The sequence below is a fragment of the Bos javanicus genome, chromosome 16 (genome assembly GCF_032452875.1).
Source record: "Bos javanicus breed banteng chromosome 16, ARS-OSU_banteng_1.0, whole genome shotgun sequence".
Taxonomy (NCBI): domain Eukaryota; kingdom Metazoa; phylum Chordata; class Mammalia; order Artiodactyla; family Bovidae; genus Bos; species Bos javanicus.
Window position 1 is genome coordinate 24,004,198 of NC_083883.1, and position 72,089 is coordinate 24,076,286.

General features: G+C 40.6%; 1 long non-coding RNA gene across 1 annotated transcript; it reads right to left on the reverse strand.

The window, feature by feature from the left end:
- Positions 1–9,670: 9,670 nt before the first annotated feature.
- LOC133227590 (uncharacterized) lies at positions 9,671–30,526 on the reverse strand. Its single transcript, XR_009729881.1, has 3 exons — positions 30,464–30,526; positions 29,470–29,509; positions 9,671–9,928 (listed from the first exon to the last, which is right to left on the reverse strand). It is a non-coding gene; the product is annotated as an uncharacterized LOC133227590 (long non-coding RNA).
- Positions 30,527–72,089: the final 41,563 nt, after the last annotated feature.

Below are 72,089 nucleotides of genomic sequence, written 5' to 3' on the forward strand. Positions count from 1 at the left end.
GTGGATTCTTTTACCTCTGAGCCACCAGGGAAATCTCTGCACAAAAACCGATGTAGGGGAGAAGCCACATTCTGACTGAGTCAGAGCAGCCTGAGACACCATTTTCAAGAAGGCGAAGTTGGTCCTGAGCTCCCCAGCAGCACCCTTTTCTGTATCTGTCTTTCTTCTTCCTGTTTACTATCCTCCAAGTAGGCCCTCGTGCAAAATGCTAGATTCTAGGACTCAACTCTGGGCCCCACCCATGACGGCTTCTCTTCTTTTATTTATTTTTTTTGGCCACACCACAGGGCATATGAGATCTTAGTTCCCCCACCAGAGATTGAACCCATGCCCCCTGCAGTGGAAGCTGGAGTCCCAACCCCTGGGCCACCAGGGAAGTCTCCATGATGCCTTTTCTTAATAATCATTCGTTCCCTAACTCATTTCATGTCTGGAAAACCACCTGACAAACTCAGAGAACTGCAAACTTTCTAAGCAGAAGCATTACTTAGAGATAATGTCACCTGACCCCTTCCATCAAGTGCAGGCCACAGAGCTGTGGAGATTCGCCCCCAGTCCCACAGCTAAATAAGCAGAAGCAGAACCAGAACGAGCCCAAGCCTCCTGACCGGCAGTCCTGTGCTCTTCCTGTCACACCATTCAATTATTTATTCAACAGATTTTCATAGAGCACCAACTACACGCCAGATCCTGTGCTAAACTGCCAAACTGGGGTCAGTAAGATACTAGTTACTCCTTGGAAGGAAAGTTATAACCAACCTAGATAGCATATTCAAAAGCAGAGACATTACTTTGCCAACAAAGGTCCATCTAGTCAAGGCTATGGTTTTTCCAGTGGTCATGTATGGATGTGAGAGTTGGACTGTGGAGAAAGCTGAGCACCAAAGAATTGATGCTTTTCAACTGTGGTGTTGGAGAAAACTCTTGAGAGTTCCTTGGACTGCAGGGAGATCCAACCAGTCCATTTTAAAGGAGATCAGTCCTGGGATTTCTTTGGAAGGAATGATGCTAAAGCTGAAACTCCAGTACTTTGGCCACCTCATTCAAAGAGTTGACTCATTGGAAAAGACCCTGATGCTGGGAGGGATTGGGGGCAGGAGGAGAAGGGAACAACAGAGGATGAGATGGCTAGATGGCATCACCGACTTGATGCACATGAGTTTGGGTTAACTCCTGGAGTTGGTGATGGACAGGGAGGCCTGGCGTGCTGTGATTCATGGGGTCGCAAAGAGTTGGACACGACTGAGCAACTGAACTGAACTGAACTGAAGATACTAGAGACTAAAGTTCAATATTTCTCTTTAAATCACTTATTCACTCAGTAATAATTCATTGAGGAAACGCCCTGGAGTAGTTTCTGCTTAAATGCTCATCTCAGGAATATCTGAACAGGAATCATTGTGAGGTCTTTGTATTTCAGCAGCTGAGGTAGGCTGGAAGTGAGTTTCCCAGAATTCCACCCTCTGTATGGTGCAGATTAGGGAACAGCCTTATTCCGTATATCTCATAGTGATTCTCCTTCCCTGATTGAACCCTGATGTAAGAAAGTGTGAAAGTGAAAGTGTTATGCGCTCGGTCGTGTCTGACTCTTTGCAACCCCATGGACTGTAGCCCGCCAAGCTTCTCTGTCCATGGAATTTTTCAGGCAAGAATACTGGAGTGGGTTGCCAATTCCTCCTCCAGAGGATCTTTCCCAACCCAGGGATGGAACCTGGGTCTTCCACGTTGCAGGCAGATTCTTTACCATCTAGGCCACCAGGGAAGCCCTCTGATATAAGAAAAGCTCCCATAAATTTCCTTTAATCCAGGACTTCTGAAGTATCAGTCCTGTTGGAACTCAAAAAATTTTTGCAGCTTCTTAGTGTTGAATAAAATTATTTTAATTGTGACCTAAATAAGTACAAATATTGATCAAATATGTACAAATATTTATATGTAACTATCAAATAAACTTTAAATTTTAATTATCAAGAAAACTCAAAACCAATGACAACCAAGTCAGTTACATGACGATATCATTTGGCTGAAATGGTCATGAATGAACCTTCAGGACAGCTTCCTTCAAGGACCTGAGATGGTAACACCAGGTATATGATGACTCAATACTTCTGGCCCTTTTCTATCCTCAAATAATTACAAAGCCTTCTTTTATACAGATTTCTGGGGTTTTATGTGGTCTTTACTTGATGCAAACATATCATTCAGATAAATTTAAATCTAAAGACCTCCCCAAGTTAACTTTGCCCTTGTTGAGGTCTCCCTCCTTGATCCCTCCCTCTTCCCCTCTTTCTCCCTGGGGACACTAGCCAGGCTTAGCTGAATAAGTGATGCTGGAAGGCTTCTCAGAGGAGTGATATTTGGCACTGAAGAAAGAGTGGCATTGAGCGTGGAGAACCAACTACTGAGAAGAGCTTCAGGGATACCAGGGGCGGTGTTTCCCCAGGATTTTTAGGTCCCACCATAAGTCAGGGTGATGAGCAATACCAGGTTCATTTTCACAGAGAAGAAAACTGAGACATCAAGGGGTTAACCAACTTGCCAAAGGTCACAGGCTGTAAATCTTGAGCCCACAAGTCCTCTGCTTTGCTACATATGGTGAAGCTAGCAAGCTGGTCACTGAATGCATACCGCTTCCCTATTGTTCTTAAAAGTTGCCACATTTTGCAGATCATTTGATGAGTCGACCTTCACATGTGAACAAAGAGTAGTTTGTTTTCTGGGCTGGTCTTCCTTACATTCTTTAGCCTCTCCTGCCCTCCAGTGGTTATACAGGGTTACAGCCATCTGGGCTTTCTTCCTATAGCTAAGGGAACCCTGCTCTAAGCGGGGTGGGTGGATGGGTGAGTGTGTGTGTGTGTCTAAGTGGTGTGTGTGTGTGTGTGTGTGTGTGTCTGTGCCTATGTGTGGGAACCCTGCTCTAAGCGGGGTGTGTGTGTGTGTGTTAGTCACTCAGTCATGTCCAACTCTTTGTTACCCCACGGACAGTAGCCTGCCAGGCTCTGCTGTCCATGGGATTCTCCAGGCAAGATTACCGGAGTGGATTGCCATTCTGTTCTCCAGATCTTTCAGACCCAGGGATTGAACCCTGGTCTCCTGCATTGCAGGCAGATATTTTACCATTTGAGCCACAGGGAAGTCTTGCTCTAAGCATTACCAAGATGTTTTTACATACAAAGAGGTAGTGCCTGCAACTTTAGAAAGTGCAGCTCAAGAGGAACTGAATGTCAGTGTAGATCTTGGAACCTAAGGAAGAGAGTGGTGGGAAAAGGATTGCCCTAGGCAAGACTACTCTAAGTTCTGGACCCCATTGGCTTGTCCACCTTTGCTGAGTAGGAACAATCTCTTCAGTCAGTGATGAAATAGACAACTGCCATCCCCAGAGAGAAGACATCCAGATAAACCCAACAGGCCTGTGAGGACCAGACCTAAGTCTCAGTCTCAAACAAGTATTTGAGAAATGACTGCCAACAGCAGCTAACTACCAGTTTTGCCTTCTATTCTTTAGAATCCTTGCTAACTTCGGATGACTGCAAGTGTGAAACAGACATCGCCCCATCCCCTGGGAGGAGACTGTAACATACAGCTAACAGAGCATTTCACTATCCGAGACATAAGACTTTTTATTGCCAGGAGAAATGGCCAACATGCATTGCTCTTAGTGGAGATGGTAGGAAACTAGATTTAAAGCACACAGTGAAGAATTTAAGTTAGACAAAAGGAAGAAATTTCCGAAGGGAGTGTGAGTGGTAACACTGTATGTTGCAAAAGGAAATTGAACTTAACAATCTTGAGTGCTGGATTTTAGTTTCTGCTTTGTCACAAACTAGCAGTGTGAGCTTGGGAGGCTCCTGTCACCTTTCTTGATCCCCTCTTCTGCAAAGAGAGCATCACACTAAACAATAGCTGTCCATTCACCCCTAAATGCTTTTAAGTCTAAGCTTCTATGATGCTTCCCCTTGGAGGCTGTCAGAGAGAGAGGTAGGGAGGGGTGAGGATGGAGGGAGTGGAATATTTTTAACTGTTTCCATTGGTATGGACACAGATGTACTTGCAATAAGGGGAGTGACAAAAATGACCTTCCAGATGACCTTCTCTTCCATATTCTGGGGAATTTAGGGATGTTTCTCTCGTTGGCCTGTTGAATAGAAGTCTAGCATCTCAAAATTTTGAACCATAATGGTAATCTAACCCTCTACCTTCACTGATGCTTGAATCCTAACACCAGTGCTTCTGCTCTTTCTTAAGAACGTCCAATGCCTTGCAATTGGTTCTTCTCAAGACAATTCAGGAAGTCCCTTGAAAACCTGGGCATTAGATAGATCTACATAATCAGCCAAAAATCTGCTTCATGGTAGCTGATAATCATTGATCCTAGTTTCTTTGTAGTTAGAATGGATCCAATTCCTCTTTCTCTTAATAGTTATCCAAGTATTGAAAGGTATTTATCAGCTTCCTGTGAGTCTTTTCTTTTAGGACCCACAGTTTTCAACTTATCTGTGTGTGTGTGTGAGAGAGAGAGAGAGAGAGACACAGAGAGAGTTACTCAGTTGCTCAGTCATGTCAGATTCTTTGCAACCTTATGGACTATAGTTAGACAGGCTCCTCTGTCCATGGAGTTCTCCAGGCACGAATACTGGAGTAGGTAGCCTTTCCCTTCTCCAGGGGATCTTCCCGACCCAGGGATCAAACCCAGGTCTCCTGCATTGCAGGCAGATTCTTTACCGTCTAAGCCACCAGGAAATCCCCATCGCTGTCTAGCTTGATTTTAACTCCTTTTACCATCATGTGCATTCTCTCCTGTCCAGATCTCTTCCAGGTGTCTGAATAAAATAGTTAGCACAGTGATAAAAAGCATAGGTTCTGAAGCTGTACTCCCTGGGTTCAAAACTTAATTCTTCTAGTTAAAATTTGCAAGACCTTGGACAAGTTACTATTTACATATCTTTACACTTCTAATCACGATGGTGTGATCACTCACCTAGAACCAGACACCCTGGAATGTGAAGTCAAGTGGGCCTTAGAAAGCATCACTGCGAACAAAGCTAGTGGAGGTGATGGAATTCCAGTTGAGCCATTTTAAATCCTGAAAGATGATGCTGTGAAAGTGCTGCACTCAATATGCCAGCAAATTTGGAAAACTCAGCAGTGGCCACAGGACTGAAAAAGGTCAGTTTTCATTCCAATCCCAAAGAAAGGCAATGCCAAAGAATGCTCAAACTACCACACAGTTGCACTCATCTCACACGCTAGTAAAGTCATGCTCAAAATTCAGTGAGCCAGGCTTAAGCAATATGTGAACCATGAACGTCCAGATGTCCAAGCTGGTTTTAGAAAAGACAGAAAGCAGAGATCAAATTGCCAACATCCGCTGGATCATGGAAAAAGCAAGAGAGTTCCAGAAAAACATCTATTTCTGCTTTATTGACTATGTCAAAGCCTTTGACTGTGTGGATCACAATGAATTGTGGAAAATTCTAAAAGAGATGGGAATACCAGACCACCTGACCTGCCTCTTGAGAAACCTGTATGCAGGTCAGGAAGTAACAGTTAGAACTGGACATGGAACAACAGACTGGTTCCAAATAGGAAAAGGAATACGTCAAGGCTGTATATTGTTACCCTGCTTATTTAACTTACATGCAGAGTACAACATGAGAAATGCTGGGCTGGAAGAAGCACAAGTTGGAATCAAGATTGCCGGTAGAAATACCAATAACCTCAGCTATGCAAATGACACCACCCTTATGGCAGAAAGTGAAGAGGAACTAAAGAGCCTCTTGATGAAAGTGAAAGAGGAGAGTGAAAAAGTTGGCTTAAAGCTCAACATTCAGAAAACGAAGATCATGGCATCTGGTCCCATCACTTCATGGGAAATAGATGGGGAAACAGTGGAAACAGTGTCAGACTTTATTTTGGGGGGCTCCAAAATCACTGCAGATGGTGACTGCAGCCATGAAATTAAAAGACACTTACTCCTTGGAAGGAAAGTTATGACCAACCTAGACAGCATATTCAAAAGCAGAGACATTACTTTGCCAACAAAGGTTCGTCTAGTCAAGGCTATGGTTTTTCCAGTGGTCATGTATGGAAGTGAGAGTTGGACTGTGAAGAAAGCTGAGTGCAGAAGAATTGATGCTTTTGAACTGTGGTGTTGGAGAAGACTCTTGAGAATCCCTTGGACTGCAAGGAGATCCAACCAGTCCATCCTAAAGGAGGCCAGTACTGGGTGTTCATTGGAAGGACTGATGATGAGGCTGAAACTCCAATACTTTGGCCACATCATGCGAAGAGTTGACTCATTGGATAAGACCCTGATGCTGGGAGGGATTGGGGGCAGGAGGAGAAGGGGACAACGGAGGATGAGATGGCTAGATGACATCACTGACTGGATGGACATGAGTTTGAGTGAACTCCAGGAGTTGGTGATGGACAGGGAGGCCTGGCGTGCTACGATTCATGGGGTCACAAAGAGTCAGACATGACTGAGCAACTGAACTGAACTGAACTGAACACTTCTAATGGAAAATAATCTTTCTGTTTGGTTTCCAATTAAGAATTTTATTTGATCAGATCCAATCACACAGGTCTTGAGTTTTGTGTTGTTGTTGTTAATTTAACTTTTTTTTAAATTCAAGTATAGTTGATTGACAATGTTGTGCCAATCCCTGTTGTACAGCAAAGTAACACAGCTATACACATACAGACTTTTTTTTTATATATATTCCTTTCCATTTTGGTTAATCACAGGACACTGAATATAGTTTCCTGTGCTATACAATAGGACCTTGTTGTCCATCCATCCTATATATCATAGTTTGCATTTGCTAACCACAGACTCCCAGGCCTTCTCCCCCGACCTGCCTCCCGCTTGGCAACCACAAGTCTGTTCTCTATATCTGTGAGTTTGTTTCTATTTTTTAGATAAATTCATTTGTGTCATATTTTAGATTCCACATATAAGTGATATCACATGGTATTTGTCTTTCTCTTTCTGACTTACTTCACTTGGTATAATAATCTGTTATTGCATCCATGTTGCTGCAAATGGCATTATTTGCAGGGTGTTTGATGACTGAATAATATTCTATTGTATATATGCACCACGTCTTCTTTATCCATCTGTCTGTAGATGGACATTTATGTTGTTTCCATGTTTTGGCTATTGTGAGTAGTGCAGCTATGATCATAGTGGCACATGTATCTTTTTGAATTATAGTTTTGTCTAAATACATCCCTGGAAGTAGGATTGCTGGATCATATGGTAATTCTATTTTAAATTTTTTGAGGAACTTCCACAATATTTTCCATAGTAGCTGCACCAACTTACATTCCCATTGACAGTGTGTGAGGGTTCCCTTTTCTGCATACCCTTTACAGCATTTGTTATTTGTAGACTTTTTAATGATGGCCATTTTGATTGGTATGCAGTGGTATCTCGTTATAGTTTTGATTTGCCTTTCTCTAATAGTGATGTTTTTGCTTTGGCTCCATCCCTTCATTCTTTCTGGAGTTATTTCTCCACTGATCTCCAGTAGCATATTGGGCCCCTACTGACCTGGGTAGTTTCTCTTTCAGTATCCTATCATTTTGCCTTTTCATACTGTCTATGGGGTTCTCAAGGCAAGAATACTGAAGTGGTTTGCCATTCCCTTCTCCAGTGGACAACATTCTGTCAGATCTCTCCACCATGACCCGCCCGTCTTGGGTTGCCCCACAGACACGGCTTAGTTTTATTGAGTTAGACAAGGCTGTGGTCCTAGTGTGATTAGATTGACTAGTTTTCTGTGAATATGGTTTCAGTGTATCTGCCCTCTGATGCCTTCTTGCAACACCTACCATCTTACTTGGGTTTGTCTTACCTTGCGCGTGGGATATCTCTTTATGGCTGCTCCAGCAAAGCACAGCCTCTGCTCCTTACCTTGAACGAGGGGTATCTCCTCACCGCTGCCCTTCCTGACCTTCAACGTGGGATAGTTCCTCTAGGCCCTCCTGTGCCCGCGCAGCCACTGCTCCTTGGACGTGGGGTTGGTCCTCCCTGCCGCCCCTGGCCTTGGGCGTGGGGGCGTGGGGTAGCTCCTCACAGCCGCTGCCCCTGACCTCGTTCGCAGGGTATCTCCTCTCGGCCACTGCCCCTGACCTCAGATGTGGGGTAGCTCCTCCTGGCCGCCACCCCTGACCTCGGATTTGGGTAGCTCTTCTCCGCCGTTCCTGCGCTGTTGCAGCCTGGCACTCTCGGCGGCTGCCCATGACCTCGGACGTGGGGTAACTCCTCTTGGCCGCTGCCCTTCGGGCATGGGGTCCTCCCGGCTTCTGCCCCTGACCTCGGACGTGAGGTAGCTCCTCTTAGGGTGCAAAAATGACACTGTGCAGTTATGTAAGGGAACAACAGACTGGTTCCAAATAGGAAAAGGAGTATGTCAAGGCTGTATATTGTCACCCTGCTTATTTAACTTGTATGCAGAGTACATCATGAGAAATGCTGGACTAGAAGAAACACAAGCTGGAATCAAGATTGCCAGGAGAAATATCAATAACTTCAGATATGCAGATGACACCACCCTTATGGCAGAAAGTGAAGAGGAACTAAAGAGCCTCTTGATGAAAGTGACAGAGGAGAGTGAAAAAGTTGGCTTAAAGCTCAACATTAAGAAAATGAAGATCATGGCATCTGGTCCCATCACTTCATGGGAAATAGATGGGGAAACAGTGGAAACAGTGTCAGACTTTATTTTGGGGGGCTCCAAAATCACTGCAGATAGTGACTGCAGCCATGAAATTAAAAGACGCTTACTCCTTGGAAGGAAAGTTATGACCGACCTAGATAGATAGCATATTCAAAAGCAGAGACATTGCTTTGCCAACAAAGGTCCGTCTAGTCAAGGCTATGGTTTTTCCAGTGGTCATGTATGGATGTGAGAGTTGGACTGTGAAGAAGGCTGAGCGCAGAAAAATTGATGCTTTTGAACTGTGGTGTTGGAGAAGACTCTTGAGAATCCCTTGGACTGCAAGGAAATCCAACCAGTCCATTCTGAAGGAGATCAGCCTTGGGATTTCTTTGGAGGGAATGGTGCTAAAACTGAAACTCCAGTACTTTGGCCACCTCATGCGAAGAGTTGACTCATTGGAAAAGACTCTGATGCTGGGAGGGATTGGGGGCAGGAGGAGAAGGGAACGACAGAAGATGAGATGGCTGGATGGCATCACTGACCTGATGGACGTGAGTCTGAGTGAACTCCAGGAGTTGGTGATGGACAGGGAGGCCTGGAGTGCTGTGATTCATGAGGTGACAAAGAGTCGGACACAACTGAGCGACTGAACTGAACTGAACTGAACTGAATAGTGATGTTGAGTATCTTTTTATATGCCTACTGGCCATCTGTATATTTTCTTTAGAGAAATGTTTGTTAAGATTTTCTGCCCATTTTTTGATTGGTTTGTTTTTTTTTCTTGTTGCTGAGTTGTATGAACTCTTTGTATATTTTGGAATCAGGCCCTTGTCTGTTGCATCATTTGCAAATATTTTCTCCCATTCTATAAGTTGTCTTTTTTAATGGTTAAAGGAAAATAATTTTCAGTACAAAATTCTCTACCCAGCTAAATTCTCAATGAAGTGTCATGATAGGGTTACCAGTTAGCTTTTGCCATAAAAAGATTCATTAATTCATTTAATGAAGCAAAACATTTATTATTTATCATAATTCTCTGGGTCATCAGTGTGGTTTTTCTGCTGACTTGGTGAATCTTTCCAGTCGGGGGTAGATCATCTAGGATGGCCTTGTACACACATGTTGCAGGCTTGGAGGTCTAAAGCAGAAGGAAGAGGGGCCCTCAGTTGAAACAGCTTATCTCTGTTCCACATCACACAGTCTCTCATTTTCCAACAAACTAACCCATCTTCTTCCCATGTTGGTTTTGGGGTTCCAAAAAGCTGCAAGAGAAGACACCACCAATGTACAAGCATTCCCATTTCTGCTCACCTCATGTTTGATACTGTCCCATTGACCAAAGGGCTTCCCAGATGGCTCAGTGGTAAAGAATCCACCTGCCAATGCAGGAGACACAGGAGTCATGGGTTTGATATCTGGGTCAGGAAGACCTGCTGGAGGAAAGAATGGTAACCCACTCTAGTATTCTTGTCTGGGAAATCCCATGGACAGAGGAGGCTGGTGAGCTACTATAGTTTATGGGGTCGCAAAAGGGTTGGACATGACTTAGTAACTGAGCACAATGGTAATAATTCAAGGTGGAGAATTATTGCAGCTGTTTGGTAAACAAATTACCACAGGTAGACTAAAAACATTTTTTATATGCAAGGTCTCCCCAAATCGATCTTTCACACAATATTTTTCAGTTGTTGGAGAAAGTGCTCCACCAAAGTAAAGAACTGAGTTAAGAAAAAAGGAGACCTGGAATCCAGAAAATGGAGGATCTATCACAAAATAAAATTAAAAAACAAAAAAAAACATTCTTAGGAGGTCACATGAGGACAGATCTATGGCAAACACAGAGAACAATCAGTTCAAATTGAAGTAGATCAGGAAAGATTCTAAAAATGACTTTTTAACAAGGTGAATTTGATAGAACACTTTATGTATTTCAACCTACCCAGAGTTTTGACAATTAGGGGGAAATGGTTGGGGTTGACTTTGTGATATGTAAATAGAAAACCAAATGTAATAAGCAAACCAAAAACAAAACAAAACAAAACAATTTTATTAGTTCTAGGAAAAACAAACATTATGCAAGAAAGAAAAAACACTTGTTACTTGTCACCATTATAGGACAAATCAATTCTGTTCTGCATTTATTTTGGAACCAGTATATTGAGGGATTAAAATTTCCAATAAGTGGGGAAAAAACAAAACATTTTTAATCACTGTTTTCACTCACAATCTCTCAGATCTTCCTTCCCTGCTCAATAGTAAATCCTTTAACACTTCGGGCAGGTCCCATAACTTTCTATTTATGTTCAGTTGTTAAAGTTCAGTCCCATCCTGTTAACAAGTCTGGACTCATATCTGATTCAAAACTTTCCCTCCCCTTCACTGCAAGTCAGGCATTTGGCTTGAAGAACTTGGAGCAGGAAGGAAGACATTCTTTCATGGCTGCCCTTCTCCATCTGCAGATTCCAGATGCTTTGGGGACAGAAAAGGCAAGGAAGATTGGGAGGAGGAGTATTGGTGGAAGACAAACTTCTCCTTACTTAACCGGAGTCTGGCCTCTCTCTGCCCAATCTTGACTGGTCAGTAAGGCAAGGCATGTGGGGCAGACACCCAAAGCTGACTCTTTTGTGTGGTTCACGAGTGTGTTGATGGGGATATCAGAGGAGCCTCCTCACCCCATAGTACACTGATGTGGGATATCTATCCTCCCAACTCCATCTATTCTATCCTCTAAGAGGCTGGTCCATCCAACAGCCCCTTGCTTCTGGGGGGCCCTCATCCTGTAGGCAACCCTCTTATGTGAACTATCAGCAAAAGAGCTCAAGGCCACCTTCTGGATGGTATGCTCAATTCACTAGAGACTCACAGCCCCTTCCCAGTTGGTGCTGGTGCAGGTGCAGGTCATAGACTACTGCTGCTCCTTTTCTGCACCCTTGTGTCTCCCTCCAATTCCTGTCCTTGTCTTGGGTGTTCAGGGGCAGATCAGCAAGTCTGATGCCTGGGATATGAGATGCCCATCTCTTTCTGCCTTGTGGCAGACACATCCAGGCTTTACAAATGAGTATCTGAGGGGTCCCTTTATTCGAAGTTAGGGAAGGAAAAGCAATCCCTCTGCTCCCCCTGGGAGAGTGGCAATGCCATCTTACCACAAGCACTGTACTCCCCATGAGGTTAGCAACTCTGAAAATTCAAGATTTCTTATGTAAACTGCCACCGCCCCCTCCCTTACCTTTCATCCTTGGTGTGGCACCAGGATCACGGCTGGAAGTTCTACCGCCTCCTAGGAAGCCCCAGAAGGAACTGTCTGACTCCCCTCTGCCAAAGAAGTAGGGCTCTTTGACCCTTTTACTTTCATATTGGGGTTTTAGTCACAATTCTGGGACAACATGCTATTATATCTGTTCCTATATCTGTCTCTCTGGCTAAACTATGATCTTTTAAAGACAGATGCCTTATCTTATTCCTCAATGTATCACAGCCCTTAGCATAGCACTAGACATATAACAAGACCTCAGTAAATGAAGAGTGAAAGAAGTAGGAATGAAAGAATAATTGATAGATAAATTTCAATAGATAGATAGAACTGCTTTCCAGCTTCCACTGATATTAACAAAGAGTAAACCAGTACTGGTCTTGTGTATTCATCTCAGCCTGAGACTGCAAAAGCATAGCAGTGAGAATTCCATTTTAGAGGCCCCTGAAATTGATGGTTTTAGGCTCTCTTTTCATCCTCTTTCACTCCTTTTATTCCTCATTCTCTCAGGCTTTGCTAACCTCAGAAACAATGATATTAACACCATATTAAAAAGAAGAAAAATAAACATTTTTCATCTAAAGTAACTGGATGAGAAATTTTTAAGAACCCTGGTATTTTTAAGTAGAAAGGCTTTTAAATTTTTCCACGATTCTAGGATGATATAAAATAATTCCTTAAAGCTTCAAAATTTTTCTTTGCAAATGCTTCCTAGGAGTCAGATCAGGAGAGGGAGAAAAACAAAAAGCCTAGCTTCCCCATTGCTAACTTTTAATTTATTTCTTCCCCAAGATCCACCTTCCCAGGAATATAATTCATCAGCATTTCTGAATGTCTGAGCCATGAAAAAGGACCAGAAGTCTAGAATCATGGATTGCCCCGCTAACACTTTCACCAACCTCCTGTGAGACTAAGCAAGTAATTCTGTTTGGTTTCCTCATTGTGAAATGAGGAAGTTGAAGTTCCTGAATGCTGTCCCCCTCTAAAATCCTATAATTTTATGATTTATTCAGTAACTCTAAGAGCCATGAAAACTCTGACAGCAATAAAATTTCTTCTCTACAGAGAAAATAATTTCCAAACCAAATATAGCAGGCAAATAATACCCTCTCCCAAATCCCCACCAAAGATGCCCACACTTCTCCGGATTTTGTGAATATGGTATATTACAAAGAGACTTTGCAGATATAATGGTTATAGACCTCAAGATATAGAGATGGTACTGAATTATCTGTGTGGGCCCAATTTAATTACATGAACCCTTAAAAGCAGAAAAAAATCTTCTGCTGGGATGAGAAATGTGGCACAAAGGGAAGTCAGAGAGATTCAAACAGTGAGAGGAACTCAACTTCTGTTGAGCCATATGGACAGCTTGAGGAGGACTGGAGGCAGCCTCTAGGAGCAAAGTCTGCCTGCCTCCCTCGCTGACAGCCAGCAAGTAAACATACCTCAGTCCTTCAACCCCAAAGAACCAAACTGGTCCAACAGCCTGAATCGGCTTAGAAGAGATCCAATCCCAAAGTCTCCAAAAAAGTAACACAACCCTGCCAACACATTATTCAGCCTGTGATACCCAGAGCCAAAGAACCAACTGAGCCATGATACACTTGGACTTCCAACCCATGAAAACAGTAAGATAAGAAATTTGAATTGTAAATATCTGCATTTATGGCAATTTGCCACAGTAGCAACAGAAACCTTGTATGCCAAGTATACTTATATTTTTTTTACCCTGAATTTTCTCCTTGTTTCTGAAGAAGAAAAGAGAGGAGAAAATGATGCTCCACAGTCAGCTATTGGATAGAAATTCATCAGGCCTCACCTTCACTGCTGCTAGTTAAATGTGCTTTAGTTGTGTACAAACAGCATCCTTTCTGCTTTCCTCTTTTGAGTATTTATTTTCCAAAGTTGTCAATATTAATCATTCTGAAATCAAGCTTTAGGTTAAGAAATTTTAATTAAATTATGCTAAGGAAAAAGGAATGATGTTTTGTTTTCAGTTTTTCCAACTTGTTTGTCTCTGGTCTTCAATGATGTGCCTTAATCAGAAAAAAGAGGAAGAGGGGAAAGTGCTTTATATCATATTGGCAACCTTGGCGCTACTCTCATTAAGAAACTTTAGCATTTTTATTACAACTTCCTCTAGCCAAAGAATTATACCTCAATAAACCTATTACATGACATCATTCCCTTCTAAGTGCAATGTTTATTCCTTATAGAACAATGACTGTATACCAGTCACTGTGCTAAGTATCAAATCTGGTTTTTCTTACTGTGGGTCCTAAATCATTGACGAATTGTAAAATTAACTTAGTGGATCATGACCAGAATTTCTTAAAATATGCAGTAGAATGGAACAGAAAATATCAGTGTATATTACACATAGTAAGGGTGACCATCGCTTCATGAAATTTTTGTTAAAGTTGTATGTTTCTGTGTGTACATTTGGGTACATTATCTAGTGATGCAAAAAAAATGTATTTCCTGCTACAGATTATAGACAAAAAATTGAAAGCATTTTTGATCCATCATCTCATTTAATCCTTGCAGTTACACTAAGACTGAAAAAAGCATGATCCTAAGCAGCATTCTTAGGATCAAATGGCTAATCAATACTAGATTTGGGATTCAAATCTAGATCAGTTGATTCAAGTTCATGCCCAACCATACACTGTCTCTCTTTCACAGGATTAAGAAACAGAACAAGAAGCCATGTTCAAAGCTATGTTCACACCTTTCATTAAGCAGTTTAATACAGAGGAAATAATATATATTTCCTAGATAGACATTTATTTTCCTAACCTCTCACTTGCGTAGATCAGTTCAGCTTCCTACCCTATGTGAACCATTTTACATGAATCATGTTTAGAATGAAGACTGATTTATGATATTTACCAAAATAAGATGTACCAGAATGAAAGTAAAATCAATGAAGTTAGCAATATACATTCAACAGGGCAGTACCTTCCCCATGACTGTGTTTATCACTTGACAAAAAGGTAGTGTCTGTGTCAAAGGTTATTTGGGATTCTCTATCACTCTCAACTAATCCTCCCATTGATTTTCTCAAATTGCACTCCATCCCCACACCCTCCTCTACCCCCAGCCTCAATTCCCTTCTCCAACCCAGCTAGGAAGGCAGCTGGACTGGGGTGGTCCTTCTAGCTGTCAAGTATCCTGCCATGTTCCAGCTGTGTGTTACAGTCTTCATCTAACTCATCCACACTTACAGAAGTGGAAATGGAGATACCACACTCCAAAAACCTTAACAGTGTTTTTCATAAATCATACACATCCTTAGAAATAGCATGGAGTTCTCTGATACTCATCTCTGTGTTCTACACTTCCCTGTTACCCCGGTTTGTTTTTGGCAACCTGATTTCATGAGGGCATCAGGGAGCCCATCAAACACATAAAGCCATCAAGCCACACTTATTAACATTTCTTCCACATAATTTCTATCATTGGCATTAGAAATAGACGTAGGAAAAAAATATTTTAAAGGAATGTGATTTATTTTTCCTGATACTATCTTCTTACCCTCCCTACATTTTTTTGTGGAGAGAACTGGCAAATATATTGAGAAGAAACCTCCAAGAATCACTTGAAATTATCCAGAGTCTCAACAGGTGAATGACAGGGTTTTCCATAGAAGTAAAACCAGTTCTTTTTCCTGCATCATGTGGCAATTTGAACAGCTTGCTGGCTTTCTGTATCGTTTTGCAGACCTGAGCCAAATAGGTAAAAATAATTATAAGTATCTGATTCCTTTCACACTCCAATGCGAGTCCTGCCACTTTGCAAGGATTAAAGAAAAAACTAAACTTTCTGCTGCAACCCTCCAATAACACCCTGTGAAGACCTGCACAGGAATAAAACCAGACTGCTCAAGGTACAGCATTTGGCACTCAAATTCTGTGCATCTTAAAGGGATATTGTATGTTCCTTTAAATTGTGTGTGTGTGTGTTAGTTGCTCAGTTGTGTCCAACTCTTTGCAACCCCATGGACTGTAGCCCGCCAGGCTCCCTTGTCCACAGAATTCTCCAGGCAAGAATACTAGAGTGGGTTGCCATTCTCTTCTCCAGGGGCTGTTCCTAACCCAGGAGTCAAACCCAGGTTTCCTGCATTGCAGGCGGGTGCTTTGCCATCTAAGCTACCAAGGAAGCCCTTCTTTAAATTATGTTACATTAAATAAGCCCCTGATTTCTCTAGTCCTTCCCAAGAAGGGTTGTGAGGGATGAGGGAGCCTCTTTTAAGTAAACTGAGCAAGTCTTTATTTACAACCAGAGACAAACATAGCCCCACTACAGATCCAAAGAGCCCAAGTGACTACTGGAGTACCAGCCTAGATGCCAGAATTCATCATCTACCATCCCCACCCCAGAACCCCAGAACTACAATGAATGAGCTCACCATAAAAACCATCCAAGAAGTATTAAAAATCCTCACATGCTTCTCTACTGAGCGAGGTACATCCAGTCCTTGTGCAGAATGTCCCAACAATGCCAGAGGGAAAGCACAGGACTCTTCCTGGGCTTCAGAGCTTTCTCTCACAATCCCCTGGGAATGTTCTAGAGTTACATTCAAGCAACCAGTTCAGTCATTTTGACTGAGGCAAACTAGATTATTTGGCTACAGATAAATCAACCAGATTTGATGTTCCAAATGATCGGTAAGTTCAACAAGCTCAACACAAGCCCGCTGACAGGAAAGATACCTTCTTGGTTCTTGGTAGAATTCAGATGAATAACAAATATCTCAGATACAGAATAAAAAATAAATTTCTGATACAAAAAATGGAGCATTTCTGGTAGCTAGACAGCCCATAACCACCAACCTCGAGAACAGCACTTTCTTCCAGGGGAAGCAATTATTGCTGCCAGGGGATTCCTTGGACCACGCAGATTAGAGAACTGCCACCCCAAAGTACTGACTGTACTCTGACCTCACCCTTGAGCTGCCTGGACCATTTCATTTTTAAAAACTACCCCAAGATTGTCCTAATTTTTAAAAGTGCTGTTGTAGCCAATGTTGATGCTGTAGAAGAAGCCAACAAATCAGGCCACACAGATTCTGGTCCAGGAATGCAACTAACCAGAAGAGCCTTCTGCTCTAAGCAACATGGGGATACGCTGAGGAGCCTCTGTGGGGCCATTCAACCTCTTTGTAAGAGCATATCTCAAAAACAGAAAAACAAAACACAAATACATCATATAAGGGTTTGTCACACTAAGTCTCCACCTTCCTTTCTCTACCATCCTCATAAGCAATGAAAACAAGAAGCAGAAGTAAAGCTCCAGTCTTACCCATCATCTGACATCTTAACACTCCTTTAATTCTTCCAGAAATAAAGCATGAGTGTTGAATCTGCCAGCAGAGAATTCTACCCTTCTCTGACCTTGGCAACACTGAAAGAGCACTGCTTTCCCACTGATCCGATAGTCCCTATTTGAATAATTACTCGAGATAATCACTACAAATAAACTTTCTCCCTATAATAGTAGCTGTTCCATTTCTGGCTTTAATGTTATTCACCGTCTTCCAAATAAACATCATTTCCCGATGCCTGGAAAGTTCCCATCTTGTTCCAAATTTACATATTACTTTTCCATTATCTCAAGGCAGCAATAATAATAATAATAACAGTTATAACATCTTCTTTCTCCTAGAAGAATCCTGGCCACTTCTTACACTTTTCTGGTTTGGAATTCTCCTATGGGCTTATTTTTTCTTTCTCCTCCTCCTCCTTAGTGGAAAATGTTACTGCTAGCTGCTGGATTTAATTTAATTTAATTTAATTATGGTATTTTCCACACATGCCCACAGGCTCTTGGTAATAGTTGCATTTTTAATAAATCTAATATATAATAATGACTTTGTTTTTAATTTTCCACTGAGAGTTGGATCCTGAGTTGAATGCAGAGCTCCAGACAGGGGTGTCTGGTTCACTCCATGCGATTGGGTTTCAGGGAGCCAAAGGGATCCTAATTGGAAAATGGTTGTGCCTTTAGCCCTCCATCTGCACCTGTGTTTCATGTCTTCAGCAAACATCCCATGGGATATGAAATGACACAGTTGCTCCAGTCAAAGTGACCAAATGGATTATGTGGGTATTCCTCAGGCTGGCCTATGAAAGGAAAATGGAGGTGTGTGCATGGTCCCTGGCCAAGACCATTCTACAAAGAGATTTTGTGGACAGCACTGTTTGATGATGGCCTTTACCTAGTGACTTGCCACCTGTAGTCACAAGTCGCTGGGTCAACTCAGAGGTAAAATTAAAGGCCATCCAACCAAAAGATAAATCGTGTGACCATTGATCTCTCCTTCACAAAGATCACCATATGAGCATTGTCAGTGTTCATTGATTGATTGCCTTATGACTGTCCATGTCCCTTTAATTCAGCTACATGGTAAATTAAGAAAGCTTGGGGGTTTTTTCCCCCTTGTCTTTCTTCCTTATCCCAGGAACTCACTGGAAAGCTCAGCTCCATGGAATGTTCTCATCCATAACTAAGGCTGCATTCGTTGGGTGCTCACCATGCATTAGACACCACTGGAATATACCTGACCTGCTTCATACAGCTTTCTCATGCAATTGTCCCCAGTCTATGGATGAGGACTGGAGAGCTACAGAAGTGAGAGAACTTGCTCAAGTTCACCCTGCTAGTCAATGGCAGAACCATCCAAGGACAGAGTCTAAGCCATTGAGCACTAGGCTGTGCTTATTAAACAAAGCGCTTCCTGCACTCAGTCACTAAGTTGTGCCTGACTCTTTGCAACCTCATGGACTGTAGCCCACCAAGCTCCTCTGTCCATGGGATTCTCTAGGCAAGAATACTGGAGTAGGCTGCTGTGCCCTCCTCCAGAGGATCTTCCCGACCCAGGGATTGAACCCACATTTATGTTTCCCACACTGGAAAGCAGGTTCTTTATCACTAGCACCTCCTGGGAAACTAAAGCTCAGTGCAGCAAAATCAGCAGCAAAGCACTCAGAAAGCAGTCCCTTTTGTTAATAAAGTGGGTGCACCCTCCTAAGGTCAAGTGTAACAGACCTAAGCTCTCCGAGCCTGTCCCTGAGACCCACCCAAGGAAAACTTCACGATGGATTCCAAGCAACTATGAGAAAACCGGGCAAGCAGGACAAGCCAGAGCTCCAATATGGAGCCAGTACAGCCCTGCCCTAGCCTTTCTCACTCAACCATCACGGGGGTGGCTGCTTCAAAAGGATGGCCAAGAGCAAGGGCTCCACCAGGACACCCTGGCCACCTGCCATGGATCCGTGCAGGCCACGCAGGAAGGGCCTGAAGCATAGCTCACCCAAACCTTCAAAGAATATCTCATGATCCCCCTAGAATACAAGAGCATGGGAGGCCTGAGACAGGCAGCCAAGAGGCCCCTGCCCACTCACCTCCAAGGCTGTTGGGAGACAGCACTCCCAGCCTCCCAGGTTCTGATGAGGCCTAAGGCTTTTTGGCCTGCCTCCATCAGAGCGGAAACGCAGAGAATAAATCCTTTAAGGTCCTAGGATGTGACAGGTAAGGGGCGGAGGAGGAGGGGAGGGGAGAGGGGGTGTGCCCAGGAAAATAGTTTTGCCATCTAAAGAAGGAACAAGTTTTCCATGGTTTTTATCATTTTTCCATGGCCTAAGCTAGAGATTTTTCTTGTCTCATACTCACACTTTCTTGCAGCTCACGATTGGCTCTGCGACAACGGGGACTTCCATAACCCATGCTGCTGTGATTCAGCCCCTTTTATTCGAGGCTGTGTTTTTAGGTTGGGGAAATGACCACAGGGAACTTAGCGCCATCAGCTGTTTTCTCCTTTGCTGAATATATGAGTAATAAATGTTCTAAATCTAAAAGCAGCTCATTCTATCTTTACCTAATCAGTCAGGGCCCTGGCCTTACATGGTGTCTTGTGTGTGTTTGACAAACTGTCCCATCAAGGATGTCACCTACTCAGACAACGTAAGGAAAATCAGCCAAAAAGAAGTTTAAATAACATCTCTCATTTACTGCCTGCCCAATATGTATATATAAATACACACATATCACACACACACACACATATAAACAAACATTCTTCTTTTGAAGGCATCCCTGAGAAAAATAGAAAAGTCACTAACCAAGGAGCATTTGCCTCTGTTTGCCTTTTGTTAAGCAAGCTGGTGGTAATTTGGGAAAATAAATGCAAATGCATTCAGTTTAACAAAATTAATATGTATTTTCTATAAACCAACTCAGCAGAATCCTCGGTGGGCACATATTTCAACATCAGAATTTAAAATTAAGTATGAATTCCGTATCTCAGAATCTATATGAATCCAAATGCGGAGACGTGTATGAGGATGGATCCATTCACTCATCAAATCCCAGACGGGCCATAACAATAAAAAAGAATGCAGGGAACTCCCTGTTACCTGGCAGGGCTTGAGAATGGGCTGTTCTGGTTAACAAATACACAGATTGCCAATTTTCAAATAGCTGGGTTCAAAGACGATGTGGAAAAGGATTAACACTAAAAGTACCATAAAGTTCTTTTAAACTTCTTTGGATTATTCAGGAGTCACTCATAAGACAGAGTAAATGAGTAATTATTAAGGGATTTAATTACTGTAGAGGGCTGCTCTGGTGGCTCCGTGGTAAAGACTCCACCTGCCAATGCAGGAGGCTCAGGTTCGATCCCTGGGGGATAAGATCTCCTAGAGGAGGAAATGGCAACTGGCTCCAATATTCTTGCCTGGGAAATCCCATGGACAGAGGAGCCTGGTGGGTGACAGTCTATGGGGTCGCAAAAGAGTCGGACATGACTTAGCAACTAAACAACAACAAAAATTACTGTAGAATACTGAATATATATAATAAGCAGAGGAGACAAACCTCATCCTAAAGTCCCAATCTGTTGAAGAGGCAAGATTTTCATTAATCACATTAGAAAACAAAGGTACCTCAGAGGCTTCAGAATTACCTCTGGGAAAACCAATTCTCACCTATCTGGCAGGGGCAGTTAAAGATTATCCAACGAAAGAACAACAAACAGCCACATTTTCATGTTACAATGTTTTCAAATGTCTTTCCATTTCATTCAGTGGATCAGCCCTTATAAATCCCAGGTACAATTAGCTTCACGGACATCATAGACAAAGGAAAGTTAAGTTACTCCCTTCTGCAAAATGTGAATGTATCTAACATGCCCAATCTCACTGGTCTGCTCACACACACAAAAAAAAGTTACTACAAAGTCATCAACCTTTCCAGTTGGACTCCTCAACTCTGTTTTATTAAGAATGATGTCATCGTGCACTACTTCTTAGTTTACTTTTTAAAAATACATTTCTTTCCCCCTAGAAGCATCTAACCATAAAGACAGTCTACAGACTAGAGTCATTTGAAACTCATCCATCAGGTTTCAAATACACAAGCGAGAAGCCCAGAGGGGTGGAGAGGGGCCTGTTGGCACAGATGATCATAACAATAATTTTCATTTAAAAGCACTTCAGTGTGAAGGCACTCTGGTAAACCCTTAACAAACACCTAATTTAATTCTCACACTAAGCCCAAGGGCTAGATTTTATTATATCCATTTAGTGACTGGGAAGATGGAGCGTAAGCAGTTGAGTAATTGACCCAAGATCAAATGCTTCACCCCAGGTCTAGGTCCCTCACCCTGGTCAAGTCACAGCGACTGGTACCCAGAACCCAATGAGAAAGCTTCAGCATGCAGATGGAGCCCAGGATCAACAGTGAGGAGGTCACCGCCTTTGAGCTCATAACTCTTCCGCGGACCTGAAGTGGGGAGCAACCAGTGTCACAGGACCTGCAAGAGACAGGCTGCTGGCATGGACTAACCTGCTGTTTCTTCTCACTAAACCGCTAACCCTTTAAGAACAGAGAGTCTGTCTGCTTAATCTTCATCCTCCCCGTGCCTAGGATTCTGCCCTGTGCAAAGCAGGCTTTAAATAAACCTCCTTGAGCAGAACTTCATAATTCTGTTCATAGAACGGGTTTGAATGGAAAACAGTTGGCTGTAACCAAAACTCAGCTTCACTCTTTTCCCCATTTGCCTCTTCAAACCCACCTATGACCAAGTTCTTTCTTGGCCTTAGGCAGATCCCAGAACTTTCTCAAGCACTCTTAAACAATGTAAAATGTGATCGACTCTAACAATCACCCAACCCTAGTCCAGACTGACGCTATATCCAAACTCCAAAACAGTCGGGAACTACTCCCCCTCATCCATGCACCCAACCCAGGCCTGTTGCAGAAAGGCGGACCCCTTCCAAGGCCTGAAACTGTGCTCTTGTCTAACACTCAGAAATGGAAAAAAAAAAAAAAGAAAGAAATGAATTGTCTGAGGAGACACATGTGCTGACAAAGCAAGAGATTTTATTGGGAAAGGGCGCCCGGGTGGAGAGCAGGAGGGTAACGGAACCCAGGAGAACTGCTCTGCTGCGTGGCTCGAAGTCTCAGGTTTTATGGTGATGGGATTAGTTTCCAGGTGGTCTTTGGCCAATCATTCTAATTCAGAGTCTTTCCTGGTGGCGCATGCATCGCTCGGCCAAGATGGATGCTAGCGAGAGGGATTCTGGGAAGTGGACGGACACGCGGTGTCTCCTTTAGACCTTTCCCGAACTCCTCCGGTTGGGGGTGGCTTATTAGTTCTGTATTCCTTATCAGGATCTCCTGTAATAAAACAACTCATGCAAATGGTTACTATGGTGCCTGGCCAGGGTGGGTGGTTTCAATCAGTGTGCTTCCCCTAACAGACCCACTGACCGGAGAGGAGAGGATGCTCTTACTCACAAATTCTCCCTCTGCCTCTCAGCTGACCCTGGTGCTTCCCTGTGTGCCCTAGGGCACAGGGTAGCATGTCTCTCCTCTTGATAACTATGAGAAACAAACTATTTTCCAATGACGAGTCTCCTGATCTGTTGGTCTTATTATACCTCACATTTTTTATGAATACACTGTATTTTAAAACAGGAAGGCATCAAGATAACTAGAGGGTTATTATCACACGTAAAGGGCTCAGAAATCATAAGCATACTGGGGCCTTGAAGATATAAGACACTGACTTCCTAGTTACACATGGGACAAGACACACCTAGCAGATACATCATTAAAATGCACCGAATCTCAGGACTTCCCTGGCAGTCCACTGGTTAAGATTCTATGCTTCCAATGCAGGGGATGCAGCTTCAATCCCTGGTTAGGGAACTTAGATCCCACACGCTTTGGGGCACAGCCAAAAGATTTTTTTAAAGAGAGAAAAAAGTACCCAATCTCTAATGTTTTCTTTAGCACCCCAAGCCACTTGAGGACAAAATCTGACTTGACTTAAAAAATCCATCCAAACTTAATAAGCACCTTCCATATTCAAATACTAGAAAAAATATATATAAATAAGATGTGGCTCCTGGCCCTCTAAGAGCTTACAATCTAATTTCATCAAGTGGAGAGTGAGGGGAGTGAAAATAGATACTTTTTTAAAGTGGAGTATCATTGCTTTACAATATAGTGTCAGTTTCTACTGTACAAGGAAGTGAGTCAGCTATATGCACACATACGCCCTTTCCCTCTTGGACCTCCCTTCCACCCCACCCCATCACACCCCTTTAAGTCATCCCTGAGCACCAAACTGAGCTCCCTGTGCCATTCAGCAGGTTCCCACTGGCTATCTATGTTACACGCAATGATGGACATATGTCAACGCTACTCTCCCAGTTCATCCCACTCTCCCCTTCCACCACTGTGTCTGCATGTTCATTCTCTACATTTGTGTCTCTATTCCTGCCCTGGAACTAGGTTCATCTGAACCATTTTTCTAGATTCCACATATACGCTTTAATATACGAGACTTTTCTCTTTCTGACTTACTTCACTCTGCATGATGACTCTTGTTCCAGCCACATCTCTACAAATGACCGCATTTCATTACACTTCTAATATGCCACTGCTGCTGCTACTGCTGCTAGGTCACTTCAGTCGTGTCCAATTCTGTGTGACCCCATAGACGGCAGCCCACCAGGCTGTGCCGTCCCTGGGATTCTCCAGGCAAGAACACTGGAGTGGGTTGCCATTTCCTTCTCCAATGCATGAAAGTGAAAAGTGAAAGTCAAGTCGCTCAGTCGTGTCTGACTCTTGGCGACCCCATGGACTGCAGCCTACCAGGCTCCTCTGTCCATGGGATTTTCCAGGCAAGAGTACTGGAGTGGGGTGCCATTGCCTTCTCCAAATATGCCACAGTGAAGATGATCACTGCAGCACCTCCAAGGTCATTTGAGAGTAAAGAGAATAGGCAAACAGGGTGAAGAAGTCTTCATCAGAAAGAGACAGCTTTGTCTTGAAAGATGAATGGGAATTAACTTGCAACAGGTGAAAAGGAACAGGTGACAGAGGGCTGCTTCAGGCAGGAGACAGGACCTGAATCTATTATCAGGTTCCATGTCCAGAACTACCAGTCATTTGATCTCCTGGAGACTCAAATTCAAGGCAAGGGGCAACCGGTGAAAGAAGCAGTCTGGGTAGGAGCAGAAGTTAAGCCACATTAGACAGCTTCAGTTTATGTCAACTGCAACTCATGGGGAATTAGTGAAAGGCCAGTGAGTGATGCAGGGAGATTAGCATCTCCTCAGGGAGGAGGAGTAGAAATTGAGTAAGGGACTTGAAGAGAGTGCAGGCTGGAACATACGTGTTCAAGCGTAAAGTCCTGTTAAGCCAAGCTTTTCCAAACATATCAAGTCAAATTCCCATTGTTTGTCCCAATTCTTGTAGTTCTGTGAGCGCTGGGGATACAGTGAGGAGCATAGCTGCCTTCCATCTAGCTCTATGAATTCTGGAGTCTGCAAAGCAGATTGAACTGGTCAGGACTAAATTAAGATGATCTTTTAGTCAGTTACCCTAACAATTTTGTATATTGAGATTATTGTGTTGTATGGCAACCTCTTGAAGGCATCGATACATAACCAGGAAGGAGAACTCTTCAATTGAGTTTCAATCCTGGCAAATCCTTCTTTGCTAGTTTTTTCCCTTCACAACTTTGCTTATTAAAGATTAATCTACTATGCAACTTGAAGTTCCTTAAGTTTAACTTGAAAAAAAGAGGAATTAATTTTGAAATTTAAAATTAATAAGAAAACTGTTAACAATCATAAGGTGAACAATATAGAAACCACTGCATTTCAAAAGCATGTTTTTTATGTCTAGCTGTCAAAGACTTCTACGGGAGATGAATCTCATGTTTCACCTCTACAGCCAGAGATTTCAATTAGTGCACAGGAAATTCTACATATAAATGTGCTTTGTACACTTGAAATATTATTCAGATTTTAATATCTATTATTATTAGTATCCTATGATTGACTAACTTCAGTAACCATGTCTATATATTTTGCAAGTAAAAACAGAATATATCTGGTCATTATCTTCCTTACTAGTTTTAATATGGTGGGAAAAAAAATTTAATTACTTGCTAACTGTAGTATCTCCTCCTTTAAAGTATAATAAAGATTTAATCCAGGAAGTTCACCCTGCCCACATTCATTTCATCACCTTTCATGAAAATTGATTCAGGGAATAATTTTACTCAGTGGTGGAAATTTTTTAAAATTGTACAGGCTGGAAAATTCAAAACCCATCAGCCAAAAGGCAACTGGTTTACAGTATGCAAATATCTTAGCCGGAATCTCCATGGAAATTATTTCCCCTTCTCCTCTTTGAATTAGCCCTTTGGAGCTTTAAACCTTAAAGTCAAAAGTTCCCTTTTAACAAAGGTCAACCCTGGAAAATCGCTCCCTACCCCACAAAGCAAACTCCCTTTTGGGATTCTCAAGCTGAAGTTGATTTCCTGAATTTACCAAATGCTTAGTCTCATTACTGTTTTATGTCCTCTAATTGAGGAAATTCTCCCTTTCCAAAGGCGTAACTATTCCCAACAAGATCCCACTGCTTCTCCATGACAAGCATGCCAGGAAAATCACTGCTATACATTTAAGTGCTTTCTGATTTCTGCCAGCAGCAGGGAGGAACTTCACCAACATCATCCCCTCCCTTCATCAAGATTTCTTTATTTCCAAATGCAACCCAGGCACTAGCAGAGAACAACCTGCTGATTCCCTTGAAGCAAGAGGATTGTAGGCCAAAATTTTTAACTGCTGCTATTTATTCCTTCTTCCATGTATTATAAGACATATCCATATTTATCCCTATGTCCTCACTCACACAAATTAAAAAAAAAAAATTGACTTGGAGTCAAGGGTTGGGAGTGTGGGGAGTAAGACATTGTCAAAGAACACCAAATAACCAAAGCAGTGTATCTAAAGAGAATGGAACACTTCTGATTTAGGGTCAAAAGTAGGACAACTATTATTGTCCTATTAGATCTGTGTAGAAACACCATGCTCAGAAAATGAAAGAAAAGCTCAGAGAATTAGAGACCTACCCAAGGCTATGTAACTAGACAAAACCAAGTTATGGGTCTGGAGTCTCACATGTGGGGACTGCCCGGCTCTACACCCCACGTTCTCCCCAGGGTGTCTGCCGTACTAAAGGAAGTGAACTTTTGTCCTGCTGAGATCTATTGGAACGGTGGTGGCATTACACGATACGTTAATAATGAGTGCTATCAGATTATATAAACCCAGGTTTTTAAAAAACCATCTCAGCCATTACATCTTATGATCCTATGTACTTTATTACTTCCTAAATAATGCCGTCCTAAACTGGAATGTCAACCTTTCATAGCACAATTTCACTATTTAAATAATTTTACTAACATCCCATTTTCAAATGACAAAGTCCAAATTCCTTGATGGTTAACAAAGCACTTCATTTGTTTTGGTTTTTGTTTTTGCCCACATCACATGTCATGTGGGACCTTAGTCCCCCAGCCAGGAATTGAAGCAAGGCCCTCTGCACCGAAAGTGCCAAATCTTAACCACTGAACCGCCCGGTTCCTCCAATTTACTAAGCTGGAGAAGACTGTAGTTAGCCAAGAGATGAGGTCAAAGCAATGAAAGCTACCTTCTGTCTACTGTTGGTATATTTGAAATTTTACCATAATAAGAAGTATTTTTTAATTACATTGTAAGAGTGCAGTATTTCCCAAATTTCAGATTCCATGTACCACCTTCATAATTTGGACCATTTCTGAGTAATATTACTATATAATATCATGTATAATATTTTTCTTTTTATTAACTTTAAACTGATCAACTGTTTTACCAAGACCTGTATTAATACTAGTATGCATGAAATCACAATTTTAATGTGTTTGCACCATCATTTTGTAACATATATTAAAATCAGCATATTACTAATATTACTATCAAAATATTTCTACACATGCCATCCACAGCAATCCTTGGTAACAACAAAGGTATACAGATCCTACTTTGGGAAACATCAAGGGGAGAAAAAGTATTGAGGTTTGGCCTTATCAAGAACAACAAGTAGTTCAATTACACGGAAACAAAAAGAATATTGAAAAGAAAAATAAATACTGCCTTTGTAAAGCTTGAATGAGGCCAAGCTAAGAAATACTTTTTTGGTTTTTGTTTGCTTATTTTGTTTGGAGTACAATTGCTTTACAATGTTGTTAGTTCTTGCTGTACAATGAATTGAATCGGCTATATGGATACGTATACTCCCTCCCTGTTGGATTTCCCTCCCACCCACCCCCAGACCACACATCCAGGTCACAACAGAGCGCCAAGCTGAGCTCCCTATGCTAATTTATAGTAGGTTCCCACTGTTGTTTGGTTTTCTGCATGCTCAGCCGTGTCTGACTCTTCACGATCCCATGGATTGTAGTCTACCAGGCTTCTCTGTCCATATGATTCTCCAGGAAAGAATACTGGAGTGGGTTTCCATGACCTCCTCCAGGAGATCTTCCTGACCCAGGGATCAAACCCACATCTCTTATGTCTCCTGCATCAGCAGGTGGATTCTCTACCACTAGCGCCACCTGGGAAGTCCCCCATTCACCAGCAATCCATTCAGTTCCACTTTCAAAATAAAGGCAGCCATTTCTCACTATTCCACAACCATGCCTCAGAGACCCTTGTTTGTCTCTTGCTTGGATTATTCAAATAGCTTTCAAATGGCTTCCAACTTCCATCTGATACCCCTATCGTCTCTTCTCTACAAAGCAGCAAGAGGTATCTTTTCTTGAACTAAATTGCTCAGCATGTATTTTATAAAAACATCATGGCCCTACATAACTACGGCAAAGTTATCAAAATCCAGACAATCAAATTGACACAGTACTACTATCCAGTCCTCAGTGTATTCACTTTGCATCAACTGCACCAATAACGTCCTTGAATAGCTATTTGTTTCTTCCCTGTACAGGATCCAGTCTTAAATCACATGTTACATTTAGTGGTCATGCTGCTTTAGTTTCTTTTAAACTGAAACAGTTCCTTAACCTTTTTTATGTTTCAGGAACATGCTATTTATGAAACATAAAAGCCAGTTCATCTGCAGAAGGCTTCTTAATTCGGATTTCTCTGATATTTCTTCAAGATTTGATTGCGTTTTGGTGAGCACTTCCTTATTTCCTGCCACTATAAGATCCTCCAGGCCAATCCTGTATTTTCCCTGCTCTCTGCCTAGAACTAGCCATGTTTCCAAGGAGCCTGATTCCTTTAACTGGAGAATGGTATTTAGAAAACAAGATCTGGGTGCCAGTTGTGCTCATGCTCCTGGAGTGGTTCTGATTCTAAACCAAGTGGCTTCCTCTTAACACATAAAAGAGAATGAGCAATGGTGGGAAGAAACGAGAACTGAGAAATCATCAGGTTTATGTTGTACTTACGCCAGTCATGGATAAAGCAGTGATTTACCTTCTGACTCCTTTTGGAAAACATAATAAATCCTACAGACCAGTTAGCTGGGAGGAAAAGTGAATGTAGATGAACCAGAGGATGCCAGAATTTGAGAGAAATAGAGGGAAGAGCAGAGCGACAGGCAATGAATGACCATTTGCCCTGGTTTGCCAAGGATGGGCTAAAGCATAAGCCTATTGCTCAAGAATAATCATCAGTAGCACCCCTTTCACTCTCAAAAATGTCCCAACCTGGACAAAAAAAGTATCTGTTCACCCTAGAAACAGCCATAAGATTAAGATTTGTGGTAGATGAACCACAATGTGATATTTAGGGGGTTTGCTATGTCAGGCAATATTATCAGTCCTTTGTACCTCTTATAGAAATATCCATGAAGATTCAACCACTTGGCAGTTTTCCTTGGATTTCCAACGTGTCTCTATTAAACTTTCTTTCTGGCTTCTGGCTTACCTTCCTGGACTATGGCCCCCAGTGAGGTCAAGGGCAAGGCATCCATCCAAAAAGGCTAGTTTTTCCTAGTCAATTAACCCCAGCAATTTTGCAACATTTATAATCTCCCAGCTCCCTCCCCCAAGGCCCCTTTGGTCCCCTAATAGCAGATACTAGAAATAAGAGGAAAACTTTTTACCTTCTAACAGTTTATTCTCGCTTTCCCAATCCTGTCTCAGCCCACTTTATGCCTTAAATCTTCACCTTATAGCCATACCTTTCTCTAGTGTGTCCTTGTCATCTTCCAAGGTCCCATCCTGAAGGCAGAGTAGAATGGGATGTAAACCTATCAATAACTCAGCATCTATGATTCAGATTCTGATATTTGGAATTGATATTTATACAGAAAAAAAATTTTTCCTCTAATATAAAAAATGAATTTTTAAAATTACAATTACACTATGTAATTTGAAAACTCCAATTGATCACCCAACAATTTAAAATTCCAATATCTCCTGTCAATAGTAGAATACAGGAAAAATACATATAGAGCTTAATTTGGCATCTAGAATGAACACATACTTTTAAATAGGTTTTACAAAGCACAGGTTCCAGGAATTGTGGTCCTAGAAAATTTAATCAACTGCAGAAGAATCGTTATAGTTTGTGCAAGTTTGATAATTAAATGGCTTGAAATAGTTGGACTAGAAGGGTCTCCTGGTTTCTTTCAAACTGAGTTGCTCCATCAAGGGTTACCTAAGTGCAAGCAAACCCAGGTGACATTTTTATATTTCCAGAAAACTCTCGAGCCAAGATTCAGCCCATGGAGAATGATCAAATCTTCATTAAAATTCCCCAGAGTAGGAATGGAGACCAGGAAATAAGACTTTCTCGCCTCACCGATGTGTTTAGCACCAGAGCTCAAACTGTGAGAGCTGCTCAAGAAGCACGTCTCAGTTTTGGCTGAGGGTTCTTATAAAACCCAGGGCTCCCGCAGCTGCCGCCCGGCTTCCTGCAGTGAGGAGAGGGGTCGTCCCCAGGTCAGCAGGTAGGTGTGACACAGCCTTGATGGAGAGGCTCTCTGGCATTCTGAGCGGCCGAGAATGTGGGTCAGAGCGCATCCGGGGAATATCTGCCTACTCGGCCTGAGGCTGGGAGTGTTCCCTCACCCCTCTACCCCCTTATCCACACCCCCACCCCGCTTCTCTCCTCCCGCTCAGGGTCTGGCCCTACCCTGGAGGGATCTTGCTAATGGTCTGTATCAGACTCACCTCAGAAGAGTCTTCACGCTGCACACACCTGCTTCCACAATTCAGAGCAGAAATTCCAACAAGAGTTTCACCCACTAATTTTCCCCGATGCTGTCACTGTTGGGGTTTGAGCGAAGTAGGGAGGTGGTTGTGACGTGAACGCCAGATTGTAAATCAGGAGACTGCTCTTGTTGGCATGCTGCTCTTCACTTGCAGACATCAAAAGTGGACAGACATTGCTGAGCCACCCTGGGATTCAGTTTTCTCATCAATAAGGGAGAGTTTGGAGAAGTATAGTGGAATGGAAAGGTCGTGGGACTAGGGGTCATAAGTTCTAATTTTAAAACCTCAAGCATGTAATTTAACCTCTCTGCGCTTCAATTTTGTTTCCTTTAAAAGGACAGGAATACCTGTACTACAGGGCTGTTTTGAGGGTCAAAAAAGAGAAAGTGAATGTTCTTTAAAAACTGGTTTTTTTATGGTTCTTTTTGTTGCTGTGGATCATTTTTTAAAGTGTTTATTGAGTTTGTTACAGTATTGTTTCTGCTTTATGGTTTGTTTTGGTTTGACTTTTTGGCCCAGAGGCATGGGGGAACTTAGCTCCCTCACCAGGGATTGAACCTGACCCCCTGCGTTAGCAGGTGACATCTTAACCACCAGACTGCCACGGAAGTCACTAGAAACTTGTTAAATGACACAGATATCCATCTTTATTCCAGTTGTCTCTGCTCTACCATTATCTTCTAAGTATTTTTGTTTCCTAAAATCACGATTTCAAAAACTTTCAAAATGAAACAACAGCTACTATTCATGATACTTCCATGACTCTTCCATAGATTTTCCCCTATTCTTCCTTGAAATGGGATCTCCGAATAAATGAACCAAAAGCCAGCCCACAGTGATCTCTGCCGTGATGAAAAAGAGCCCTGCTTGGGGCACATTGAAACCATGTAAGTCCCAAACTGTCCACCAGGGGGCAGGGTGTTTAAAAGGGATTTTTCTCATGTTACACCTTAAGAAGTGCTTCCCAGGTGATGGGTTCGATCCTTGGGTCCTGAAGATTCCATGGAGGAAGGCACTGGCAACCCACCCCAGTATTCTTGCCTAGAGAGTCGCATGGACAGAAGAGCATGGCAGGCTATAGTCCATGGGGTAGAAAAGAACTGGACGGGACTGAAGCGAGTTAGCATGCACACACTCCTTAAGAAAGGAAGAGTGTCCATAGAAAATACTTAATGCACTCAGAGAGTATTAGAAATAGAATTTGGATGTTGGTATATTCTGAATGTGTTGCCCTTAAAAGCACTGAAACATGGCAGTGTTTTTCATACTTGTAGAACTCAAGGTCCGAAGTTGTGTTCCTGCTTTTAAACTTTAGGAGGTAACAGATAACATTCTTCAGTGTGGTGATAGGTTTACAGGTGTGGGATTTGTCAAAACATATCAATCAAAGGGGCTTCTCTCATGGCGCAGTTGGTAAAGAATCCACCTGCAATGCAGGAGACCCTGGTTCAATTCCTGGGTCAGTAAAATCTGCTTGGAGAGGCGATAGGCTACCCACTCCAGTATTCTTGGGCTTCCCTTGTGGCTCAGCTGGTAAAGAAGCCACCTGCAATGTGGGAGAAACCTGGGTTTGATCCCTGGGTTGGGAAGATCCCCTGGAGAAAGGAAAGGCTACCCACTCCAGTATTCTAACCTGGAGAATCCCATGGACTGCATAGTCCATGGGGTCACAAAGAGTCAGACATGACTGAGTGACTTTCATTTCACTTCATGAATCAAAGAGTGTGCTTTAAACAGGTGCCATTTATTTTATGCCAGTTAAATCCCTTTAAAGGTGTTTTTGAAAGAGAATGTATGGTATTCAGTGTAGCCAAGAAATCTTAAAGGATTTGTTCCAGCTATTAACAGAAGCTATGGGAATGGAAGATTTTGGTACATCATGAGAGAAGCACAAGAGAAAGGAGGTTTGCTTTTTTACTTTCATATACTTCTGTATTGGTTGATTCTTTTAGCATGATCATATATTTCCAGTTTCAAATTTTAATACATTTAATTTCAAACTTTAACAATTAAAATTGACTTTTAAGAAGTTGCATGCTTATTTTAATATATTTACCTTCCAGTTGTATAGATTGCTGCTGCTGCTGCTGCTGCTGCTAAGTCGCTTCAATCATGGCCGACTCTGTGCGACCCCATAGACGGCAGCCCACCAGGCTCCTCCGTCCCTGGGATTCTCCAGGCAAGAACACTGGAGTGGGTTGCCATTTCCTTCTCCAGTGCATGAAAGTGAAAAGTCAAAATGAAGTCGCTCAGTCAACGTCCGACTCTTAGCGACCCCATGGACTGCAGCCTACCAGGCTCCTTTGTCCATGGGATTTTCCAGGCAAGAGTACTGGAGTGGATCGCCATTGCCTTCTCCGATAGATTTCTGAGAGGGAATGAAATATTGAGAGAGATGCTTTGCTAAACCGGAGGAAGGGTAAAGGAAAAAACCTGTATCACAATGGAGGACACAGGGTTAGACCGGGGAGGGGTGGCAAGACCCCAGATGGAGGCTTTGAATATCCAGGAATAGCCTACAGAACTGCTCCAAAGCAGCTTCAGGACTCGAATCAAGAGCCTCGCTTCTTCATAGATTCTACCACCAATCATTGATTTGATTCGCAGGTGGGCCTGGGGTGGGAATCAGAACCAGAATTATACCTCTCCACGTGATTATGAGGAACCACTGGGCTTAGGAATCACTGTTTTTAGGAGTCTAGAATGTTGATGCTCAGTTCTATTTAGAATAAAGACTGTCCAGTAGATGGCGCTGCTGTCACTGAAACGGAACTAAAACAAAAAATGTCCGCATCTTTCCAACAAAATGAAAATTTGGAGACAATGGTTGAAGCCCTGCTGTGGAGAGCATTGACTGGCAATCAGAGAAGTTTGAGTTTGTGTAAGTTCATCAACTATGGCAACTGAATAATTGTGGATGAAGGTTTGTGAAATTATACAGGAGGCAGTGATCAAGACCATCCCCAAGAAAAAGAAATGCGAAAAAGGCAAAATGGTTGTCTAAGGAAGCCTTACAAATAGCTGAGAAAAGAAGAGAAGTGAAAAGCAAAGGAGAAAAGGAAAGATATAAGCATCTGAATGCAGAGTTCCAAAGAATAGCAAGGAGAGATAAGAACGCCTTCCTCAGTGATCAATGCAAAGAAATAGAGGAAAACAATAGAATGAGAAAGACTAGAGGTCTCCTCAAGAAAATTAGAGATACCAAGGGAATATTTCATGCACAATAAAGGGCACAATAAAGGACAGAAATGGAATGGACCTAACAGAAGCAAAAGGTATTAAGAAGAGGTGGCAAGAATACACAGAAGAAGTGTACAAAAAAGATCTTCATGACCCAGATAATCACGATGATGTGATCACTCACCTAGAGTCGGACATCCTGGAATGTGAAGTCGAGTGGGCCTTAGGAAGCATCACTACGAACAAAGATAGTGGAGGTGATGGAATTCCAGTTGAGCTATTACAAATCCTAAAAGATGTTGTTAAAGTGTTGCACTCAATATGCTAGCAAATTTGGAAAACTCAGCAGTGGCCACGGGACTGGAAAAGGTCAGTTTTCATTCCAATCCCAAAGAAAGGCAATGCCAAAGAATGCTCAAACTACCGCACAATTGCACTCATCTCATGCTAGCAAAGTAATGCTTAAAACTCTCCAAGCCAGGCTTCAACAGTACGTGAACCATGAACTTCCAGATGTTCAAGCTAGTTTTAGAAAAGGCAGAGGAACCAGAGATCAAATTGCCAACATCCACTGGATCATGGAAAAAGCAAGAGAGTTCCAGAAAAACATCTAATTCTGCTTTATTAACTATGCCAAAGCCTTTGACTGTGGAAAATTCTTGAAGAGGTTGGAATACCAGACCACCTGACTTGCCTCCTGAGAAATCTGTATGCAGGTCAAGAAGCAACAGTTAGAACTGGACATGGAACAACAGACTGGTTCCAAATAGGAAAAGGACTATGTCAAGGCTGTATGTTGTCACCCTGCTTATTTAACTTCTATGCAGAGTACATCATAAGAAACCCTAGGCTGGATGAAGCACAAGCTGGAATCAAGATTGCTGGGAGAAATATCAATAACCTTAGATAGGCAGATGATACCACCCTTATGGCAGAAAACCATAGAAGAAGAAGCCATAGAAGAAGAAGCAATAGAAGAAGAACTAAAGAGCCTCTTTATCAAAGTGAAATAGGAGAGTGAAAAAGTTGGCTTAAAACAACATTCAGAAAACTAAGATCATGGCATCTGGTCCCATCACTTCAGGTAAATAGATGGGGAAACAATGGAAACAGTGTGAGACTTGAATTGATGCTTTTGAACTATGATGTTGGAGAAGACTCTTGGCAGTCTCTTGGACAGCAGTCCTGAACATTCATTGGAAGGACTGATGCTGAAGCTGAAACTCTAATCCTTTGGCCACCTGATGCAAAAAAAAACTGACTCATTTGAAAAGACCCTGATGCTGGGAAAGATTGAAGGCAGGAGGAGAAGGGGACGACAGAGGGTGAGATGGTTGGATGTCATCACCGACTCGATGGACATGAGTTTGAGCAAGTTCTGGGAATTGGTGATGGACAGGGGAAGCCTGGCGTGCTGCTGTCCATGGGGTCACAAAGAGTAAGACACAACTGAGCTACTGAACTGAACTGACTGATTGGGGGTTGTTGACAGTGAATGATTGTATGGGTATGGGAGGGCAGTGCTGTACTAGGCTTAGTCGCTCAGCCATGTCCCACTCTTTGCGACCCCATGGACTGTAGCCCACCAGGCTCCCCTGTCCATGGGGATTCTCCAGGCCAGGATACTGAAGTGGATTGCCATGTCCTCCTCCAGGGGATCTTCCCAACCCAGGGATCGAACCCAGGTTGCTGCATTGGAGGTAGATTCTTTACCATCTGAGCCACCAGGGAAGCTTCATAGGAGGGGAAGGATGTACGGAAATTCTGTACTTTCTGCTCAGTTTTTTTGTGAATTTACAATTGCTCTAAAAAATAAAGGTTATTAATTTTTTTAAAAAAAGAAGTTTGACTTTATCATATATTCAATGTGAGCTCAATCCATGCTGAAAGCAAGAGAAAGAAATGAGGAAAGGCATTTACTGGAAAAGTTAATTTGATAGAAAGCCAAAGGATGAGTTACAGAGGACAGTGAGTTGTTCAAGATGGAAAAAACAGAAGGACCTTGAGGTCCAAGAGTTTACAGACAAGGGATTATTGATAGTAATAGTTACTGATAATAATAATCAGTAGTTGTTTAAGAATAGATAATATAATAAATAATAGTATTTGTAATGATATATAATATTGTTAATAGTAGATAATCATTAATATATTAATGAATAAAGTTATTAATATCATATATGTGTGTGTGCTCAGTCGCTCAGTTGTGTTTGACTTTGCAACCCCATGGACTGTAGCCCACTAGGCTATTCTGTCCATGGGATAGAGGCAAGAATATTGTAGTGGGTAGCCATTTCCTTCTCAAGGGGATCGTCCTGACCCTGGGACCATGTCTCCTGTTTGGCAGGTGGATTCTTTACCATTGAGCCATCTGGGAAGCCTCTAATATATAATACCATATCATTTATTTATTATTATAGAACACTCATTCTGTGCCACAGAGAAGGCAATGGCACCCCACTCCAGTACTCTTGCCTGGAAAATCCCATGGACGGAGGAGCCTGGTGGGCTGTAGTACATGGGTTCGCTAAGAGTCGGACATGACTAAGCGACTTCACTTTCACTTTTCACTTCCATGTATTGGAGAAGGAAATGGCAACCCACTCCAGTGTTCTTGCCTGGAGAATCCCAGGGATGGGGGAGCCTGGTGGGCTGCCATCTATGGGGTCACACACAGTCGGCCACGACTGAAGTGACTTGGCAGCAGCATTCTGTGTCAGGTGCTCTTCTAAGCACTTTGCATAATGTTAACTATTTAGTCCTCACAACAAAGCTACATAGCAGGCATTATTATGAACCCAGTTTCACAGAGAAGTAAACTGAGATTGAGTAACTTGCCCAGAAGCACCCAACTGGTGTAAGTGGTGGAGCTGGTGCTGGTGGAGTTGATGATGATGAAATAGTCAAATGTGAGTGGTCTGGCTCCAGTGTGCTCTGATCACCTATACTAAATGGTTTTATGTTTCCCAACATCAGTGGTAGGTAATAATCACAATACCATGGCACAAAGAGGGCCATCATGAGAGATGATTTGGAGATGAGGATAAGATCATGAGCCCAGTCTCACCCACACTGAATTCAAGGTGAGGACAGGGCTTGTGGCCTTGGCTATCTGGTCTACCCTCACTCAACACAGGATCCCTTTATGAATTTCTGGATGGTTAGAATAAAGTCTAAAATGGCAAGTAGGGTCCCCTTCTCTAAAGATCCTATCTCTTCCTCATAAGAAAGTTCTTCCCTAATTATCAGAACAAAAGTCGAGTTACATTTCCTCGTGGCTTCCTCCATATATGAGAACAAAGTGTTCCTCCATCTCTGCTCTTCCACCTGCTCTATTTTAACATGGTCACATCCTGACATGTCCCAGAAACAAGGATAACCTGGAGGTCGATGGGGAAAAGGTTCTGCAGACAGTGTTTTTTCTTTATGTAAAAATACATTTGTCAGCTTTCATCTGCATTTTCACTTGCATTTCATTGCAAAGTATTCAAGTCACTTTCTCCTGAAAGAGCAAATCTCCAGTGGACCGTAAATTGGTAAAGTATCCAGGTAGAATGAACTGCAGGAACCTGACAGTAAGAAGGAGAGGACCCACTCTGGAATTGAACTGGTCACTGACCTACCCGAATAGCAAGATATAAACTGGAGGCTTAAGGATCTCTATCCCAAGTCCCAAGAGCTGTTCTTTCAGCTCCATCAAACTAGTACAAACTCATGAAAATCTCCTAACCAAAGATCCTAGAGATACTGGACTTCCCAATATATTTAACTTGAGATTTTTCTGTTAGAAAGTTTTATATATATATATATATATATATTCAAATCCTTGCTGATTATAAAAATTGGGGCACGATACTTAAATGTCTTCGCCTCAGTTTCCTTGTCTAGGAAGAAGTATTGCTCCCCGCCTTGTAGGAGAGTTGACATAAATCAATGAAGTAATGCTTGCAAAGCAGTGAAAACCATGCCTGACACATACTAGATACTCAGGAAATTGTAGCTGTTACATTTATATAGCATGTTATCTCATTTGAGTCGCCTAGCAACCATGAGATAAGATGGGTGCACAGTATTATTTTCATTTACAAGTGAATTTCACAAAGGTTATAACACTTTCTGAGTCATCCAGCTAATAAGTCTGTGAAAGAATTGGAAAAAACCATTTGACATATAGTAGATGGTCACTCAAAATTTGTTGTTCCTGTCATTGTGACTTGACAACGTTGGGTTTTAACCACAGATTTTCTTTGTTTGGCTGCTCTGAGTCTTCATTGCTGCATGTAGACTTTCTCCAGTTGCTTCAAGCTGAGGCTGCCCTCTAGTTGCCGTGTGCACTTTTTTTTTTTAATTAAAATGTAGTTGCTGTACAATATTATTTACGTTACAAGTGTACAGTATTGTGACTCACAATTTTTAAAGCTAATGCTCCTTTTATAGTTATTGTAAAATATTGCCTATATTCCCCCTATTGGCAAGAGAGCCTTGTAGCTTATTTTATACATAAGAGTTTGTAGCTCTTAATCCCTTTCCCCTGTATTGACCCTCCAACCTTCCCTCTGCCCACTGGTAATCACTAGTTTGTTCTCTGTATCAACCACAGATTTTCTGACTCCAGTCCCGAGTTGTTTCTCGTTCTTTCCTTGCTTTGTTTTCTTCCTGCTCTCAAGTGTCTATGGTGAATAGCAATAGAGTTTAAAACCGGAGCCCTAGTCATATCCTATATGTGACATCATTATTTATAAAGCATTTCAAACACCCAGGTTATCCAAGTCTTAATAAAGCAAAGTAATTTAATGCCTCAAATTAAAACCAAGGCTTAAAAATTCAGATAGCACAAAATTCATACTCAGGCCTTTGATCAGCTTCAGCTTTTAATTTTTATTTGGAGGCAATGCATTTTTTTTTCTCTATACTTTGAGAAGCAGACCAAAAATGTTCATGCTAATAAGTAATGCATGGTTATTTTTTATGACACTTCTTTAGAATGTTTATGGAATTGGAAGAAATAATATTGAGGGGTGAGGAGAGTATGGGGGAAAAAAACCATGGGAAGAAAGCTAAGTACATGTACGCTGAGTTTGAGACAAAATCACACTTTTCAGTAATTCTGAGAAGACACACCAATCACTGCATTACATTCCAGTCCCCTGAGATTCTAAGTATTTAAAAGTTAGGTAGTTTGGGTTCCTGTGAAAATCAAAGGGGACCATATATTTATAGGTGTTTTGATTTTTTTATTTCAAATCATTAGAAATAAAAATGTTGCTCAAATAATAATTATGATAAACATAGAAATCTTTGGTAGACTTCTTAAAAATAAATGTAATGCTAAAATATTAAAAATATCACTATATTAGGTTTTCCATTTTACAAGGATAAAAAACTATGATTTACTAGGTACTCAGGGAATATAATTTGACTCCGTTTTCTGAGATCCTTTGTAAAGATATTTAATATATATTTTAAATCTATGCAGAATTTAGTCCTTTAAACAAAATGTAAGTTGAATTTGGGATAAATCTTAAGCATTGTATATGTTTTCTGGTGTTGGCAATTTTTATATATAGAAAACCTACACTTTCTATTTTCTGTCCATCTCTAAATGCTAGATATGAGTTTTAATCTGTACACAGTAGTCCAAAATGCAGGACAGGTGGGAACTCTTTCTGTAAGTAACAGAGACACCCTAAGATAGATGGAATGTGAAGATGGACAGTGTGGAAGAGTCAGAGAAACCATCTTCTTTCCAGGACGGTGATGAAGGTGGAGGAAATCGAAGTATTAGGTTGGACAAAAAGGTTGTCAGATTTTTCCATAACATTTTACAGAAAGCCCCGAACAAACTTTTTGGTGAATGCAATGCATAACTCAGCATTCAGGGCCTCTGTAATATGATCAAATCTAAGCTCTCTGCCATTTTGATGTAATTTTCCCCCATAAATCAATAATGTGATGCTCAACACTCATGTAAGTATCTCTAAAAAGTAAAATATAAACCCATTTCTTTGAACTTATCTACAAAAGAGAAACAGACTCCCAGATAGACAGAACAGACTTGTGGCTGCCAAAGAGGAAGGGTGGACTGAGAGTCTGAGATTAGCAGCAAACTATTTTATATAGAATAGATAAACAAAAAAGCCCTACTGTATAGCACGGAACACTATATTCAGTAGCCTGTGATAACCAATAATGGAAACAATACGAAAGTATGTGTATTATAACTGAATCACTTTGTTGTACAGCAGAAATGAACACAACATTGTAAATCAACTATACTTAGATAAAATAAATGTACAAAATTAAAAATGTGTTTAAACATTTCTTTCTCTTTTGTCAGAAAAAGAGGACGGTATTTCTTTGTTCATTTGTTTGGAATTTTCACAATTCAACCAAGAAATGAACATAGACGTGCCACTAGAATTAAAGCTACTTAAGCAACCCAAATATTTATCCTAATAGTCAGCAAAAGTAAATCTTCTTCCCGTTGTTTCTAGGCACCTTCGGAAGCCACCCTCCCTGAGTCCAGGAGGCCTTCTGGCTCCATCCTTTCTGCTTTTCTTACATCCTACATCCATGCATTCCTTTCTGCTGGCCCATCCAGGCCACAGGGAGGCTTCCAGGCCATCATGCACTCCCCTCCGCTGACCTGGGCCTCGGGGGGATGAGCCACAGAAGTGAGTGGTCTCAAGAACAAAGACTGGGTGTGCAGACTACATTCCTCCAACCACCAACAAATCTGAGAGGAAGTGTGGCCAGTAAAATGACCCTATTCAAATAGACTCAGCTGTCAACACAGGGTTATTTTTTTTTAGGACACTGTTTTCTTTATAGATGGCCCTTTCAAGATATTTGAAAGTCATCACACAAAGGGAAGGCACTGGAACTGTGATGTCCCATTTATCTGGCCCTCTGTCTGAGTATCCCAGGCTTACTCCTCCTACCCTGGAGAATTTGCTTTTACGGAACACCTTGAGCTAAGTGAACTGACAGCCAGACTCTATCTCCTGGGTAATTCCAATTCAGCAGCTTTTTATGGGGCTGTTATCACATTGGAATCTCCCACTTAAAGTCACCAAGTCTGTCTGTTATTACCTCTAGTATTTGCTTTGGCAAACCTTGAATGTAAGGTTCATTTGGTTACATATAATCAAAACATAAGTTATGTATTTATTTAATCAGGCAAAGCTGAATTCACTCTTCCCAGTTAGAGATCATAACTACTGTCATATTCAAGGAGGCTGGACCTCAGGCTGGGATGTCTTTGTAATGCCCACACACCCCAACACCACTTCCAGGACATGGCCCAGGGTCTTTACATGGCGGGCACTCAGACAGTATGCCATGAGAGACTGAATAAATGAGTCTCTATTTCTAATTAAAAGAAATGATTAATTTTAAGTTTCCCTGTATTTGTTTAATAAATAGATAAAACTCCAGAGTAAATCTTGTCCTGTGGTGGACTCAAGCATATTATGTGCAACGCTGCCCTGCTGCTGCTAAGTCGCTTCAGTAGTGGCTGACTCTGTGCGACCCCATGGACGGCAGCCCACCAGGCTCCCCTGTCCCTGGGATTCTCCAGGCAAGAACATTAGAGTGGGTTGCCATTTCCTTCTCCAATGCAGGAAAATGAAAATTGAAAGTGAAGTCCCTCAGTCATGTCCGACTCTTAGCGACCCCATAGACTGCAGCCCACCAGGCTCCTCCGTCCATGGGATTTGCCAGGCAAGAGTACTGGAGTGGGGTGCCATTGCCTTCTCCAAGGAGTTCTTAAAATCTATATCCGTGGTTGTAGACGAGAATGTGAGGTTGAGCCTGTGGCCAAGGGTGAATAATGTCTCTTTCTCCTACTACACAGTGACTCTAGGAGCCTGGTTGGTTGGTTAAGAATCTAAAGAAAGATATGAAAAAACTAGAAATCTCATATTGATGTCAAAAGTTGAATATTCCTTTCCTCTATTCAGAAAGAAAGTTCTGGCCAGTCAGAGAAGTCAAGAATTCTGGACAGCAAAGGAGAAAAGTGCATAAACGTATTCCAAGATATAAATCTGTATGCATGCTACGTTGCTTCAGTCATGTCCGACTTTTTGCAACCCTATGGATTGTAGACCCCCAGGCTCCTCTGTCCATGGAATTCTCCAGGTAAGAATACTGGAGTGGGTTGCCGTGCCCTTCTCAATTCACATATTCTCATTTTGTGTACAGACACAGTGTTGGAGGGTGGACGATGTACAGAGATGAATTAGCGATGTTTCTTGGTAAGATTCTGGTCACCAAGTACAATGTGTGTTTGGGATGGGGTGGGACACAGGGTTTCCACCACCAGCGAACATTCAACACTAGCTCTGTGTGTTACAGTGTAACTCAAATCTGACGCTATGAACCCACAGATCGCATCAGGTCCCACACGTTAAGGACTCAGTCCAAGACTTCTCCCCCCACACCTCAGACTCCAGTCACGTGTCCAGGCTGTTGCCTGAGATAGACTGGAGGCTCCAATTACTCCCTCCTTGGGTTGAACTAACTTGCTAGAGTGACTCACAGAACTCAGAGAAACATTTTACCGGTGAGATTACCATTTATTGTCAAAGGATATAACTCAGGAACAGCCAGGAGGAAGGGCAAGTTATGAAGAAAGAGCACAGAGCTTCCATACTCTCTTGAAGTATGCCTCTCCTTAAGTGGCATATGTTCCATATGTTCCATATCTCCATATGTGCACCATCCCATAAGCTCTCCAAAACTAGTCCTTTGGCATTTTTTGAGTATTCTTGCCTGGAGAATTCCATGGACTGTAGAGCTTGGCGGGCTGCTGTCCACGGGGTTGCAAAGACTCAGACACGACAGAGCAACTAAGCACATACATGTTACAGAGGCATGATTGAATAAATCATTGCCCATTGGTGATTGAACTCAATCTCCAGCCCCTCAGCCCTCCCCTCATGTCAGGGAAGTAGGATTGCAAGTTCCAATCATCACTTTGCTTGTTCCCTTGGCAACCAGCCTCCATCCTTAAGTGATGTCCAAAGACCATCTCATTAACATAACAAGAACGCCTTTCATCTCTTAAGAAATGTCAAGGGTTTCAGGAGCTCTGTGCCACAGATGGGGACAAAGACCAAGTATCTATTTCTTATAATAAATCACAATATGGGACACTTACCCTCAAAAATCTTCCAGTACAATAAAAGAGATGAAAGATGCATAGCATACTACAAGGTAAACGACAGTGAATGATGACAGAATAGAATGAAAAGTCATGAATTATGACATCAGACTCGATGGGTTTCAAATTCCTACATGGTTTGAGTCAGTTAATATATCTCCCTGAATCTGTCTCATCATTAATAACATAGAGACATGATAACCATCTCCTAAAATGATTTTGAATATTCACTTAGCAACCATCGCAGTGTCCAGCACAGAGCGGTCAGTCTACAAATGGCAGGTGTTCCATTTTTGCTCCGATGGTGAGAACATGAGGAGGAGAAAGAGGAGAAAGATGGTGACGAGGGTAAGGAGGTAATGGATGGTGTTACAGAGAAGGACAGATGAGGTGGTCTCAGAGAACGATTACTAGCAAAGAAATTAGAGAAGTCTAAATACAAGACAGGCATTCATGATGAATCCTGGCTGCCGCCACTACCAAAACCACAACGCCCTCACTCTATTGGCTAAATTGGCCTCTCCCATCATAAGCATCAGACCCTGGCAGAGTCTCCATCGCACCAGCCTCGGCAGAAGCCTCTTCATCCCTGGGAAAGCCCACCAAGCCTACAGAAGCCTGGGTACCTCCTAGCACTTCTGGACTTAAATCAAGTGTCACAGCACAGGACTTGGGATACAGTTTTCCCAGGAGGGTCCAGAAGGGGCCTGATAACACAACATAGGGAAAAAGGGGGCCAGATTATACAGCACAGAATGAATGCACCATGAGCGGACTCGGACCAGTGGGAGAGGAGTCAGGGGAAAAACAGTAAATAAATTGCTCTTCCTTTCGTCTTCTGGTGGGGTTTTCTGAAGCATCCAGGTCCTGTCATAAAGAGTTGAATCTATTTCCACATGTCTTAAATCTCAGCTGGTCCTATGACTTTATTCACTCAACAGCACACAATAGAAGTGATTTGTGCTGTTTTCAAGGCTGTCTCTCAAAAAGCCTTATGTACTTCTGTTCTTCCTCTTGCCCCTCTGCCTCACCATGGAAACAAGACCAGGCTGGCCTCCTGGAGAACAAGTGGAGCACCGCCAAGTCAAGTAGTTGTCCCAGCTGAAGCCCCAGATGCATGAGAGAGTCCATCCAAAACCAGCAAAGTCACCGGGCTGACTGAGAGCTGACCTTAGATGCAGGAGCCCTGCTGAGCCCAGCTCTGAGCAACAAAAGCAGCAGATCCACAGAGCTGGAAGCAGAAAGAAATATTCGCTGGTGTGTATCATTGGGGTTTACGATTCTTCATGCAGCACTGCTGTGACAATAGATAACCGATTCACAAATTGGTACCAGAAGTTCACTGCTGCCATCACAAAAACCTAAAATATGTAACACTGATGTAACAGTGACTTTGGAGACTGGAGAGTGGGAAGAAACTAGAAAAATCATAGAGTACATTGCTATAACAGGCGGAGAATGGAAACCCATGTTGGGTAGTCATGAAGCAATTAATAAAACCATCATTCATGGCAATATGGAAATCTGGAAAAAAATCTTTGGACTTGAGCAAAATGATTACCACGGCAAAATGCTCAAAGGTTCGGCTGACTGTCTCTCAGTGCATATGATAACATACTGCAAGAAAGAGATGAGCTAAAGAAAAACTGACGTAATTGCAGGCATAAATTAAAGGGAATATGGGACTTTCCTGGTGGCACAATAGATAGGAATCTGCCCGCCAAGCAGAGAACATGGGTCCAATTCCTGGTCCGTGAAGATCCCACATGCCACGGAGAAACTAAGCTCCTGTGCTCTGACTACTGAGCCTGTGCTCTGGAGTCTGCGTGTGAGTCACAGCTACCGGGCCTCCAAGCTGCGGCTACTGAAGCCCACATGCCCTAGGGTCTGCGCTCTGCAACAAGAGAAGTCACTGCAATGAGAAGCCCACTCGCCCCAGTGAAGAATAGCCCACACTCGCCACATTAAATGACTCAAGTCTATCTCACAGTTGGTCCAGTGGGACTATGGACTTTACACTGGTTCCCCCACCTATATAGTAAGGGCTGTTGTGGTCACAAGAACAAAGGGGAAGCCTCTGAAACTGAAAGATCAATAGCAATATTGAATTCAATGTTCCTTGAGGCATCAGAGTTTATCACCACCATCAAAAACTCTAAAGGAGGGCTTCCCTGGTGGTCTAGTGGTTAAGAATCCTCCTGCCAATGCCGGGGACATGGGTTCAAGCTCTGATCCAGGAAGATCCCACGTGCTGTGGGGCGAGTAAGCCTGTGTGCCACAACTGTGGAGCCCATGTGCCTGGAGCCTGTGTTCCACAGCAAGAGAAGCCACCACAGTAAGAAGCCAGCATGCCACCACGAAGTGTAGCCCCGGCTCTCCACAAGCAGAGGAAGCCCACACACAGCAACGAAGACCCAGGGCAGCCAAAAATCAATCAATCAAAAACAAAAAGTCAAATATGTCTTTAAAAAAACCTGAAGGATGCAAGAGCGTTAAGCCTCATCCTATCACCTGCCCGACCTCTGATCTCTAAAAATGAGATGAGTAGTGGTGGTTAATGGTGGACTACCACACACTCAGGGCTTCCCAGGTGGCACAGTGGTAAAGAATTCGCCTGCCAATGCAGGAGACCCAGGAGATGCGTGTTCAATCCCTGGGTAGGGAAGATCCCTTGGAGTAGTAAACGGCAACATTTAACGGCTCCAGTAAACAGCTCCAATATTCTTGCCAGGAAAATTCCATAGTCAGGAGACCCTGGTGGGCTACAGTCCACAGGGATGCAGAGGGTCAGACATGACTGAGCACACACACCACCATCCTTACTTTATGAGACTTCCTTTGTGATTCAGATGGTGAAGAATCTATCTGCAATGCAGGCGACATGGGTTCGATCCCTGGGTTAGGAAGATCCCCTGGAGAAGGAAATGGCTACGCACTCCAGTATTCTTGCCTGTAGAATTCCATGGATAGTGGAGTCTAGCGGGCTACAATCCATGGGGTCACAAAGAGTCAAACATGACTGAGCGATTAACATTTTCAGTTTCATAGTTGATTTAGACGGAGAAGGCAATGGCACCCCACTCCAGTACACTTGCCTGGAAAATCCCATGGATGGAGGAGCCTGGTAGGCTGCAGTCCATGGGGTCGCTAAGAGTCGGGCACGACTGAGCAACTTCACTTTCACTTTTCACTTTCATGCATTGGAGAAGGAGATGGCAACCCACTCCAGTGTTCTTGCCTGGAGAATCCCAGGGACGGGGGAGCCTGGTGGGCTGCCGTCTACAGGATTGCACAGAGTCAGACACGACTGAAGTGACTTAGCAGTTGATTTAGAATGTTGTATTAGTTTCAGGTGTACAACAAAGTAGTTGGTCACACATATACATGTATTCATTCTTTTTCAGATACTTTTCCCATTTAGGTTATAATAGAATATTGAGTAGAGTTCCCTGTGCTCTATAGTAGGTCCTTGTTGATTATCTATTGAAATCTCTGGTTATAGAAAAATAAGACGATAAATGGGGGCTTTTGTGAAAATACTTTGGTGACCTTTTAGACACATGTAAGAGATTCCAAAGTTCATGAAGATTCTTTATTACGCATGTTAACCCAAGGAGCTTTGACTTTGCTTTTCTTAGATAGGAGTATTGCCTAATAGAGAGGTTTAATTGACACAATTTAATAATACACTAATCATGCAAGTTATCCTTATTTATGACATTGGTTGTATGAGAGCTAATATTCTTTAAACCAAATTATTTTTAGTTGTGAAATACTAACTTAAAACTCTTGTTAAATAAAGAACAAAGATTTTTTAGCTGAACTCATATTCAATTACAGTATAAATTGTTCAAGTTTAGAAAGTCAGAATTAATGAAATCCATATTCAACCATATGTATCAGAGGAAAATCTTTTAAAATATAGAAACAAAAGCTTCCCATGAAAAGAATATCCAAAAAAGCATCAATTGTAGTCTAGTATCTAGAATATCATAATTTTCTTATAAAGATGACAGCAAGTTATTTCCTAATATATTGGGGTTTTTCCTCTGACTTCTGTGGAAACAGCAAATAAGGAACATGCAAGACTGCCATCACTATTATTAATCAAACCACATGTCAAATATGACACTGGTCTATTATTTATAGCCAAATTTCTTCCACAATGAGTTATAGACAGTTCTTTAAGGATCTGTTAAACCTTGATCCTCGAGATTTTTTTTTTTTAATTGAACAATAGTTGATTTTCAATATTGTGTTAGTCAGGTATATAGCAAAGTGATTCGGTTGTACATATATTTTTTCCCAGTCCTTTCCCATTATAGGTTATTACAAGATATTGCATATAGTTCCCTGAACTATACAGTAAGTACTTGTTGTGCATCTATTTTATATAGAATGGTATGTATCTGTCAGGGTTTCCCAGGTGGTGCTAGTGGTAAAGAACCCGCCTACCAATGCAGGAGACATAAGAGATGTCAGTTCTATCTCTGGGTCAGGAAGATCCCCTGGAGGAGCATGTGGGAACCCACTCTAGTATTCTTGCCTGGGAGATCCCATGGACAGAGAAGCCTGATGGGTTACAGTCCATGGGGTCACAAAGAGTTGGACAGGACTGAAGCGACTGAATACGAACACAGTTCAATTAAGTTCAGTTGCTCAGTTGGGTCGAACTCTTTTCAACTCCAGGGACTGCAGCACGCCAGGCTTCCCTGTCCATCACCAACTCCCAGAACTTGCTCAAATTCATGTCCATCAAGTGATTGATGCCATCCAACCATCTCATCCTCTGTCGTCCCCTTCTTCTCCTGCCTTCAATCTTTCCCAGCATCAGGGTCTTTTCAAATGAGTCAGTTCTTTGCATCAGGTGGCCAAAGGATTGGAGTTTCAGCTTCAGCATCAGTCTTTCCAATGAATATTCAAGGCTGATTTCCTTTAGGACTGACTGGTTTGATTTCCTTGCAGTTCAAGGGACTCTCAAGAGTCTTCTCCAACGCCGCAGTTCAAAAGCATCTATTCTTCAGCGCTCAGCTTTCTTTATGGTCTAATTCTCACATCCATACATGACTACTGGAAAACACATAGCTTTGACTAGATGGACCTTTGTCAGCAAAGTAGTGTCTCTGCTTTTTAATATGCTGTCTAGATTGGTCATAGCTTTTCTTCCAAGGAGCAACACCTCTTAATTTCATGGCTGCAGTCAGCACCTGCAGTGATTTTGGAGCCCAAGAAAATAAAATCTCTCACTGTTTCCATTGTTTCCCCATCTATTTGCCATGAAGTGATGGGACTGGATGCCATGATCTTAGTTTTTTGAATGCTGCATGCACACATATATCTATCAATCACATATTCCTATTTTATCCCTCCCATCCCCAGGGATTTTAACTCCTGATAAACACAGTGAAGATGCCCCAGTCATACTAAAATGAAATAAAAATTCTAAATTAGGTGGAGACCCATTTTCATGAGTTACAAAGACCTAAGTGAACTTAATCTCTTTGTCTTTGTCAAGCTCATCCTCTCTCTAGCCCTATCTTCTTGCCCAGCTACAGTTAAAAAGCTTCCTCGGTTTCTTATTTGGTTAAAAGTGGGAAATTTTGATCTATAGAAGAAAAACAAAAGCTACCAAAACACATTACAGGTTCAAGTCCAAAAAGCATCAATATGAATCTAGGGGGCTGCAGAACATAGAATCATTCTTCTCTGTCCTAAACCTCAAAAGGCTCACAGTATCACATTTCAGAATGCCCAGATGCTGACCTCTGATGACTGAAATCTGGTCACATTCCAGGCATGGCAGTGCTTGGCACCAACTGGAAGCCCTTGTTTCTCCCTCTAGGAAGTTAATATTAAACACTATACGCTTAGGAGATGCCTTCTCTAATCTAGTTCATCTATTTCATCCTACCAGAAAAAGGCAACAGTTTGAGATGTGAAGAATAATGACTACTGAACACAGCCACACAAAGTGAAAGATCATCCGTGCCCTTAGATAACTTCGCAATACGGCAGGTTCTTTACTTTTTTATTAGTGTTGAGCAAATGTTATATAACTTTATTATTTTATGGTCCTTTGAACCCCAAGACCTCCTCCTCCCTTGTTACATGAACCCATTAAACCCTTCCAACGTCACTGGGTTGGTGGCAAGTTTTCTTTCAGTTTTTTTACACTGTGTGCTTCTGATAGATGTGGTGAAACTGCTTATTCACCAGTGGTCACTGAGTTCACTGGGAAGGTGAACTGCGTGGCAACTTAGAAGTGTAATATCTAGCGTCCTAGAATGGCAGGCACCAAAAAAAAAAAAAAATTACTCCCTATTGACTGGGGCAGGACTAGGGCAAGGCAGAGAGTTACTCATCTGGTGTTGGTGGGTGGGAGGTTGAAGGGAGGAGTGTGCAGAACTTAAAAGGGAGTCAAAAAACTTAGAAATGAAGAAAAATAGTATTTTGACACACTCTTTTTAAAACAATTTGTTTTTTTTTGCTGTGGTGGATTGGGAGTTTGAGATTAGTAGATGCAAACTTTTATATGAAAGTGAAAGTTGCTTAGTCGTGTTCAACTCTTTGTGACCCCATGGACTATACAGTCCATGGAATTCTTCAGGCCAGAATACTGGAATGGGTAGCCTTTCCCTTCTCCAGTGCATCTTCCCAACCCAGGGATCAAACTCAGGTCTCCTGCATTGCAGGCAGATTCTTTACTGGCTGAGCCACAAGGGAAGCCCAGGAACACTGGAGTAGGTCACCTATCTCCAGCAGATCTTCCCAACCCAGGAATCGAACTGGGGGAAACTTCTACATACAGAATTGGATAAACAACAAGGTCCTACTGTATAGCATCGGCTTCCCAGGTGGCGCAGTGGTAAAGAATCTGCCTGCCAACGCAGGAGACTCAAGAGACTCGAGGTCAGAAAATCCCCTGTAGTATCAACTGCACTGAAGTAAAACAAATTTTAAAAATAAAAATGAGAAATTAGTGTAGAGAATTCCTGATGAACAACAGTCAAAAATTTAAATACAGAATTGCACCCTGCATTTGCATGATTCAGCTTCACTTACCTCATCCTAATCTTGACTTTTCTTTACTGACTCAATGACCCCAGAAATTCCACACTTCAGGAATCCCTCTTTTTATAGTGTTGTCTGCAATTAAAATGCAAGTGTTCTAGAAGGAGCAGCATATTAAATCTCAGCAAATGTATATCCTGGTGCCTTTCAAAAAAACAGATTGGTGTGTGGGCTGGAAAGAAAATGAGATTATGGGTGCTGGGTCTTCAACAGACAGCAAACAGGACAGCAGCAAGTTAAAGCCCAGTTCCGTTGCTAAAAATCTAAGACCAAAGTCAACAGTTTTGATTTTTCACTTCAAGATTTAGACATCAGTTGAGTTCAGTTCAGTCGCTTAGTCATGTCCAACACTTTGCAACCCCATGGACTGTAGCATGCCATCGCCAGCTCCTGGAACTTGCTCAAACTCATGCCCATCAAGTCAGCAATGCCATCCAACCATCTCATCCTCTGTTGTTCCCTTCTCCTCCTGCCTTCAATCTTTCCCAGCATCAGGGTATTTTCCAATGAGTCAGTTCTTTGCATCAGGTGGTCAAAAGATTGGAGCTTCAGCTTCAGCATCAGTCCATCCAGTGAATACTCAGGACTGATTTCCTTTAGGATGGACTGGTTGGATCCCCTTGCAGTCCAAGGGACTCTCAAGAGTCTTCTCCAAATTTAGATATCATTTACTGTATATTCTTGAGAGTCCCTTGGACTGCAAGGAGATCCAACCAGTCCATTCTAAAGGAGACCAGCCCTGGGGGTTCTTTGGAAGGAATGATGCTAAAGCTGAAACTCCAGTACTTTGGCCACCTCATGCGAAGAGCTGACTCATTGGAAAAGACTTTGATGCTGGGAGGGATTGGGGGCAGGAGGAAAAGGGGACAACAGAGGATGAGATGGCTGGATGGCATCACCGACTCGATGGACATGAGTTTGAGTGAACTCCGGGAGATGGTGTTGGACAGGGAGGCCTGGCGTGCTGCGATTCATAGGGTAGCAAAGAGTCGGACACGACTGAGTGACTGAACTGAACTGAACTGTATATTCTAGATCCTGGACAAAAGGGGGCGCTGCCAAGCCATAGATGAAGACTCAGAGTTAATTTCTGCTTTAAATTTCCAAAACTCACTAGGATCTGCTATAACCCCGAGGAGAAAAAATTTTTCTCAACAGACACATTTGGCATTTATAGATTTTGCAGCTGCTGTGAATTTATCTAACTGCAGAGGATTTCTAAAAAACTCATCTGATTGAAGAGGACATGTAGAAACTTCCTTTGGGCCATAGGGTGAGTAATATGCAAAGCTAGAACAAAAATACTTAATAATAACAATGATAATAAGGCTATCAATTTTCTCCATCTTAGCCATAATTTGCAAATAAGATATTTTTTAAAATTAATTACAGTATTTTATATAAATATGAACACCCTTAAAATTTTAAAGGTTCTTATTTTTAGACAGTCAATATACTTTCTTAAGCAATGGTAAGATCGTGCCTTAGGCTGCCAATGCCAAAAACTGTGCAACAAAAAAGAATTTAACCAAAACATCTTCAGTGGGGTTCCCCCTCTACCTCTAGCTACAGTTTCTCTCTCCTCCAAACAAAAAGTGATCATTTATTTCTTTCTGACTAAGCCCAGGAAAAGAAGTTTGTGTGTTAAAATATCAAATAATCTCTTCATTGCATTTGTAGGTGGGGGTTTCTTCTTTTCAAAGTGTCTAGAGACGAAAGAATTTGGTGTTCATTTCTCAACATTTTCTGCTTTCATTTTTCCTGATCTTACCAAAAAATATACAAATGTACAAAAAATATATAAAATACAGATATTCTAAAACTAAAGATTAATTTTAAGCTTTGTTGAGGGGAAAAGGGCCATTTTCCTGGAAGAGATTAAAATGGTTAAAACCATCGCTGGAAAACTCAAAGGCTATCCCCAAAGTAAGTGAAATGGACAAAATCAGGTCATCCCAATAGGAATGCAGTAGTGGCAGTCAATTAAGACAGAAGGGAAGGTAGCCTGTAACTTATAATCTCAGAAAATTAAACTTCTAGACACAGTGTGATTTTTGCAGGACGTAAGGCTTCATATCAGAAAGTTGCAAACGTGGATACAAATTCAGAGGGAAAAAAGGAAAGAATGATCAGTCACACTAAAAAGGAAATGGAAAGATATTGATACCTTTATTTCATCAGGTATGTTGTAACTGATCATCCCTCTTCTGTGAGAGAAATTAACTTACACATCTATGATTTTTCTTTAGTTGACTTAAGGAGCTAAAGGCAAAATGTGTGCATAATACACACATATATACACACAATTTTCTGATGATGCACCTCGTGTGAAATGCAGAGAATGTTTCAAGTTGATGAAAAGGAAAACAAGGTATTTAACAAAATACGAATAAACTTAATACACTAAGAGTAAACTGTTAAAGTATAGGTGATAAAACCTCCAGAAAAATAATCTCTTAGAAAGCAATTCAGTTGGGGCAGGGGAACACCATTAAATTTAAGAAAAGCTTGGACACTTTTTAATGTTGATTATTAAATTACCTTTTCTGATTCTATTCTAGAAACTTAGTTGGTTTTATATTGCTACATACTAAACTGCCGTCTGTGGGGTCGCACAGAGTCGGACACGACTGAAGCAACTTAGCAGCAGTAGCAGCAAACTTATCCATATCAAAAAATTACTAAACTAATTGCTAATCGGTTATTTATCCAAAGGTATTTTTTTTTCCTTTGTTTTTACACTATGTATTGATAACATCTGGAGAAGGAAATGGCAATCCACTCCAGCACTCTTGCCTGGAAAATCCCATGGACGGAGAAGCCTGATAGGCTACAGTCCCTGGGGTCGCAAAGAGTCAGACACAACTGAGCGACTTCACTTTGATAACATAGGGGGCTTCCCTGGTGGCTCAGACAGTAAAGAATCTGCCTGCAATGTAGGAGACCAGGGTCCATCCCTGGGTTGGGAAGATCCCTTGGAGATTGATAAGCAGAAATGAATTTTGGACAAATTCAAGTTCTATTTAGACTCATAAAACATAGCCTATTTGAGAGTCAACCTCAGATATCCTGATCTTGCTTATATAAATCCCTTGACAAACCTGTAAAATAGGAAGCTTGGCCTCAGCTCACACACAGGACTTAATTCCAGAATGAGTTTTAGAGTTCTGCAGTGCCTATCTGGGCAATTTAATTAAAGAGTAGGCGTTTGCTTTTGTCTTCTAAATCAATCTTTGCCAGAAATTTCTCTCTACATCTTGAGAACTTACAAAGTTCTAGTGCCATAATTTTTAAAAAACTGTGTTTACTAAATGCTGGAGCTTGAAAAATTAACATTTAATATTAAAGAGTCTGCACTGCTTTTCTTTGTGGTTTGAAAAAGATGAACACTTTGTGAGCAGATAAATTAATATACTAACATCAGATTACAAACATGTCTTCATAACTGTAACAAACAAAGCTACAATCATAACAGAAAAATGAGTTTATTTATTTACAAAATTATCAAATAACTTGTCATATAAATGTGAATTGTATTATAACCAATGAGGTAAGCTGATGAGTCGTTCACAGTTCAAAATATTGAATTCACAGTCGTTTACAGTTCAATCATAATTAATTGTAAGGTCATTTTCCGTCAGCTAGCACATTTTCAAAACAAAACCAAATACAGTCTTGTTATTCAATTTAAAAACATTAAATGAGAAAATGCTGAATGTGCTTAAAATTTTTAAATAGCTCCATTAATTTTATAGAGTATATAAATTCAAATTAAATATAAATAATATTTTATGGACAACCTAAACGAATTTTTTTTCCAATCCAGTATATTTCAGGAATAAATAAAACAAATAATTACACTGGAAAGGAAATGGAAAGATATTGATACCTCTATTTCACCAAGTCTATTGCAACTGATCATCCCTGAATGGAGAATTGATTTTGAGAATTAAATATTTCTGACCTTTCAGTTCAGTTCAGTCCAGTCACTCAGTCGTGTCCGACTCTTTGCGACCCCATGAATCACAGCATGCCAGGCCTCCCTGTCTGTCCATCACCATCTCCCGGAGTTCACTCAAACTCACGTCCATCAAGTCAGTGATGCCTTTAGTATCACACTAAACAATTCCAGATAACATCAGATTTCTAATACAAAATACTAGATACTTAAGAAAAAAAGCAAGATATTTAGAAGAAAATAAAGCATTTCAGATTCTTTGTTTCTAACCAATTACATACACACATGGGAAAAACTATTGAACTCATAAATTTCATGTCATCTTCATGCTTGATTGATGTAAAGTTATCATGGTGCAGGATATAAAACTTGATATTAAGAAAATAAATACATGTGTACACGTTATATTATACTGATTCTGTAACATTCTTATTACCAAGTGTGTTATTGACTCTACAAAAGAAAATTAAATCACTGAATAAGTATATTGAAAGTTTAACAATCAACTGAATATTTCACTTTGAAAATATTTCAAATGAAACATTAATGAGTGTCATATTCATAACTACATACCTAAAATTGTTTCCTATAATACTTAACTTCTTGGCTATCTTAGATAAACTACAGGTTTTAAGAAATATAATGAGATTATTGTCAGCAGGAAATTTGGAAATAAAAAGCTCATTTGCTTAATATAACACCCCTACAAGCCGTTAATAGTATCAATGACTTATTTTCCCTTAGCCGCTGAATCAAAATGTTAGATTAACGGTTCACTTGCAAATCAAAAGTAAATATCTAACTGGCATTATGTTTATATCGGTTCTCTTATTTTGTAACCAATAATCATATATGGTGAATTCATTTTCACTAATATAATAAAATGCTTGTTTTATTTATATTTGCTATTTAGGGGCAATTTTTTAATGACATCTGTATCTTTACCCTTTAACTGAGTTAAATTATGTAAAACAAGCAACATTAAATTTGTCCTGGAACTAGTTGATGCTGAATGGAAATTGTCTATATTCTGAAGCATTAGAAGATCTTTGTACCTAGAATGTTAGTTTCTCACTTGAAGCCTTTCTACTTTTTGGAATAAAACTAACAAAATTATTCCCTCCTCATATGAAAATTCCTTTTAGTCACTGCTTTCACTAATCTTTGACAGAATTTTTAAAAATTAATTTTATAAAACACAGCCTAATCAACAATGCAACAAAAAATACATGTCCATGAAATTTACACCGTTTGTATATTTTGGGAGGAGGGAGGGTGTTGGTTTTCTCTGTATCTAACACCAGATTTTTATCTGACTTATTACCTACACCTTTGTGTGTGTATTTGTATAAAACTGCTAAAATGCATAGCTAATAAGTCTCTCAGCATTTAAGTTGTAGGAAGGTGAAAGTATTTTACTGTCATTATCTTCTGAATCCTTTCTACCCCCTGGGAATAAAGATGATGAAGCAGATTTTCAACAAATGACAGTAGTGTTCTAATTTTTTTTCCCAAAGCATAACATGAAAGCTGAGTCTTTGATATTTGAAGATAAGCAGCATTTGATATAATCGCTACAGAATTTTGAGAAGGAGCATCAAGAGTAAGGGCTCTGGAGCCAGACTTCCCAGGTCCAGATCCTGGCTTTGGCACTTACTAACTGGGTAAATTTAGGCAAATTGCTTCATTTTTCTATAGCTCAGTTGTTTTCCTCTGAGGAATGAATGATAACTACCTGTTTCTTGAATCACTGACAGAAAAAAATGAATTTAAACTGTGAACAGCTGAAGACAGGCAGTAACTGACGTTTTAAGTGATAACTGCTTTTCATGAATTTGCAGTTTAATCTCATTACAGTGATAGTTTTACTTTCCCAGTTTTGCAAAGACCGGGTATCAGAGTTCTACCGTTGTTTTCATTTATCTTTAAGACCTTATCACGGCTGAAAATAGCAACTGGAAACATCAACTTTTATTTCAGATCTTTTCTCTTTCTTTGAAACGGATTCATCTATTTAATGTCTTACTGTGAAAAACATTAATAAGTAGTAATTCATTTGTGCTTTTGCTTGTATGTGTCTATTATCTGGATGAGAGGCAAGATGACTATTAATTTGTGATAAAAAGTAAAGATGCTTGATCCTAACATCTCATTAACAAATGTGGTTATTGTTAAGGAATGTAAATTTTTATGTTATCTTATTTCACCTGCTATGAAAAATTTCAGTTTAGGATTAAGTTTTTCCAAGACATGAAATATCTGTCAGTAAATGGTCAAAATGGAAAAGTACATTCCCTTGTCAAATAATATGCCCAGATAATATTTATTTGAAAAGTGTCACATGGGGATGAAAGGTTCATTCATTAATTCATTCAAGAAACGTTTAGTGGTTATCTATTTTGTTGTTGTTTAATCGCTAAGTCACGTCTGACTCTTTTGCAACCCCCTGGACTATAGCCTGCCATGCTCCTCTGTCCATGGGATTTCCCAAGCAAGAATACTGGAGTGTGTTGGCATTTCCTTCCCCAGGGGATCTTCCCCACCCAGGGATCAAACCCGCGCCTCCTGCATTGGCACGCGGATTCTTTACCACTGAGCCACTAAGGAAGCCCAGATATCTATTATTTGCTAGAATAAACTAGAATTCAAAACAGGTCCTATAGGAGTAGTGAAAATTTGTTGTAGTATCTAGGAACAATTTCATGAGCCCAGATCAAACCATTTCTTTCTCACCAAGGAGTCAATATACAAGTCTATGAAAATAACATTCAATTTACCTTCAACCCTTATAAAGTTGTCAGAGGGCAATAAAAACAGCTATGGCTTCCTGCATCAAAAAGTCAGGCTTTACAACCTTGCTGAGTAAGTCAAGAATAGGAATGGATACATAAGGGGTCAATAAACCATCCCTGGTCAACTTCATACAGTCTGCATCATCCAGCTGCTCATGTTGTCTTTTTAAAATTGAAGTTTGGTTGATTTATTAGTTTCAGATTTTTATACATTGCACTGTGCTTAGTTGCTCCTTGTGTCCCACTCTTTCCAACCCCATGGACTGTAGCCCACCAGGCTCCCCTGTAGATGGGGTTATATGCTATTTAAGATTATTACAAAATAATGCTATGTATCCTTGTTGTTTATTTTATACATAGATATACTCTGTATATCTTAATTCCCTATCCCTGACTTGCCCCTCCCTGCCATCCTCTCCCCTCTGATAAGCACTAGTTTGTCCTCTATAGCTGTGAGTCTGTTTCTATACTGTGATTACATTTGCTTGTGTTCTTTTTTAGATTCCACACAATAACATAGAGTGTTTGTCTTTCTCTGACTTACTTCTCTAAGCATAATACCCTCTAGGTCCATTCACATTGTTGCGAATGGCAGAAGTTCATTCTTTTTATGGCTGAGTAATATTCCATATCTATGTATCTATATGATATAGTTGCTCATGTTTTTAGAGTCTTCTGCCATCTCAGTGAAACAGAATATATCATTGCAATCTATGTATCTTTTTTCCTCTAAGTAAATGCACATGGAAAAGGGATGGATGTCTTGCAAATCTGTAACTGTGATGCAAAATTACGCCAAGTTTGAGTCACAGGCCGTTTCCTGAACTAAATAAATCCTGCCTTGGGAAGCAATTGAAAATCAGAATTCTGCTTCTACATTGCTCGGTTACCCAGGCAGCTGGAGCCTTTTCAGCCAAGTCTCTGAAGAGTCCCTCAAAAGCAGTCTTTTTAGCCAGGATGAGAACAGTTCTTCTGAGTCATACTGTTAACTCCTCTGTACAAGCAGAGGTCTGGTTAATGCTTAGGAGACTGAGAAGAGAAACAAAGAACTTCTTTCTTCCAGGAAAAAAAAAGAGATAAAAAAAAAACTGTATCAAACTACTTTATACTTGAGTAATAGGCTCTCGGGACAAAAAATTTTGAGGACTCCCATTGTTGGTTAAAATAATAATTATTACGGTGTTACTTAAATGTAAACATAAAATCAGGTTATATACTTTAGCTTATTTACAGCTTTAAAAAACAAACATACTTAGAATTTTATTTCCCCTAAAGCCCCTACATTTCTGACATTCATTTAATGTAATAAATCATGTTTTGCTAAAAATAAATCCACTGCCCACAACATGAATATAGCTCTAATGTTATGGTGAAGAAATTTTTTAAGATCAGCATCCCCAAATTATTCTGTACTATGTAATGAACCCACTCTCCCATACTCCCTCCAGATAAACTGTCATCAAACCCCAGAGTTCTGCAGTCAGACCACCTAAATTCAAATCCCAGGACTACCACTTCCTGGGTTCTGAATGGGGGACCACTGGCAAGTTACTTAACATCTCTGTACCTCAGTTTCATAGGGCTGTGGTGAGGCTTACTAGAGTTGATAAACCTCGCGTACAATAAGCACTCAATTGATATTAATTATTATATTTCACTAACTCAAGCTCCACACAGTTAGCCCGCGAGGATTCAAAGCTCAGTTCAGCAGGCATACAAGACTGCGGAGAATGGAATTTCTACTTCCTCCGGAAAACAGGAACTGAATTCAAACCAGGCTTTTTGCATAAAGTCAGGGGCCAGGTTTACACTTGCTTACCACTGTACTCGTTTACGACTGCAAACAAGCTGCTCTCTTGGAAGACAAAAAAGACACAGCTACCACTAGGTCCTACTCATTGGCTCCTGGGATGGGGACTGTAATTTCCGCATCTGCGAGCCCCAGAAGTAAAACTGCTTCTCAGTTAAGGTCACCTGCATCATCATTTTCTCTTCTCCACTGATTTATTCCCACCCATGTGTAAGTATTACTTAATGTTATATGCATGTTTTTTCCATATTTATTAAGATGTAATTGACATGTAACATTGGGTAAGTTTAGGGTGTACAAGAAGATTTTATCTTCTTAAATATTGGAGAACGATTACCGCCATAGCATTTGTTAACACCTCCTGCACATCACATAGTTATCATCTCTTTTTTGTAGCGAGAACATTTAAGATCTACTCTTTTAGCAACTTTCAATTATATAATAATTATAATTACCACGTTGTAAAATAGATCACCAGAATTTGTTTATCTTATAACTGAAAGTTTGTACCCTTTGACAAACATCTCCTCATTTCCCCATACCCCTACCCGCTCCCACCTCAGACAGTCACCAATCTGTTTCGTTTCTTTCAGTTTGGTTTTCTTAGAGTCCACATATAAGTGATATCATATAGCATCTGTTTTCCTCCATCTGACTTATTTCACTTGGCACAAGGCCTGCAAAGTCCATCCACGTTGTCACAAATGACAGAACTGCCTTCTTTTTATGGCTGAATAATATTCCATCATATATATGTGTGTGTGCATATTATATCTACCTATATATCTGCACCTTTTCTTTATTTGTTTCTGTATCAGTGGACTCCTAAGTCATTTCCATATCTTGTCTGTTATAAATAATACTGCAATGAACACGGCTGTGCAGAAATCTTGAGATAGTGATTCTGTTTCCTTTTAATATAAACCAAGAAATGGAATTGATGGATCATATGGTAGTTCTATTTTTTATCTTTTGAGGAACCTGTACACTTTTTTCTATAGTCTCTGTGCCAGTTTACATTCCCATCAATAATGTATAAATTTCCCTTCTCTCCACATCATCTCCAACACTCATTATCTCCTGTCATTGACAACCATTCTAACAGACATGAGATGGTATCTCACTGTGGTTTGATTTTCACTCTCCTTATGATAAGTGATGCTGAGCACTTTTTTTCATGTAACTTTTGGCCATTTGTGTATCTTCTCTGGAAAAATGTCTATATAGATCCTCCGTTCATTTTTTTAATTGAATCATTGGGGATTTTTTTTTTGCTATTGAGTTTTATATATTTTGGATATTAACCTCTTATCAGATAAATGATTTGAAAATAATTCCTCTCATTTCATAGGTTGCCATTTCATTTTGCTGATTGTTTGTGCTTTGCTTTTGCTCTTTGTGTTTTGGGTATCATATCCAAAAAAATTATTACCAAAACCAACATCAAGACATTTTTTCTCTGATTTTCTTCTAGGGATTTTCTGTTTTTAATCTTATGATTAAGTCTTTAATCCATTTCAAGTTAATTTTTTTAAGTGGTGTAAGTTAAGGGTCCAATTTCATTTCTCTGCATGTGATTATCCCATTTTTCCAAAACCATTTATTGAAGAGTCTGTCATTTCTCCAATGAATATTCTTGGCTTCCTTGTCAAATATTAGTTAACCATATGTATGAGAGTTTATTTCTGGGATCTTGATTCTGTTCCGTCGGTTTACACATCTATTTTCATTCCAGAACCAAACTATTTTGATTACTGTAGTTTAGTAGAATGCTTTGAAATTTTAGGGTGTGTGTTGCCTCCAGTTTTGTTCTTCTTTCTCAGGATCGCTTTGGTTACTGTGAAGCTTATGTGAAACATCTTATGAATGTAACACTATTTTATGGTGATATCAGCTTAACTTTGATCACTTACAAGAATCTACCCCTTCACTCTCCCCATTTTTAAGTTTTTAATGTCACCATTTATATCTTTTTATATTGTGTATCCATTAACAAATTATTATATCTATAGCTATTCTCAATACTTTTGTCCTTTAATCTTTATACTAGAGTTAAGTAGTTACAATGTATTCATTGGAAGGGCTGATGCTGAAGCTGAAGCGCCAATACTTTGGCCACCTCATGTGAGGAGCCGATTCATTGGTAAAGACTCTGATTCTGGGAAAGATTGCAGGCAAAAGAAGAAGAGGGTGGCAGAGGACAAGATGGTTGGATGGCATCACCAACTCAATGAACATTAATCTGAGCAAACTCTGGGAGATGGTGAAGGGCAGGGAAGCCTGGCGTGCTGCGGTTCGTGGTGTTGCAGAGTCGGACACTACTTAGCAACTGAACAACGAGTAGTTACTGCATCTCACAATATTCTGACCTTTACTAATGTGTAGATATTTTCATGTTACTTTTAATATTATTTCATTTCAGCTTGAAGAGCTTTTCTTCCTGCATTTTTTCATAAGGCAGGCTTAATGATGAAGAATTCTCTCAGCTTTTGCTATTAGGAAAGTCTTTATCTCATCTTCACTTTTGAAGGACATGTTTGCTGGGTAGAGTGTTCTTGGTAGGCATTGTTTTTTCTTCTTTTTGTTTTCCAGTAGTTTGAATTTATCATCCTATTCTTTCCTGACTTGAAAGGTCTCTGTTGAGAAATCCACCGATAACCTTATGGGAAATTCCTTTGTATGAGAAAAAAAATTTTTTTTCTCTTGCTGCTTTTGAAATTCTGTTTTTGATTGGAGAGAGTTTTATAATTATGTGTCTTGGAGAAGCTGATTTTGGATTGAAATTTTGGAGTGACTTCTTAGCTTCATGAATTTGAATGTCCAAACCTCTCCCCAGATTTAGGAATTTCTCAGCCAATTTTTCTCTAAGTAAGTTTTCTACCCCTTTCTCCAACTCTTCTCCTTCTAGGACTCAAATAATGATTTGCCAGAAGTAAATATATACTTACAGGATAGCAATTCAACTTCAAATCCTTTTAATCCGTAAATTGGACTGAGGTGATCTAGCATTGCCCCCTAGATAACTAGAAGAGGCAAAAGGATATCTTCTCTGTAGGAAGATAAGATTAACCTAGCTTCAAATTATTTACACAAATAATTTTGCCATGCAATAGACAGCACATAATCAAAAATAAGCAGACAAACAAGGAGACACTATGATACGAACAAAAACCAGCAGGAAGAATTCAGACAACATAAATAGATCAACAGGGACTCCAATTACTAGGTTTCCAGACACAGACTTTAAAATAAATATGCTAACAACATTCCAAGAAATAAAAGACATTAAAAATTTTAGCAGAAAATAAGAAAAATATGTATGTACATAAATAAATGGATATTCAAGAATTAGAAGGTAAATTAATTGAAGTAGATGGATAAAACAGCTGTTTAAATATATCTTAAAAAAAGATAGAAGCAGTAGACTAGCACGTAAATCAGAATATTCAGAATAGAGCACAGAAAAATAAAAAAATGGAAATTCCACAATAAAACAAGAGGTACATTGGATGCAATGAGAAAGTTCAATATATTAATACTCATAATAGAAAAGGAGAGGAAGAATAGAACAGAAGCAATACTTGACAAGATAATGGCTAGTGGAAAACTACAAATGATATGAACTCTAAGCAGAAACAAAGAAATCCACACTAGGTACATTACAGTAAAGCTTATGTAAACTGACGATAATGAGACTAAGTCAAGAGAAATATTTTAATATAAAAGGGAAAGGAAAAAAAAAAGGTGGGACAACATCTGATATTTCTATAGAAACAACAATAGCCAGAAGACAAAAAATACTATATTTACCTTCCAAAAGAACATGACTGCTGACCAGGAATTCTATACCTGCTATAAACACTCATTATGAGGTTATAGCAATTAAAACAGTGTGGTTCCAATCCAAGGATTGAAAAATGACCAGTATAATAGGACAGGGTCGTGAAACAGACCTACATATGTATGCATACTTGATTCATTGTGAAGGGGACATTGCAGAGCAGTGGGGTATCTTTTCAATAGATGGTACAGAGTCAATTAATTAGGCATATAGAAAAAAATAAAATTTAGCTCAAACCTCACACTTATTATATGGATATATAAATTCCAGGAGAACTGTATATCTAAATGTGATCTGTCAGACAAAGTTTTTTGAAAATACCATAGGAGAGTTTTTGTGCTCTTAAGGTAGAAAAAGCTACTTGAACAGCACACCAAGAACACCAACTCTACAAAAGGGGAATAACTGATCAACTGAATGGCATTAAAATTCAGAACTCCCATTAATCAAAAGACATGAATGATTAAGAGGGTGAAAAGGTAAGCACCAAATGGGAAAAGATACTCCTAGACATACGATTAGGACGACTGCAGCTATTGCTTGTAAAGTGATCACATTTGTTTACCCACTCCTCGTGTCCCTTCAACCTTCACATCTGCTTTCTAGCCACAGAGAAAGAAGGGGGACAAATTTTGTACCGACTACTTCTCCATAGATTCCATTTTCTAAAACTTATCACAAGGCTATGTTGATCTGAAAGGGATACTGGGAATGTATTCTGAGTATATATGTGCCCAGCTAATATTCAGGGTTCTACTAATGAAGAGAAGAAGGAGAATGGATACTTGGCTATGTTTTTTTGTTTTTTTTAATTTTTGGCCGTGCTGGGTTTTTCTTACTGTGTGAAGGCTTTCATGGGCTCTAGGGCATGCGGGCTACAGTAGTTGCCTCTAATGGGTTTAGTTGCCCTGCAGCATGTGAGATTTTTCCTGGACCAGGAATCTAATCCGTATCCCTTGCATTTGCAGGCAGCTTCTTAACCATTGGACTACCAGGGAAGTCCCCTCTGCTATGCTCTTAATTAGAAAGATTCCTTCCAATGAGTTCAACGGTGATAAGATCTGGGTGGTTGACATGAATTTCGACTCTGAAAAGTTTCAGTTCTTTTTCACTTTCCTATTTTTCTCTATATGTTTTTTACCAAATATAAGAGCATTATAAACAATCTTGGGAAAACCTATTTTTCACAAATTATAATTGGATCATTGATGTAGATCATAAGCCAGTTGTTGCAAATGTACTGAGCCTGAAAAATATTGATTTCTACTTTGGGAAATGTTCTTAAAAGAAGAAAATGGATGCTTACTTTATAATCTGCTTCAGCGGTCAGATTAGATTCTTGAATTGGTATGTTTCATCTTTGGGTACTAATCTCAAAAGCATGGAACTTGACCTGCATATTGGATGTCCCAAGAGCCTTCTGGAATTAATACTTTAGTAAAACCAAATTTACAAGAGAGAAAGTTGGGAGTTCCCGGGAACACTGTACAAAGAGAGCTCCAGTGTCTGGATATCAAAGCAAAACCCTTAACCCCAAACATAAAAGTCATAGAAATTTTTCTCAGAAACAAATACAAAACTCCCTTTCATGAGATTATAAAACCAAAGTTCAAGACAAATTTAAATATCTAATAAAATATATTTCAAAAAACACACATCATTTTGCTGACTTTTTCCATGCTAAATATCAACTCACAATAAAAAATGACAAAGAAGGAGAAATTAAGGCAATCTAAATGCTTTGAAAGCAAGTAGAAAATGCATCAATTTTAAGAATGACATTGTTTTGATTTTATATATGTATAATTTGTCAGTATATGTTATGTAAGTCATTCAGGCTGTATATTCATGAGTAGGCTAGGGTGTCTGAATGCCTGGGTTTTTTCCTTGGCTCTCCCACTGAACACTTGCTTGGGGGCAAATTACTTACCTCCCTGGTTTTTACTTTTCTCAACTTAAAGTAGAGGAAAAAGAAATAGGTAACAAGGATATCAAGTTCATGCAATCATTTGGAAAATTCAATGACTCAGTCTTGCAAAATGCTTGAAACAATAATGATACATGTTAGATATTATTGTTGTACTTATTCAAAGACCAATACCCAGGCCATATCTAAGAGCAATTAATCAGAACCTTTAAGAATGAAACCCAGACATAAAATCTCCCCCAAGTGATTCCAGTGTGTAGTCAAGGACAGCGGTGCTATGATCATGAACAGACTGTACTATAATTTAAGGCTTCAGTTAGAAGCTTATGTACTAATATTTTAGCCATCTTATCCCTTATGGCTATAATTCCTAGGGATCTTTATTTTCTTTTTTATTTGTGTGTGGGTGGGGTGATTTTCTGTGGTTTCAGGTTTTTCTGTAGTGCATATATTATCACTTTATGAAAAATGTCATTTTTAAAATACCCTTACATGTGAGAGAAGAGGAGGGTGGGACGAATCAATGAATGATAATGAACAGTATTGTCATATATACACTACCATGTGTAAAATAGCTAGCTAGTGGGGAGCTGCTGTTTAAAATAGGGAACTCAGCTCAGTGCTCTGTGATGACCTAGAAGGTAGGATGGGGGTGTGGGAGGGAGGGAGCTCAATAAGGAGAGGATATATGTACACATGTAGCCGATTCACTTCGTTGTACAGAAGAAACTAATACAACATTGTAAACCAATTATACTCCAATGATAAAATTTTTAAAAATAATAAATATACTTACATACTATATATATATATATATATGTACCAGTACACTTGTAAGTTATGTGCTAGATGCCAATACAACATCCTTGCCCTCAAGAATTGTGCAAAATTGAAATCCAATGCACAAAAAGAAAATTGTAAAATAAAGCCTATATCATTAATGCCAGAAGTGAGATTCAAATAATGCACTACAGGAGTTCAGAGAGAAACAACACTTCAGGGCAGGGGGTCACTATCAGCTTCGTGCAGCTTCTGGGTGAAAGGAAGCCCAGTCATTCCAGTCACAGAGACAAGGTGAGCAGATAAGCGCACAGAGGTAGGAAAGAGAAGTTCGGGATAAAGGAAGCGCAGATAATTCAGTATGACTGACACAGGAGGTGAAAAGAGGGCTGTGATTAAACAAAAGAAATAGGGCTGGAAAAAAAGATGAAAATAGTTCACTTGACCTTTAAATTAGAAGCTAAGACTTTTCCTGTAGGCTGTGGGAACATTTCTTTATTTTTATTTTATATTGTAGTAGAGTTGACTTACAATGTCATGTTAGTTTCAGGTGTACAGCAAAGTGATTAAGTTATACATACACATATATCCATTCTTTTTCAGATTCTTTTTTATGACATGAACACTTTGAGGGATTCTGAGGCTGGAAATGGCACGATCAACTCTGTTCTTTGTAAAGATAATTTTGGAAACTGTACAGGATGAACAAAAAGCAGACATGAACATCTGAGAGACCAGAGATATGACAGACTGTGGAGCACTCTGATGCTATCAGGTGTCACCACCTCTTACTTGTCCCCTTGCCTATCAAGTACCCAACCCTCGGTCTCTCCCCTTCCTTGACATTATTTTATAAAAATTTGACATCTGTTCACCACCTTCTAATCTTGCCATCATCCTAGAGAAGTAAAGCTCTCACTGTTTGCAGATGACATGATACTGTACATAGAAAACCCTAAAATAGTATCAGAAAATTCCTAGAGCTAATCAGTGAACTTAGCAAAGTTGCAGGATACAAAATAAATACACAGAAATCACTACATTTCTATATACTAGCAATGAAAAATCAGAAAGAGAAATTAAGGAATCAATCCCATTCACCACTGCAACAAAAAGAATTAAATTCTAGGAATAAATTTACCTAACCAGTCCATTCTAAAGGAGATCAGTCCTGGGTGTTCATTGGAAGGACTGATGCTGAAGCTTAAACTCCAATACTTTGGCCACCTCATGAGAAAAGTTGACTTACTGGAAAAGACCCTGATGCTGGGAGGGATTGGGGGCAGGAGGAGAAGGGGACGACAAAGGATGAGATGGCTGGATGGCATCACTGACTCGATGGACATGAGTTTGAGTAAACTCCAGGAGTAGGTGAAGGACAGGGAGGCCTGGCGTGCTGCGATTCATGGGGTCACAAAGAATTGGACACGACTGAGTGACTGAACTGAACTGAAGGAGACAGAAGAATAGTACACTGAAAATTATAAGACACTAATGAAAGAAATCAAAGATGACATAAACAGATGGAGAGATATTCCATGTTCCTGGGTAGGAAGAATCAATATTGTTAAAATGACTATACTACCAAATGCAATCTACAGATTCAGCGCAATCCCTATCAAATTACCAATGGCATTTTTCACAGAACTAGAACAAAAATTTTCACAATTCATATGGAAACACAAAAGACTCCAAATAGCCAAAGAAGTCTTGAGAAAGAAGAATGGAGCTGGAGGAATCAACCTACCTGCCTTTAGATTCTACTACAGAGCTACAGTCATCAAGACAGTATGGTACTGGCACAAAAACAGAAATGTAGACCAATGGAACAAGATAGAAAGCCAGAAATAAACCCATGCACCTATGGGTACCTTATTTTTGACAAAGGAGGCAAGACTATATAATGGGGCAAAGACAGCCTCTTCAATAAATGGTGCTGGGGAAACTGGACAACTACATGCAAAAGAATGAAATCAGAACACTTCCTAATGCCATACACAAAGATAAAATCAAAATGGATTAGAGACCTAAATGTAAGACCAGAAACTATAAAATTCTTAGAGGAAAACATAGGCAGAACACTCAATGACATAAATCAAAGCAAGATCCTCTATGACCCACCTCCTAGAATAATGGAAATAAAAACAAAAGTAAGCAAGTGGAACCTGATTAAACTTAAAAGCTTTTGCACAGCAAAGGAAACTATAAGCAAGGTGAAAATACAACCCCCAGAATTGGAGAAAATAATAGCAAAAGAAGCAACTGACAAAGGATTAATTTCCAAAATATACAAGCAGCTCATACAACTCAATACTAGAAAAACAAACAACCTAATCAAAAAGTGGGGAAAAGACCTAAACAGACACTTCTCCAAAGAATACATACAGATGGCTAACGAACACATGAAGAGATGCTCAACATCGCTCATTATTAGAGAAATGCAAATCAAAACTACAATGAGATATCACCTCACACTGGTCAGAATGGCCGTCATCAAAAAGTCTACAAACAATAAATGCTGGAGAGGGGTGTGGAGAAAAGGAAACACTCTTGCATTGTTGGTGGGAATGTAAATGGATACAGCTACTATGGAATATGGTACAGAGACTCCTTAAAAAACTAGGAATAAAACCACCATATGACCCAGAAATCCCACTCCTAGGCATATACCCTGTGGAAACCAAAATTGAAAGAGACACATGTATCCCATTGTTAATTGCAGCACTATTCAGAATAGCTAGAACATGGAAGCAACCTAGATGTCCATTGACAGATGAGTGGATAAAGAAGTTGTGGTACATATACACAATGGAATATTACTCAGTCATAGAAAGGAATGCTTTCTTGAGTCAGTTCTAGCGAGGTGGATGAACCTAGACCCTATTATACAGAGTGAAGTAAGTAAAAAATAGAAAGATATATATTGTATGCTAATGCATATGTATAGAATCTAGAAAAAGGGTACTGAGGAATTTATTTACAGGGCAATAATGGGCCTTCCCTAGTGGCTCAGACGGTAAAGCGTCTGCCTTGCAACACGGGAGACCTGGGTTCCATCCCTGGGTCAGGAAGGTACCCTGGAGTAGGAAATGGCAACCCACTCCAGTACCCTTGTCTGTAAAATCCCATGGATGGAGGAGCCTGGTAGGCTATAGTCCATGGGGTCCTAAAGAGTGGGACATGACTGAGCAACTTCACTCACTTAATGGAGAAACAGACATAGAGAATAGACATGGGGGGAAAAAAAGTTGACACCTGTTCACCACCTTCTAATCTTGCCATCATCCTAGCAAATTCTACTGTGCAGTGGATTACCCAGCCGGATGCCCATGTTTCAATTCATGATTGATTCCAATAACCTTCAGCTGCATTGGATAGCAGCCACTCACTCTTATAATCCACCCTGTTCACCAGGATCCATTCCATCTCTGAAATCTGAAACTTCAATTGCCCACTCTTAGATATTTATCTTTTATTCCCTATCTACACCAATCTTGCTCTTTCAGATAAATTAAGCCTTCCCCTCTGGTCCTCCCTAATTCTTCTCTACTTCAGAGCAGCTGTGCAAATTTCTAGCACTCCTTCAGCCTCACCTCATGGCTACGCCTTCTGGATGGAAGTCCCCCAACTTCTGAATGAAACAGAGACCACTACAGAGGGTATCTCTCAACTTATGTTTCCCCAGCTACTAATTCACCTATCTTTCATCTTCTTCTCTTTCCTACTTCAAGATATTTTTCCTCCTGAAAAAATGGATACTCTTATTCCCATTTTGGCCTCCCTGATAGCTCAGTTGGTAAAGAATCCACCTGCGATACAGGAGACCCTGGTTTGATTCCTGGGCTGGGAAGATCCGCTGGAGAAGGGAAAGGCTACCCACTCCAGTATTCTTGGGCTTCCCTCATGGCTCAGCTAATAAAGAATCTACCTGCAATGCAGGAGACCCTGGTTTGATCCACGGGTTGGGAAGATCCCCTGGAGAAAGGAAAGGCTACTCACTCCAGTATTCTGGCCTGGAGAATTCCAAGGGATGGCAAAGAGTCAGATACGACTGAGCAACTTTCACTTCACTTCACTTCACATTCACATTTTACACTCTAGGAAACCATGCCCAAGGTGACCACAACTAATTTGTTGAGAAGCTGTCATAGGGAGCCAGGTCTCTCTGGTATTAATCATCAGCCAGGGATATGGAAAACAAGGAGGAATGAACTAAAGAGCCCTGCTCTGCAGATTGTGCTAAGTTTCTGGAAACAACATAAATATAGTACCCAAGTCCCCATTACATGAGAGCTTTTATTATTAGAGTGCCTTGATGGGCTGGAGGTTGGTGATGTTACTGACAAAGTTAAGGAGGTCAAGACGAAGAGATGGTTTGGCATGAATGGACAATGAGGTTTGTTTTTAACATGTTGAGTTTAAGAAGCTGATAAGACCTCTATCTGGGAATGTTCAATAGAGCTCCAGTGCTTAGGAAAATAATGAAGTGTGGAGATAAGATTTGGAGCCATTCATGGGGTGGAAACCATGACATAGTCAAGTGAAAACAAGGATGGAAAGAAGATAGAGGGTAGAGAAGCCCTAGAAAAAGAGATGCCAGGAAAACAGATGGAGGACAGGTAATGAGAAAGATTAGGGCAGCATCGTGGAAGCTGAGGAAAGAGTCTAACTCATCAATGACCTGAAGGCACGTCATTGAATTTCTCTGTAACTTTCCCCTCATATACAAAAGGTGAATAATAACTCCTGACACTGTAGTGTAGGTCATGCTTTGCCTTGTTGCATGCATGATGCCATATGTCAATATTTTATACTTCATCCAAGCGTACTTTGCAAACTATAAGGTTCTGTTCAGATTTACTATTATCATCAATCGTAGTCCCACAAAGACAATTTTGTGGGACTACCACTGATGATAATAGTACAATTATTATTGGGACTACCAATAATAACTATAATCCTATAATTATTCAGCCTCTTGCATGTATAATTCAGTTCAGCTTGGTTTCTTGCCTGTATAATTCTCTAAATAGAACTAATTTCATTATACTAATATCTTAAGAAGAAAGAAAAAGCCCTTGCTGATCTATTAAAATCAATTTAGAATACATAATCATTTAACTTGAGCTGTGGTAATGGCCACCTTTGCATTAGCATTGGAGGGTTCACTTGACATATAGTTTAAAAAATAATAATAATAATAAACAACCTTAGAAAATGAAATTACCCATCTTATTGTAGTTTTGTGTCCCAGTTGCCCTGTGTTCATCAACTGGCTGAAGTCACCCCTCTATGAAGTTTTCATCCATTAATATTGCCCAGGCTGTCCCCTCTGCCTCTAGAAAATAACATCTGTACCACTCATTTGACAAGACATCCCCACGCTAGAACATGCAGATGCAGTAGACTCAGATCATTTGCCAAATGGTAAGTCAAAGACGAGATAAAATATTTTCAGCAAGTGAAGGCAGTAAGAAACCAAATCACCATTTGTTCATGGGAGATACAAGGCTAAATTGAAGGGATTTCCCCAGTGTCTTCCAAGGACAAGGTCTCAGAGGTGGAATTCAAGACCTCCATAGAGGATCCCCTGAGCTCTTTCCACTACCCTCTTTGCCTCCTGATTCCGCAGTCAGATACCTGATCAGACAACTTTTAAATTCTATACATGGTGCCATTGGCAGAATGTTGTTGTGTTGTTGTTGAGTTGCTAAGTCATGTCCAACTCTTTGTGACCCCATAGACTGTAGCCCTCCAGTCTCCTCTGTCCATGGGATTTTCCAGGCAAGAATACTGGAGTGGATTGCCATTTCCTTCTCCAGGGAATCTTCCCAACCCAGGGATCAAACCCATGCCCCCTGCAAGTCTCCTCATGGCAGGTAGACTCTTTACCACTGAGCCATCGGGGATTCATTAAACATATTTTTTTTTCTTAAAACAATAGACATTTATTCTTTAATAGTTCTGGAGTCCAGAAGTCTAAAATCAGTATCACTGGGCCAAAAGTGAGGTGTCAGAAGCCAGCCCCTGCTGGAGGCTCCAGGGGAGAATCTGCGCCTTGCCTCTTTCCAGCTTCCGGAGCCGGCCAGCATCCCTTGGCTGCAGGTGCCTCCCTCCAGTCCGTGCCTCTGTAGTCACAGTACCTCCTCCTCTTCTACATGTAAAATCTCTTTCTGCCTGTGCCTCCTTCTTTTAAAAAACCTTTTATTTTGCATTGGGGTATAACTGACTAACAATGTTGTAATAGTTTCGGGTGCACAGCCGAGAGACTCAATCATACATATACATGTACCCATTCTCCCCTAAACCCCACTCCCATCCAGCCTGCCACGTAACATTCAGCAGAGTTCCTTATGCTGTACAGTAGGCCCTTGTTGGTTATCCATTTTAAATTCAGAAGTGTGTACATGTCCATCTCAAACTCCTTAACTTTTCCCTAACTTCTCTCCCTAACTTTCTCCCCATCTTTTCCCCCTTGCAACCCTAAGTTCTTTCTCTAAGTCTATGAGTCTGGGATTCATTAAGTATATGTTTACTGAGAAAACAATTACAAATACTGAATCACTAGGGGGAAAAAACTTAGTTATACTGTAAACTGACCAAATGGAGGAAAGAAGATTGTCTGGTCAAAGATTCCACCAAAGTTACTTTCACCTTTACTCTTTCTTTGGCTTCCTCAAAATTATATTAGTTTGAACTTTGTATCTTATTCAAAGAAGTTTCAAAATATATTGAAGCTGAAGCCCGATTACTAGATTATACAGTTAAATTGAGAGTTATGACTAATGCAATTCTCTGAAGATTTCACAACTAGTGGAGTCCTGGGTAATAGAACTTCTTACTATCATAATTTGCTACAAATTAATTTAACATATCCATATAAGCAGACCCAGCAGAAATCGGTCTTAGCTTAAGACCTAGTTCAATAATTTCTTCTTTTTTTTAACAATGCACCAAATGTTTCTCTCAGCAGTTCATATGCAAGGAAATAATTTCTTTTTAAAAGTATTTTCTAAGTTTACTACTGACTGTCTATAACTCAGCCATGTTCTCTGACTCAGT